Here is a 72,089-nt window from a genome sequence, read left to right as displayed (position 1 = left end):
CAAAATTGTAGCACATATGTAAATTAACATATGCAAATGTATGCATTTTTCCCATGTGTCTGAGACCTGGATCTTTTCAGTACCTGGCACTGTCCTTGACACTGTCCCTGATGAGCATCAGGGAACAGAAAAGGTGGTAACCAAAGTGAAATCTGCAGACATACTTGAATGAACTGGGACTCAAACCTAAATTTAAGGGCCACAGACTCAAATCCATCTGCTCAAATAGACAAATCTATGAGTTTTGCTTTCTAACACCCTTTTTTTTAGCTTTCAACTTCTTTCTCCCATTTATGAAGGAAATGTAAGCAAATTCTATCTAAAAACAAACAAAATATTTATCCTGACCTAGTACACACTACAACACCAGAGGGGCTAAATAGTTTAACATGGAATGTCTTCTCTCAAAGAATACATTTGTACCTGATGGGCACGCATCAGTCTAAACTTTTAACAAATTTTATCCACAAATAAGTTTCAATCCTCAAAAGGGTCCTTAGGGTGGTTTTAGTTCATTCCTTTCTTTAAGATTTGTTGTATTGAATGGAACATATTTCTAAATGCAAACATCTCGGATTGTACTATAACAAGTATTAGAATAATACAGTAACATTCTCAACAGTAACATTCTCAACACAGAACATTTTTCAAAAGCCAAAGCAAAAAACAGCAAACAAGAGTTTAAACACAGGTCAGATACTTGGTGGAACTATCTCAGGAGGGCATTCTGAAGTTCAAATGGCTGCAAATAGAGCCGAGCCAAGTTAAAACTTTTTAGAAGACTTATTCAGAGAAAATATCTCTAGTTGGTTTGTTCATGCTCCCCAGCAAAAAAGAAAGCTGCTTTACAGAATTTTCTTTCAGTGTCATCCACCATTTTTGTACATTTTCTTTCTACAATGCCTGTTGGGAGTGAGGAAAATGGCTGCTTTGGCTGCACCTTCTCAAGGGCTGCTAGTGGTCTCCAGATGACTCAGAAAGAGAAGAATGAGAGGTGCAGGAGGGGACCTGAGAACATGGGCCATCCCAGACACTGCGATGAGAGAAGCAGAAATGCTTATCTCAAAACCAGTCTCCCCAGATAGGTAGGCAGTCCCTGGGAATAATCAAGTTGTAGTTGGTGCGAAGTTTCTCAGACACAGATGCGGGGGCACAGCTCTTGATCCCATGATGTGTCCTCAGCAGATGACATCAGCAGAGGACAACCCAGGTTGAGGATCCATGTATACAGAGGAGGCACGCTTGTTTTCAGAAGGCATCTCCCAAAGGGATGGGGCCCAGGGATGTTCATAAGAAGAACTCCTGATGGTGAACGCAAGACCAGCTCAATGAACCACACTGGCTGTTTGTGCATCTGGGAAAATACACTGGGCAATAAAGAATGTTTTGCAAGAAAGGTCTGTGGCTTTGAAAGTGTGAAGTGAGGAACCCTAGTTCATGGCAACACCCCAGAAAGATTAAACATCAGAGCATCCTGGAGGATGGAATAAATGGTGGGGGAGAAGTCTGATTACAGTTAAAATGACCCCCCACGAAAAAACTGTGGCGGAATTTTACCTCCTCTTAGAGAAAAGTGCTGAAATGTGTGCTAGCCATCTCCCAGGTTCTCCTCCCACAAGCAGGTCAGAGAATTTCAAGACAGGTTTTGCACATAGCTTTGAGAAATAATACCATATTTTTCCTGGCTTTTTTTAAACCCGTAAAGAAAATGGTCTTTAAAAAGAGAAGTGAAACTGGACAATCAAGACATAATCTAAAGAAGCCATAAACAATTGTGAGCAGGGATGATGAGTGTACAGTAAATGCTGTGTAGAGAAGCCTTCCAAGTACCAGATGCTCGAAACAATGATTGATCCTGTGGCAGCAAGAGCTGTGGCGGCCATGCCCTGCCATGACCCACGCAAGGCTTTGCAAAATGGAAGCTCTACTGCAAGGGTGCTGGCCAAGTCAGTGTTATTGAACTCCAGCTCCCATCATCCCTGAACATTGGCTGCATTGCCTGGGTCTCCTCACCGCTGTCCTGCATGCCAGTCGTAATTATGGGCAGTTGCTCATTCATCTGAATGGACTCAGATTTTATCAGTTAACACACAGTACTCTTTCCCCCACCACTCTTAAAATGGGATTACTAGAACAGTTGGAATATTATCCTTCAGCCTGAAGGTGGTGCCACTTCAGACAGATCTTAATGTTTCTCCTGTTGGAGTCACAAGATCAGTAGTAAATATAATTCCCATGTTCCCAGTGACACTATTCCAGACAGCAAATGTTAGAGCAACCTGTTTATTGGCCTCAAATTAATCTACATTACTTATGAACAAACAAGATCTGCAACATTAATGCAAACTTTATACCTAATAGAGTTGAGAATATATTTTTGGGCAACTGAAATTTACAAGAAGAAGGAATTGTCCACTGATTTTGAACAAATCTATTCCACAAACTTGTATCAGCTTTTACTGTTTTAAAACTAATGTGAATTCCCTGAAGGAATGCAGAGCTGCAAATTATCTGTTGTCCTTATTGCCACCTAACATTCAGAGGACTAAACCGTCCATGTCCCCTGGAAGAGGGAATAACTGATAAAAACTTTTAAGGGGAAATGTGTAGGAGCTAGAGCTTAACTGAGAAACATCAAGTTTAGCCAAGAAATTTCTACTTGGTCTTGACATCAGTGTCTAGGAAGTATGTCTCTGAGGAGGAGAACAATGGCACCTGCAAACTCAGTTTTCTGCAGAAATTGTGTATATCTATACCTTGAAGACACAGACAAATTGTTAGAATAGGTGACCCTTATCAATCTGCCTGCTCACTGATGTCGTTGGAGGACATTCTCCTGTTGGATCCACATGGACCCATGGCCTGGCAAAAATCTACCAAGAGGAGAAACTTCACTGTGTTGGCCCCATTCCAATGGAATTCGCTGGCTTTAGAGGTCAGGCAGGCATCAACCTTGGGTTGTTCTGGAGCCTTTCTGAAGACGCCATTGTTCCTTCATTGCTCATTTAATGCTGTAAGTAAATAAATTTAATTAAATAAGTAACACAAGCTGGAAGAATATGCACCACAATGTCTTTATTACAGAATACTTTCAACTGGCATCTTGTATATTTCTATGTATTAGCCATCCTGCACTTCAGCATTTTTATCCTGCCTCCCAAAGTGCCACGATGCAGAGCAGTTCAGAGGTTAATTCAAAGCATCTTAAAAGACAGCCTTGAAGAAGCCCAGTGGAGAAACTATCCAGCATACTCCAAGCTGTAGTGAAAAGTCACTAGAAATAAGAAGGCATTCAAGGCTCATTTCATATTGGCAAACCAGGGGCCATGCCTGTGCCTCCCCAAAGTGCAGGCTGACCACCTAGTAAGGGCACATGTGTAATGCCTTACAATCAACCATATTTTGATGGGAGAAAAGCCATGTGTCCTCCTCTGAAGGGGACAGTTCTCTGTTTGAAGGGCTATCAGAGAACTGTCCCCATTTGAAGATGCCCTGTTTTGGAAGGGTGATCCTTTCACACTGGGGATATGCCTCTGCTGGGTGCAGAGCTTCTGGTAGTGGGGGATTCAGTCATCAGTGGGGGGGTTGTGAGCTGCCCCGAGGCTTCAGCGAATGGGGCGGCATAGAAATGTTTTAATAAATAAAAATAAAAAAAATTAGGAACAGAGAAAGTGGGCTTGTGATGGACATGTGGCCACATGGCGAATTGCCTGCCTAGTGCAAGGTTGTGGATGTCACACACTATCTAGATAGCCTTGTAGACAGCATGGGGGTCCAGTCAGTTGCTGTGGTTCCTGTTGGTGCCAGTGATGTGAGGAAATGCAGTTATGAGATCCTGGAAGCCATATTTATGATGCTAGGAAGAAGGTTGAAATCCAGGACCTCCAAAGTGGCTTTGTCCGAAATGCTGCTGGTTCCTGGTGCCGGACCAGCTAGACAGGCGCAGCTGAGGCGTCTCAGTGCATGAATGAGGCAGTGGTGTGGAGAGGAGGGTCTCACACTTGGGAGGCCCTGGGGTCAAGCCAGGCATGTGCAGGAGGGAGGGGCTCCACTTGAAGCAGAATGGAACCAAACTGTTGGCACATAACATAAAATAGGTGGCAGAGAGCTTTTAAACTGAACCCTGGAAGGAAGCCAACAGGAACTGGGAAGCATCCAGTTCAGGTTAAATCATCCCTAGCAGATGAAAGGGAGGAAGTTTCAAATTGCCCAAGGGGAGGGCAGGGGAGGGGAGGAAGTAGGTTACAGGGTTACAGTAAGCCATGGTAACCAGGTGGATAAGGCAAAGTGCCGAACTAACGGCTGCATGCGGCTGGAGGGGGACACTTTGCTTACATGTTTCTGTGCAAATGCGAGAAGCCTAGGACCAAAATGGGAGCCTCTGCAGAATTCCGCCACACTGCCTGGGAGGGCAGGGAAAACCAAACCAACAAGCCACTTCTGCAAACTGTTTTACAGAACAGTCTCACTTCTAGAAGCCTCTGTCTGTTTACCCAGCAGCTGAAAGACAAAGTGCATGTAGCTGAGCTACAAAAATACATTTCCCCTGTTTACCGTGGCCTCCAGCCAGGTCCTGCAGAAGCATCCTCAGGACAGTGCTAACTGCCCCCAGATCAAACATTTTCTTCTGGCACCAAGTTGCCATTAATTTCCCCCAGTGTAAGGGAATGGTAGAAACTTTAAACAATGGCTTGCAGACACCCCTACCCACCACTCACAGGAGGCTTGGGTGCTATTTCAGCCACCAAGGAAGGTCAGGCCAGCCTCCCTTCTCATCCTGTCCTTCTTTTATCTCCCTGTGTCAAACTGTGGATTTTAAGTTCCTGAAAGCAGGCAGCTAACTTCTGGTTAGTCCATTAAGCATCACAGACATCAGAGGTTTGCTTTCTATAGACAAGTGTAATATTCCCTGTTGGAAGGGTGATCGATTAAAATTTCCTGAGAGTCTTGTAATGTAAGTTTTGTCCCTCTAAATATTTCTTGATTGTGTTATGAGGAAAATGTACATCTTGCTACCTCTCCTTTGTTTAAAAAGGTTATTTTTAAAACAGACATTTTAATGAAAAGGGTCAGAGGGCTAACACTCACTACGCTTTTCAGCAACCTGCAGTACGTTCCCTAAAGAATGTGGACACAATATGTTTCCGTCCATTTATAGCCAGCCTAACAATCTGTATACAAAGGAAATCCTCATGATAGACTCAGCTTCAGAATCCCTTGGGGCTTCTAACTGCATTGCTCAGCAAAGGAAACCAGGAGTTCCTCCTGCGACCAGAACTCTCAATTGTTGTCAAGGCCACTGAAATAATATGCTTGGGAAAAACAGCCCCAAAGTCGAAGAGTCTGCTGCATGGCCAAATGCCACTGACCCAGTCAGTGCCCCATCGTGGCTACTGCCACTTATTCTCAAGGCAATCTATGGGGCACAGGTCAAAATGCAGGCAGAGGTCAGTAGCCCAGCAAACAGTCCAATACAAACACAGCCCAAGGAGCATAAACTATCTGGAATCTGGTCTGCAGCACAAAAGATCACTCAGAGGCAGAGTAAGTTTCACAAATAACAAGAGCTGAAAGGGAGTGTTTCGTCCTCCTGCTTAGGAGTGAAGCTTCTGGAACCCCACCCAGGACTCAGCTGCAGCCCCTCAGAGGATTCTGAAAGAAGGAGGGGGGGGCTTCTCACAGGGGGTGTTTCACTCTTGGGGAGGCTCCCCCCCCCAGACTGGCACCCCTTCAAACAGGGGTTGTCCTTGCCTGCCTCTTGCGTCCTCGGTGCCTCTGTTCCAGAGCATCATCTACGCCCCACCCAAGATCACAGCCTCCTCCCTGCCTTCGATCAGCAGCTGCTTTTTCATGTGTTTTGTCCGTTCATGTGTTTTGTCAAGCAGCTCCCCTGGAGCAGATTCCTCCAGCCTGGGCATGCATAACACCCCACGGCTGTGTCATTTCCACATGGAACATTTGCCATTCATGCATGAAGATTAACAATGGGTCGCAATACTGGAAGCAAGGGGCCCTGCAACAAAATGCCACAGCACAGCGCACTGCTTTTCAGGATTCCTGCTCACTTTATGCGAATACTGTGTCCCATTCTCCCTCTGCGCAGTTTTCTGTCTCTCTTCCTTATCAGACTATGCTGTGGGATGGGGAGGGGAGCCTCCATTGGGGCTTTTTGCAGTTCTGCAAATGTTCCCCTGGTATCTCCCACTTATTCATGGATGTTGCCATTTGAGTTACACAAGAACCCACATTTAATGGAATTAATGGAATTTCTGGGTATGCCTTTCATAATAACCCAAGAAAGGCCACACTGGATCAGACCAAAGGTCCAGCTAGCCCAGTATTCTGTTCATAAAGTGGTGGAAGAATATAAATGTTTCCTGGTGACATAAATGTTTCCTGATGGGTCAGTGTTTTACCAGAGAGACATAATAGCATCGAAAATATAAAATAGACCTCTGTGAAGAAAGTCAGAACATGTAAAGATAAGCCTGGTGGCAGATGTTTTGACACCAGAAGTGTAGGTCAAGATAACCAACTACAAAAATAACTGAATGTTTTCTGTTATGATGTTTTCTGTTGCTAATTATTGAAAAAAGCTAAATGTATAATTCCTTGTGCATGATGACTGTGGCAGCTGGTCCTGACTGGAGACAGGCTCACGCTATACTGTTAATGTGCACCTACAATACAAAAACTCTTTTTTATATATACTTGTGGGTGTTGCCTGTCTCTCTCATGGCCAGAAAACAAACAAGATGGACTTGTTGTTGTTGTTGTTGTTGTTTTGTCTGCTTGTTTGTCCTCAACAGATTTGGCATCCCAGTTGGGACACAACTGACTCTCCAACCACATATTTGGCTCTGGAGCAATGCAGCGCATAGCGTTCCTTAAGGAAAACTTGTCCGGTAGCCAGGACCAGGTACTGGCAATAAAGTGTTGTCCATGGGACCAGATTTTGCCCCAAAATGGAAACCAGCAACATCACCTACCTTTTCAGTACATTGGTTCGATGTCTCAGTGTTGGTTTGTCTGTTCTATGCCTCTGTGTGTTCTATGGGTGTTCTGTGCATTCACCATATTGTGACTCTCGAGTCAGCCAAGCAATCTCCAGGGGGCTCCATGTGACAGTGAAAACCAGTAGGATGCCAGCCCTGAGCAGCAAAACTGAATTTTGGGAAGCAGGTAAAAGAGCCACAAAACTCCTGAGTCTGGTTCCCAGATGCACCTCACATGGTGAGATAGCCTGATGGTTGACTGGCAGACCAGCATACACAAAATGGCTGCCCGCTGGGTTATTTAGGCACTAGAAGGAGACTGGCCACAACAACACCTTAAACTTTAATTGTATATTTATTTATTTTATTTATTTTAACCTTGTCATTTCTGTATTCAGTCATGGTGTAGCCAGTTTATTTTGTTTAGGATTTATAATATACTGTAAGCTGTCCAGAGACTACTGTGATGGACGGCCTATAAATCTCCTTAATAAACAAACAAACAAACTTGTGCTTTGGACAGAAAAAGGAACAGGAGTTACAGTGCAGGTTTGAGTCCTGTACTCAACACGGGTTCATGTCCTGTGCTCAGCAGGTTAGAGACCTGCCTACACCATTCTATATCAATTTGCATTCAAGTCCCGAGGCAGGGTTCAGGTGAGTGTCCCATGGCATAAGTTTATAAGAAACGGGAACAGGTTCTTCTTTGTTTCTTGTTTTCATTTTTTGGCCTTAGCACCAGCCAGCAACATGCCTCACATGAAACTCGTCATATCAGGACAACCCAGACTCTCGCTCCTGTTCCCCATCCACTGGTGTGCACAGGTATACAGTCCAATCCCTGTTTAAAATTGTCCAAATTGTGCTACATCTAGTGGGACTGATCCCTGATGTGAAGACATACTTCCTTGTGCTTGTCCTGAATTTTCCATCAATCAGCAACATGGGATGAGCCTATCAGACTCTAAAAGGGACAAAGAGAAAGCAAAATGTTTAAGGGAAGGTCAGAAGCAATTCCTGACAGAGCTCCCATGCAGTTTTTTCAGATCTAGAAGTATCAGCAATTTGGAAAGCTGGAGAACAATGCTGGAAAAGGATGTAATAAAATAAAATAAAACCTTGTCCACTTTGCAACAATAATGACAGTGAAAGAAATTTCTTAAGGAATGTTAAGGATGAAAGATAAAAATAAAACCTCTTTTGTAGAAGAAGAAAAATTTCAAGAGCTTTGAGGCCACATTTTTTTTTATTTATAAAATTTATATGCTGTCCAATTACTAATGTCTCTGGATGGCTAACAGCATAAATATATTGACAACCCACTCTGGCTGCAATTAATAAAATACAATACTACAATTCAATATTAAAACTTACTAAAATATTGATTAAATAAAAAGGTCTTAACCTGGCACCAAAAAACATATAATGACGGTGCCAGACGGACCTCTCTGGGGAGCGCATTCCATAGATAGGCCACCAGCCCTGAATCTCCCAACTATTGAGCGAGTTTCAGTTCTAGTAACAGGGCAAGTTCAGAATATTTCTACTGCCCCAAATGCTTGCCACCAAGTAGAACAGCTTCCTTCTGTGAGACGGTATCTCCAGAAAAGATAAAAAGAATGTAGAGGGCAATCCTAAGCATGACTACTCAGAAGTAAGTGCCAATTAATTGAACAGGATTTACACAGTAAATGTTCTTAGTATTGCAGCCTGAAAACACTATTTTGCATCTGTTTGGATATCTTAGGTTGCTGAATATAAATTAACCCATCTGGAATTCACTTGTGTAGTGGATAAGTTTGAAAGGCACCCACCCCTGCTGCTAATTTTCTTGGTCTGTGTCTGTATTGTGCAAATGAGTGTACTTTTCCATCCTTACCAATGCAGAAGACACAAGGAGGGTGGGAGGGAGAGAAGGGATTGTTCACCTACTTTGCTCACCAAAAAGAAGCTCTAGCACAGGGATGGGGAACCTACAACTCTCCAAATCAGGCATTTTCAACGGCCAGTCCACGGGAGATTTCCCGCCAGTCCATGTTTTCCAGTGAAAATAACAATTCAGAAGGACAGGGATAAAATCCAGATTGGAAGGGAGGTGGGAATCAAAGGTTCAACCCCCCTGTACACACCACCGTCATGGTGGTTCCACTCTGGTTCATGACCCCCGTTATTAACTCTGAAAATCGTCAGCCATCAAGCAGGCATTTTTGTAGCTCGGCTCTAAGACTCCAGTGCAGGAGCCATTCTGAGTTCCATTCTTGTCCTCCTTTTAAGAACACCTTTCCCTAAACATTTATGTTGGGTTACAGTCTTTTCGGTAACAAGTCACATTACAGGAAACTGAAGTCAGCCCCAGGATATAATGCACTATCAGTGACAACAGTGACTAAGTGGAAGTGACCGACCGGACTGTGCAGCTCAGATTCAAGTTCCTGGAAATAATGTGAAGGTTTTTATTTCGGTTTTCAAGGCCATGTTCTGTCAAACTGTGCAGTAGCTCTGGTTTAGCGTGTGCACAAGGCTCCCACGAGTTCTTTTTCGGTGGTAATAGTGCCGCTTTCTGCCTATCCACACATAATAGCAGTAGGTCTCCCTGCTTTCTGGCAGAGGCTTTCTGCCGTTTGCCCTTTTTCTTGAAATGTGGAAACATCTAACAGATGTCTTCTCAGTGCTGAAGGAGACTAGGCAGCCTGCAAAGGATTTTGAAATACACAAATACATGCTGACAAAATGGTGGGGAACGGCTACGAAAATTGAACTTTGCTGCTCTACACTGTTTGCTCTTTTTGTTCTTGTTAAGTTGCACATCCGTGCCTGTCATTTCTCTTAGCCAGCAGACGTTCAAGAGACTCAGCTCTAAAGCAGGTATGGGCAAGCTCATTGCCTTAAAGGCTGCATGAGCCAGTGGGAGTCAGGTCATGGGGCTGTACGCTGGTGGTACCATGTTTCCCTGAAAATAAGACCAAACCAGAAAATAAGCCCTAGCACGATTTTTCAGGATGCTCGTAATATAAGCCCTACCCCAAAAATAAGCCCCAGTTAAGATAGTCAGCCAGACAGACGGGGAAACATGGTAGTACATCCATTGCAACACATGCTAGACAAATTGAATTATAAAATAATAATGTTAATATATAATTAAATATGAATAAATAATACTATTGACATCAATACTTAAATGATAATATACACTATAATTAAGTATTTGTAAATACCCAAGTGGGTACCTTTGGACAAGAGGTAAATGCCTGTGTAAACAGATGAACGCAAGCCTTGTTGCCGAATGACCAATTGGAGTACAGACACAATGCACAAATAATGTCAGCACTTCGTGTGTTCCAACGGACGTGCTTAATGCATGGATGCAAAATGCAAGGTGGGTGCAAAAGGAAAGAGCTATTCTGTCGAGTACAAGAAAGGAATCGTGGAAGACTCTCGTGGCAAGAATCTTACAGCTTTTGTAAGAAAAAATAAGACGTCACCTGAAAATAAGCCCTAATGCGTCTTTTGGAGCAAAAATTAATATAAGACCCAGTTTTATTTTCAGGGAAACACAGTAGAAGAAGGTAGAGTCAGGAGGTGTAAAGAGTGCACACCATCTCACTTTCTCTCTCACACACACACGCACAGACACACATGGGCACACCCCTTTCTTTCTTTAGTCTCACATGAACAAACCCAGGGAGTGCTCAGGAGCAGCCCAGTCCCACTGGAGGCCCCTGCCCCACCTCCCGCTGCCCGTGGGCACTCACTGAGATCAAGACGCAGGGCCCCTGAGGACCTTGGCAGCCTCTGACCCCACAGAGGAGCTGGCCTTTTGCCCATAGGTGCTTCCCTTCCTGCTGTCACCCCGCCTTGAACCTTTCTGCCTGAGGATTTTCTCCTCCCCACCTCAACGAAATCAAAGGCCCTCTTCTCCCCTGTCCACACTCCCCTCTTTATAAATAGGGGTGTCTTAAGGGACAGGGTCCTTTACAGACATCCACCCAGAGAACCCTCTAGAGCAACTGTACATTAGCATACAGCAAATTTTCCCCCTTTTCTTTTCTGGCTTGTAAGCTTGAACCCTGGATTTTTTGGATACCTAATCGTGCCCTTGGAGATACGTAGCCTACCATCTTTGCCCACCATATGCTTCTTTCTCTCCCACACACACACACTCAATCACACACACGTACACCCTCCCCCTTCACCCAATCGGATGCCTTGTCCTCTCTACTGACCAGCTGGAATGACGGCAACTCCAAGAGGGGCGACATCATTCATATGATTTTATTTATTTATTTATTTATTTATTTATTTAAAATATTTTTTACGCCCCCCCCCCCATCGCAACAAAGCCTTGGGGCGGCTCACAACAAAAACAAAATACATAAATATAAATACATAAATGACGGGTTAGATGTAAACACGGCGGCAGGGCTTTTGAATTATGCTTTTGTAAAAGGGGAACTTCTCCTAAGAATGTGTATCTGTTTTCATATGTGACTGTGAATAGGTAGCTGAATGGCTGTCCTTCGTATGGACACCCCGCCTCTTGAGCATATTGTGTGTGTGGTGCACATAATTAGTTTGGTAACCCAAATCTTGAAGGCTCCAATTTTTTCAGAGAAAGAAATGTCAGCTTGAGCCAGATGCTGGAAAACAACTGGTTACAGGGCATACACAGATCTCCTAAAGAGGAGCTGCTAAGCATCTCAGAGGTAGGAGGAATGTAAAAACAAAGTATATTGAATGAAAAAGCCAAGTCTGCCTCACCTGAAAATACCACATACACATTAATGCTCCATAAGGCAAGTGCTGTCAAATGTGCCTTTAACAGGAGAGGTGAAATATTGACTCAAGATGGAAAAAACTATCTGCAGATGCAAACCAGCCGGGACAATTTATGTCTATTTCAGCACTGTTTGTGGCCTTTTTATTTGTGCTTCCATGGTTCAAATTAAACCTTCAGTGCTCTATGCACACCATTTTGCTGTCAATAGATCCCCTACTTTGCCTGACTGTACGTATTTACCTTAAGTGTCATCTGGGGATTTTTTTAATCCTCTTTAGAATCAAAGGTGCCTGATGTTATTTTCTGTCATGTTTACTAGGGTATCCCTTTCATACTGGGGCAGGGGGAGTTAGAAGCATGAGCTTAAAGGCAAGTTAAAATGACTCTTGCAACTGTAAGATGCATTGGAGCTGGGAGGACAATTTCCAAGCAATGCTGGGTGCTAGTCTGATTCTACCATTAATGGGACTCACTCCCTTCCCACGCCCTGCCCCTGCCTGAGAGAAATCAGTGAGTGATCTCCCACTGGAGACTAAGTATCATATATTGGCCTTGTCGAGATGGCACTCAACATGTAAACAACCCACACGTTCACGAGCAATAAAACTAGAGTCCTTTATTGCTACTTGTCTACAAGATTTAGATAAGCTCTTCAGCTGAGGTCTTCGAAATGCAGATGTTAATCCTCTAGTGGTGTCTCTCCCCGAGCCCATGCAGGACTAGCTCTCTCGGTCACACCTTTCTTCCCTCTGACGTTACAGGGCCTGCCTTTGCTCGTATCTCCTTAGAATTCTGTGATTGGTCACTAGAGAAAAGTCAACCATGCCCCCTGCATCTCCTGTGTCATGTTCAGGAAGTTCAGCGTCAGTGGAAGGAGGGACAGCCCGCTCTGACTCCTTCTGAGTAGAACTCGTAGTGTCTTTCGGGGCTCTCTTGCTTTGATGTGGGCTCGGGTGTTTGCTCAATGGGTCAGGGGGAGGTGCGGCTACCTGCTCAGCCACCCCCAAGCTAGGTCGCGAGGTTGGCTTTTGGATACAGGGTCCCAAGTGCAAGACCTCCTCGTGAGGTGCTGTCGGGTCTTCAGGCAAGACAGGCCTGTACCACTCTGCCTAGGCTCTGCCATGGCCTCTCGGGATGTGAGTGGTATGGAAAGGAACAGCCAACTTGACTGGCTCCTGCCAGTCTTGGCTGAATGTTGAGAAACAAGCCCAGTACAACTTGCAAGGTTGCTGCAAGGACCCTGGTCTTTCCAACCATTGTAGAGCCAGATGCAAACCATGACAGGACATCTGTATCTTTGACTGTGTGTGCCTTGTCTTACCAAATGCTTCTCGGGGTTGAACCATAACTTCATTATCCTCAGCCCAGAGGTGGTGGGACTGCTGTCCAACTCATCAGAGGGTAGTAAATGAGCAAAGGGTGGAAGACATTTCAGCAAAAGGAGCTTGTCTGATCCTTTCTTAAGAAAAGCAAGCTAAGGAAAGACACCCTCCTCTTCATTTTCACTTCATCTAGATCAGGGATGTTCAAGAATTTTCTTCTTTCCATGGTTCAAAGTGAGCTCACCTATGACTCTCTCTGATTGTATGTTTCTATGAATGGGACATGAATTAATAGATGCAAAACTGATATGCAATACTCTGATCTGTCAATTCCAAACCCAGCTTTAGGACTCCCAATCCATAGCCAACATTGATAAAAATGGTGGGCCTGATGAAATTAGCAAATGTAGAAGCTGAAACCAGTCAAATACATGAAACCAGTCAAACACCTATCATCTGGAAGTCAGGCAGATCTTGCAATGTTGTGACAGATGTTGTATTGTTTTGCAAAATTAGAAAAATATTAGTTTTTGATACTTCCTGAAAACACTTATATTTCAGGAAGCCTTCCTGGTCCAAGCAACCATTCTTTTACATATTTTGTCTTTTATTGTTCACCATTCCAAAATCTCCATACTGAAAAATGGAGCAGATATAAATATTGCAAATAAATAAGCAAATAACAAAATACAAATCTGAGCATAAGTAACTATGATTCTCCAAGCCTCAGCCTATAAATCACCGATAAATTGAAAGGGTCTGTCTGCCATGTCTCGCTGCTTGAGAGTCTTCTTGGATCTCATCCTGACTTTCCACAGAGAAGTACCATCATTCAACCACACCCAACCAAAAGAGGGTTCCATTCATGCCTTTATGCCTTGGCTTGCTCATATGTATGCACAGCTATTGATCTCCCATCCCTGATTACACCAGGAGTGGGCAATTTGTGACTCTCCAGATATTTTGGCCAATACCATTCCTATGTTGACTAAGCTCATAGGAGTTGTAGGCCAAAACATCTGGAGAGCAACAAGCTGGCCACCCTTGAATTACACGATGCATGATTACCATCACAGCCAGTGGCTTCAGCTCTGGATGAAGAACAGCCTGTCCAGGCTGATTTGGGGTGCTATGGAAGCTCTCTGTGATGGTGAAACCTGAATGATTGCAGAGTTTGCCGAGCAGCTATACATCTGCACACGCACACACATATTTGGCTGATGTTCCAAATGTATTCCTGGTCTTCTTCAGGAACTGAACTGAGATCTGACAGCATACACAGGGCATGGCCCAGGAAGTTACTCAAAGCTTGCTGTGTTGCCTTCAGCAAAATGAGTGCAGCTCATCCTAAGACATCCAACATCCTTCCTGCTTTCCATCTTGCTCCTGCTGAAACAGGAGCCATGCAGTTCCTTATGAGGAAATTTAATTGTAAACATCTTCTGCCAAGGAGGCTTTGAAAAATGTTCCCTCATTAGTTGCTTAACCTTCCTGAATAATAGATGCATCGACATTTCTAAAAGCACGATTCATCTCTGCTGCTGTGTGTCATAAAAATGTGAAATAATATAAGCAGAGATCAGTCTTCTTGAACACAAGGAAATCGGTCCTCTTACTCATATTAAATTGCAATGAAGAATAGAGGCAAAGGGCTATTTTTAATGCAGGGTCCGTATTAAAGTCTCCAATAAGGGGATGCAGTTCCATTAGCCTTATTTCTCGTAACAGTGCTGTGAAACCTTCAAGTTAGCCTCTTGTTCCCATTTATTTGAGGTATCAAAGAATTGCTATTTAATTATTTAAGGAAGACAATATTTTCTACAGCTAAACTGGATGCAACATTGGAGATTCCTGCCCAGCTGTCCCACCCTCAGGAGGACCCTCAGGAGGACTGCAGCGCAAAGGGGCTGTGGTTGATGGAGGTGGTGGTGGTGACACAGGTGTCCAGGCACAGCCCTTACTTGCATTACAGGTACCCATCAAGTTAAAATGTTTATTCAACTTCGTTTTCTCTTCAGGAAGGCAGTCAGCTTTTTTAAAAAAATAATAAATTAAAAATTTTCAAGCAAACTACCACCACCACTGGATTTTTTTCTGGTTGAAACATTCTAAAGACACTTGATAACTTATTTATATAGCATTCCATGAATTCCAGAGGGCCTGTAGCATGTAACCTGGACCCTGGTAGACTTTGATGCAGGGGTAGAAATGGTATTTATTTCTTCCTGTGTTGGTGGTGTTTATATCCTGCTCGTCCTCTTCAGGATGGCGTACATGAATCTACTCATTCCAGCCAGGTTAGTGGTGGATCCAGCCAATGTCACTGCATTGCTAGAAAATGATTTGAGCTTGAATCTTGCCCATCCGAGTCCTAAACATTACAGGCTTAGACTTACAGATGTGCTGATACAGGAAAGTCAAGGTCATTCAAGCTAAACAGACTTCCTGCTCACTTCCTTTCTGATGATCAGAAGTAGACTGAGTCAGGCACAGTTTCTGAGGATACCATCTCTAAGATGAGCACCGTTAGTGCTTAAAAAACCTGCTAAAGATATTTCCAAAAGCTGTGCTAGTGTTGCACAGTTTTTGGCTTTCAATTTGCAAAATAGCATGATTTGCACAAATTCCAAACAGAAAAATGGGCACACTCAGCCTATCTTAGAGATGGAAGTTTGCAAGCTGGCTTGATTCCCATCACAGTGGGTCACTGCCAGTGTGAACCTCACACGTGCCTCTTTATACTACAGTAACTCTACAGTTGCAGGATTTTGGAAGCGGCCACAATGTAGGGGTAGAACACCAGCTTCGCAGGCAGAAGGTTCATTCCCCAGTAACTCCAGGGAGAGCTGAGAAAACTCCTGCCAGAAACCTGAAGAGCTGCCAGTAGCCAGTGTCAGTCATGTAATTCTGGGCTAGGGAGGACAGTATGTTCCTGTGTGCCTAGACCTAAAGTTCAGCCAGAGATTTCCCTGCTCACAGTCACTACCCCGCCCTGCTTTCTGGGAAAGGGGCACAGCTCCATGCCACGGCATGTGCTCTGCATGCAAGGTCCCAAGTGCATCCTGGCGCTTCAGAAGACTTTTGCCTAAAACAGTCAGGGATGGCTAATCCCCTCCCATGTGGCACCGTCCATCTGTGTTGGACTATAAGCCCCATCAGCCCTAGACAGCAGGTCGAGTGTGGTGGGAATTGTGGCCCAAAACAACTGGAGAACACCGTGTTGGAAAAGGCATGTGTAGGTGATTTGGCGTTGCCTGAGTTACTTTCTTTCGTTCATCTCAGGCTCTGTACTTTATGCTGCCACATGGCGCGTGGCTGCAAAGAAGCGCTGACCATCGATCACGCTGAAACTGGCCCATTGGATCAATGTGCTGGCACTCTGGGAGGATGCAGGCCCCTCTCTCTGAGCTCCAGTGCACAGAGCTGGCCCCACCACCAGGCAGAAAGGGGCAGAGCAGCAGGCACTGGTTGGAAGGCAGCCTCTCCCTGCCAGCTCTCATGAGCGCCCTGAGCTACCCTGCCCTGGTGGCACTAAGCTGGCCTATTGTCCCCAGACACGGTGGAGGAAGCTGTCTTTGAGGTTCGCCAGGCATGAGAAACCCACAGCCTTTCTGGTGTGTCTGGATCCCAGTTCCCATCAGCCCTAGCCAGCATGCCCAGTGGCTAGAGAAGATCATAACTGAAGATCAAGCATTACAGCCAGTGTGATACAGTGGGTGGAGCACTGGACTGGGACTCAGGAGATCCAGTTCGAGTGCCCACTCAGCAATGAAACTCACTGGGATGACTGAGGACTAGTCAGGGACCCTCAGGCTGGCCTATCTCAAAAGGTTGCTGTGAGGATAAAATGGAAAAGGAAGGCAACTATGTAAGCTGCCACATGGAAAAGAGAGAAAGAGAGAGAAATGCAAGGGGGGAAAAGGTCGCATAGCGATGCATGCATGTATACACCTGGGGGGCAGTGACACCCACCCCATGTTTTTCTGGTGTCAGCTCCAAGCAGTGGTCCTGCCGAAGCGCCTTCCTCTGTGGCTTGCCCTTTGCCACCTCTCATTTGCTGCTCCCTAGCTGAAGGTAATGAGCCAAATGCTTTATCTGGTTTCCTCCACTCCCTTCTTTCACTGGCATTGTGAGGCTTGGAACAATAACAGGATGCAGGGATGCAGGATGGGAAAAGGGCAGACACACAGCTGGGAAACTTTGGAGACTGGGAAGCTGAACACTTCCCTGTACTGGTTAATGAAGTGAAGTAGCAGTTTTCGTTCTCTTCTGTATATTAATTTTACTTTACCCAGCTGGGCCTTGGAAAGCATTCGTTGGGTGTGGTTGATGGAATCACCTTTCTTTAGGATAACGTAACGCCCAAGCCAGGTAAGAAACACAGGAGGCGGGGAGGAGGTTGTTTGTGGGACTCTTGACTCCAATTTTAGGGAACCAAGGCTCCCTTTAAGACATCCTGAATCCAAAATGTGCGTTTGTAAGGTGTTTTTGTTGATATCGCTGTTTGTGCTCAAGTTACATGACTTGGAGGGGAGTATCTGAACTTACTGTATGCTGCTTCCAGACTGGAAAATGTTGAAGATTATTTGTGCGGTTTTTAAAGAACTTCAGATCACATTCTACACCAAGACACTAATCTGCTGCCAACAACACTTAAAATGGGAATGGAAAATATATACCGTTCTCCAGTGTGTACCCAGAGAACCTTATTGAAGGGTTAATTGTTAGTGACAGTCTGGGTTGTCACTGAACTGTGAGTTGCTGAAATTATCATGTCTGAACCCAGCAAAGATAACTCACAACGGTGAACAAGTCCCAGTTCACAATCCAGAAAGAAACCATGGGTTCTCTTCATGGGTTGTTCATGGTTAGCAAGTCATGCTTTGTTAGCACAGCTGAGTTCAGACAACATAGTAACCCCTGATCCCACAAGGACTCCTAGTTCAACAGCAACAACACACTCAGCCCCAGAGCGTGGATTATCTGGTGGGCTGAACCCAGTCAGTGAACCTTCCTATTAAGGGTATGAACAAATAGCCAGCGTGGGATGCAGGTATGAGTTGTTTCAAGACCATGATGTGGGCAGAGGGAAGATTTGTTTTATTCTACTTATTTATTGTAAGCCATCTTGAGACATTTGTAGGGGACAGGATAGAAAAGCTTTGAATGAGTGAATGAATGAATGAATGAATGAATAAAATTTCATCCCAGTTGAAGCCTCCTCCCATGCCTGCCATTCACAATGGCATGGAAGTTTCCATTGGCATCAATGGGCTTTCTTCCCACTGTAAATAGAAAGTGCAGGCGATTCTCATTGGCATCACAACAACACAAAAGGTGAAGGCCTCTACTTGGCCCAATCCTGTTCAGGGGGCACAGGGACTATTTCTTACACAGTCAATTATGTGACGCGTACTATGGCAGAGAGGTCATGTTGCTATCAAATGTGCTACAAAGAGATTACAGGCATTCCCGGCTATTAACTTTCAGTTAAAAGCCACCAAGGAACATTAGGAAGGGTTGTCAGTGGGAAGCACAACCTCTTTAGCACTTAGTAACTGCAATACCTGCTAATTAGAAAGTAAGTTTGGGTGACTATTGGCCAACCCTATCCATTGTCTCCAGGAGAACGTTTTCCTGTGTATAAACACTATGCTATTGATCCTTGGCTGCATAAGGTCTTGATTTTGGCTGGTCATCTGGCTGGTCAACCACAAAATTTCCTAAAGATGCAAATTAGAAATGAATCGATGCTTCTAGTGGCACTTGGAATTTTATTTGCCAGTTTGGGGAAGGGATGCTGTGAGTACACACATTGCCTCCTTCTATTTGGCAGCATGATGCACAACTTCTGCATAATGGAAAAAAGAGTGTGTTGGGGGAGAGAATTGGAAAAGGCCAAATGCTGGTAAGCGAGCTGAAATGATAGGCAGAAATAGGAGCTTTTGATTGCCACTTTTCTCCTCTTTGCAATGGCCAGTGCCAGATGGTAACTAAAAAAATATCCTGATAGGTAAAAGTGTGGGCTGTACCTCCTGGCTGAGCTTATGAAGTTACTCTGAGCAGAAATAAGCCATCAAGCAATCATTCCATTGAGTATTAATAAAGAACACAGACTAGAATACTGATAACTGTTTATCTAATCCAAAAAACAAATCACTAATTTGAAAGCAGGCTTTGGAATTTGTTGGTGGTATTCTGGGACACGACAGAAGGCATGCCATGCGCTCACAGCCTAACTTTTCTCATGGGGGTGGGGGGGTTGAACCTTGGGGAAAGATTGCCTAGAGCACATTGGAGGAAAAGTTGAAAACAGCTGTAATTACAGGGTGACTCATTCCATCACCCTAAAAGAGTATATGCATCGAAAAAAGAGGGCATAGATTTGTGTATTCCACCTGATGCACATCAGTGCAAATTTAGAAGCAAGGAGTGTATTATCAGTGGGAAGATAATGCTGTGTCTGCACTAAAAGCTGGTGGGCGGCCCCAAGGGCCTCGCTGCTCCTCCATCTGGTGCCTCTTCATCTTTAAACTAGGCTTGGATCCAACCGCTGTTCCAGTGGAGGATGCCTTTGAATACAGGAAGGCTGCCCCCTGCAAAGAAGGGCACATTTTAATTAATTTTAATTGTGGGTTTCAAAAGCCCAAGCAAACCAAAAGCAAATACAGAACAAAAATAAAGTGTTGCAGTTTTCTTGAAAGGAATTTGAGTAACTACAATGAATATATATATACAATGTACCTTTATATATTTTAAATATAGCAAAATCTAGGCCTGTGCTGTGAGATTGTTATGCACAGAGGTCAATAAAGTGAACTGAGATATCCCTGTATTTGTGTATTTGTAAATTATACCTCAGAACTACCCATTCAAAAGCATCATCAAGTTCTCAATCCTTTATGTTCTCAAAGGTGGCTATTTGTTCTTCAAATAGTGTATTATTTGTCTTTTAACTATTGAAAAGGGCATGGAGAATCTGTTGTGCGTGTCTTGTATGAAATAGGACATATGACTACCCTATAAACGGCCAAATACAAAAGAAAGCAGAGGAGGAGAGGGAAATTCAACAAATGAAGCTTCTGCTATTCCCTTGTCTACCCAAATATTAAAGGGACAGAAGCCCTGCTTCCTTCAGCATCAGGCTTCCTGACTCTACAGGATGACATGAAAGGCGTGATTAAGGGGAAACTTTCACTGAAATAGTTAATGTACTGAAGAGCTTTGCCAAACTGAACAGCCATGCCTCATATCCTGCTTTTGTTGAAGCAAATGGTGTAACCAAAAAACAGGATATATGTAGAAGGAGTTGTATAGTTTTAACCTTTAAAGACATTTTGATTGATATGCATTGCATTGCATGAAGACTGCATATTATTCAAAGATGGGTGGAGAGAGAAAGCCTCTCTTCTCCTCTCAACAAAAGAAAACACCAATATTTCCAAGTACAGTTGCAACTGTATTGTAGTTCCCTTCTTCAAGGTTAGAAGGAGAGGTTGTTATTATTTGAATGCTTGTTTGCATATTGAAATTCTGGATAGTGCGTTCTCAAAAGCAAAGTACCTGCCCTGTGGAGGCTGGAAGGGGGAACTATTTGGGGGAAATGATTTTCATTTAGGATTTTTGCAGCATAAGGAATTCGGCCAGGAGCCACATGAATAGCAGTTCAGTTGACCAAAACATCACAGTGAATGCATAAGTCTTCCACAAAATTCTGTGTCAGTCAGCTGCTTTTTTTGACTTGAAGAACAGGGACTTGATGAAAGGGGCCATGAAGGCACCTGGAAATGTTTCTCAGCTGAGGAATAGAAGGTGCCTCTCACCTACAGTGGCCGAGCTGGCATGTGTGGGCATGGTGGTGGAGTGAACTCTCCCAGATCAAGAAGAACTTTTTTTTTTAAGAAATTTTATTAAAATTTTAAACTAATACTAAAAACATCAGTCATCACATACATTGGACTTACTGGGTCAACCCCCTGCTACATATTTTTTAACATTCTATAATCATATTCAAATCAGTTTATAATAACTCAAAAACATCTCTAAATCTACACCAAGTCCCATTTCTCCAGCCAATTATAGAAAAAATCCCAAGTTTGATAGAAGTCAGTGTCTTCTTTCTCCTTCAGTGATAAAGTCAATCTATCCATTTCTGCGCAGTCCAGAATCTTCCTTAAAATCAGTTCATCAGTGGGTAGTTCCTCACTTTTCCAGTATTGAGCAAATGCAATTCTCGCCGCTGTGATTAAGTGTAACATCAAATACATTTCCTGTCTGTTAATATCTTCCGGTATGATGCCTAACAAGAAAACTTCTGGTTTAAAAGCAAAGGGTTTTTGTAGTATTTCCTCCATCCATTTATGTATTTTAATCCAATACTTTTTCACATTATCACAAGTCCACCACATATGATAAAAAGTACCCACTTTATGTTTACATTTCCAACACCTATTTGACATATTTGGAAACATCTTAGCTAATCAACTTGGCAACAAATACCATCTATAGAACATTTTATATAAATTGTTCAGGTCAAGAAGAACTTAAGTGCTTGTCTTGGCTTGAAATGTTGTTGGGACTTGCATTTCAAAGATCAGAAATTCCAGCTGGGTGCCCACGATGGCTCACATCAATTACGAGTGGAGCAGGACCAGTGTCGAGGGTAAGCCTCAGCAGAAGCACACTGACAAGAGCACCCTGAAGTCGTTCCTCCTCTCCATCATTACAGCCTGATTCTCATCCTTGCCCAGATAAAGGGGTGACGAGATGTCTGCTTGCTCACTGGTTCTCTGCCTGTCATGCAAGCAAACAGGAGCAATTATGGAAAAGAGGAGGCGGGGCAAGAGCAGCTGATGATAATGCTAATAAGGAGGTGCACTCAGTGAGGGAAAAGGATCATTTACGGTGTCTTCCCTAAGGATCCACAAACCTAGAAGTGGTACTGGATCTGAGTGTTCATCTTCAACTTAGATATAGATCAGTCCAAGAGGGTGGATGAACAATCCAACATTTATGAATTGGACCATATCATCTCCCCAGATCCATACTGGTTCAATTAAGCCAAGGTAGTTCCCAATTTTGTGACAAACTGGTGTAGTTAACTCCAAGTCATTCCAATTACCACCTGGAGAAGTTATTATTCTTGGCACACATCCAGCCATCCACCTCTGTTTTATTCCTTGGTTCCATTTGTTTGTTTGTTTCTTCTTTAAGTGTCTCCATTAATGAGCGCTGGGGAAGATGTGAATAATTCAGGCAGGATCAAGTCCAAACAAAACAAAACAAAAAGTGAAGAAAATTTCTTTCTTCTACCTTGTCTAGAAGATGATTGGATGTATTGTTACTTGCAAGAAAAGATTCATCTTTTGGGTGTTTACAATGCTCACCATCCTGCAGGCTTGTTCATCAAAAAGAAGAATTATCTTAGCTGTTCAGGAAACTGTTTCACAAGATTCATTTTACTTCTCCATCAGTATCTGTCACCTTGTAGTTTTGTAGATGTTCCCAACAGGAAAAGACTGAAACTGACACTTAAGTGGTTGATCAACTTCCAACTTATTATTATTATTATTATTATTATTATTATTATTATTATTACCATTATTCTTCTTTATGTCCTATGTGAAGCACATCGGGCTGCAAGGATCTTCCAAGGTGCACCCACAGGAACCCTTTCTTTGCCTTTCCATTCAAGGTTGATACTTGGGTCATTTTGGAATGTTTGACGCCAGGTCTGTTTTGGTCTTCTCCTCTGACTATCTAGTGGTATCCAATTAATAGCAGGATGACCTTAGCAGAATGTTGTTTATTCGTGCAAAGCACATGTCCAGCAAAATACATTCTTTGTTCAGTTATCAGTTATTATTAACATTATTATACTGAAATTATAATTGCCTTGTTTCCCTCTTGTGAGGAATCCCAGGCAGCTTACAAGGTCCTCCTCTCCATTTTATCCTCAGAGCAGCCCTGTGAGGCGGGTTAGGCTGATGGCCCAAAGTCACCCAAGGACTCATGGCTCACTGGGGACCAGGACTTGGATCTCCCAAGCCCCCAGGCCAAGACTCTGTGCACCAACCACAGTGGCTTTCTTAACATATTGAGTCAACAAGAGAGCTCATATGTTAGTAAGTTAGCATGACTTACTTTCTTCCATTCTCTTTTAGCAACATGGTAAATCATTGGTAAGGTCAAACAATGTTCCAGGCTCTGGGAAGTTTGAAGAAAATGTTAGCCACAATTAATTCTAGCAACAATTCTTACTCATCAGTGACCCCTGCAAACAGGGAAGTCTGCAGAAGTGCAGCTTAACCCCATATGAAGGTTAGACGGTGGACATATACGTGGAATTCTTTTTACCTTTCAGTGCTGTAAAACTTTCACTTAAGAAACACTTCCATATTCACTAAAACATCTTAAACACAATACTGCATTGTAATAATGATAATAATGCAGTAATAATAAAGTAACTACAGGCACTGAAGAGAATCTGTATGTATATCTGTACGTGTGTAGGTATACAGTACTGAAAAAAAATTGTAACTTGCCTCTTATGCCTGTCTTAATGCATGCTTGAGCTACATTGCCTGTCCATCTTTAATTTTAATGTAAGCCCAATAGAAAATAACTTGGATCTTTAAAACTGAATCTCCACTCCCTCTGTATCTTCCGCTGTTCTCTGATAATGGCTGCTAGGGCAACAGAGTCCAGTGCCTGCTTATTACATTCAAAACACTTTAATCCAAGGTGAATTAGTCTCAATGGGTCTGTGTACAGGGGCAGAGCTGGTGAGCATTTGTTGAGCTTCCAGTTGCTGATGGAACACAAGGCCTATGTGGAAGAGGGGGCAAATGTGTTGCCTGAGGTGTTGAAGAGCTCATTGGAGAAAGTGCAAACATTTTGTCTAAGGAAATGGGTTTCTGTGACTATCTCTAGGGAACTATGCAGCCACTGATGATTCATTGCCAAATGTGTTGCGTGGTTTTCCAGCGATATTCACAGCTTTTCACTAGGATACTCATATAGGGTTTATGGCAGTCTGTGCATTTTTAAGTATGGATTCTTCATAACCCTGACATTCATAACCTGGAGACTACCTGTATAAAGATCAGAGATACAATTTCACCCATGTGTTTCTGCTCCCAAAAGTAAAAAACGATGTATTTGTTTTTCCTTTCCATTTTGCAGTCCCATTAAATTGGTTAAGAGGGTCAGCCACAAAGAAATCAACCTTTGTAGCTATCACCTTCCAATTCTCTCAGGTCAAATGCACATTGCTTTTTAAGACAGGAATGGCCTTAGGTCAGGCTATGTAATGTTTTCCAAACAGACATATTTTTCTGGTTCTTTACACAGTGAGACTCTTCACAGTCAGTAGAACTTGGGATTGTTAGGGGTGTGGATAAAACTCTTTGAATACTCCTTTGACTATAGATTCATAGGCTTTGTGGAACATCTGCCCTAATCTGTTGGGTGCAAGAAAGGCAGGGCACTCCCATTGAATGGCAGTTGAGTCTCTGCCGGGCAGATCTCAATGCCACCCCACCCCAGCTAGTTGGTTCCTTTGCCAAATGACCATCAAGATCTTCCTCCTAGCGTTTGACCAAATGCACTTTCCTGCAACTTAAGCCCTCTGGAGTGGCAGATAAGAAGTCATAAGAATGCAGGAAGAGACATGTTGGATCAGACCAATGGTCCACCCAGTCCAGCACTGGCTGCCAGCTGCCCACAGGAAACCCTCAAGCATGAATGGAACAGTCCTGTCATGCCTGTGTCCTCGCATATTATGTACATAGCCAAATGGCTGTGATACTGGGCGAAGCCCACAGCCATCAGGCCCAGCAGCCAGTCAAAGTTTTCTCCTCCATTGGCTTGTCCAGTCACCTTCTAAAGCAGGGGTCTCAAACTCGCAGCCCGCAGACCAATTGCTGGGCCAGGCGGGGCACGGGGGAGGGGCCCTGCGGCCTTCAAAGCGCTGGCGGCACTCAGGCCGGCTTCTGGATGAGTGGCCCACCACCACCGCGGTGGTGGAATACTTGATGTGGCCCAGCCTCACCCAGACTCTACTTCCAGCGGCCCCCAGTAAGTTGAGTTTGAGACCCCTGTTCTAAAGCCATCCAAATTGGTGGCCATTACTACATCTTGTGAAAGTGAATTCCACAGTTTAATTATGTGCCATGTAAAGAAGTATTTCCTTTCATCTATTTGGAATCTCCACCAATCACCACCCTGCACTCCAGTATCATAACAGAGGGAGAAAAATGGCTCCCTATCCACTTTCTCCAGACTGTGTACATCTTTTGCACACCTTTACCATGTTGTCTCCTTCTCATCTTTTTTCTCAATTTAATTATCCCTGATGTTGCATTCTTTACTCATGTGGAAGTTATTGCAACCCCTTGAAAAATTCAGTTTTCCAACTCTACAGTATCTTTTTTTCATTTGCAGTGACCAGAACTGTACTTTGGACACTAAGTGCAATCACACCACAGTATAATACTGCCCATTTCATTTTCAGTTCCTTTTCTAACTTGGAGTTTTCCTTTTTCTCAGCAGTCACACACTGGGTTAACATTTTTATTGAGCTGTTCATCACAATCCCAAGATTTTTTAGGGATTGGGGGGGGGGGTGTTTGTTTTTGTTGTTGTTTTTAGTTGCAGCCACTGCAAGCTCATCTCACCCGTTTATGCTTAAAGTGGGGGGGGGGGGGTTGCCCAAACATGCATTGCCTTATTCATACTTGCTTACATTCAGTGGCATTCACCATTTTGATGCCCGTTCTCCCAGCCTGTAATGATTCTTTTGGAGCCCCTCACAATCCCATTTTGTTGTAACCACCCTAAATAATTTGGTGCCATAGTAAACATGGCTATTTCACTGGTTACTCCTAATTCCAGACCAGTTTTGAATGGTCCAACTGGTCCAACTGCCTTGCTAGCTGATTTTCTGTTTCTGGCATATTTAAATAATTATTTATGGTTGGCCTTGATATTGTTAGCATTATGCTTCACAAAATACTTCTTTGTCTTAATTATTCTTGTCTTGCATCCCTTTTGTGCAAGCTGGTTCTCCCTGCTGTTCTACTCATTTGGAAAGGGCTTCCATATTCTGGAGGAAGCCTTCTCTTCTATGACAGCTTCTTTGACACTGTTCATTAGCCATGCTGGTGACCTCTTGGACTTGGCACTACCTTTCATAACCTGTGGTATGCATTTTACCTGAGTGTCTTGCTACTGTGGTTTTGAGTAATCTCCAAGTGTTTTAAACAGATGTTCACCTTTGACTTCTTCTTTCAATTCCCTCATTTTACAGACCCTCCATCTTTTGAAGTCAAATGTTACTGTGATAGATTCCTTAGCAATTTTCCATGAAAATATATTTGCTCTGATACCATGGGAGATATCATGGGAGTTGGTCAACAACATTTACAACTTGTACTGTATTGTGGTGGTCAGTAGCATCACCCATAATGCTTCTGTGGAATAGTCTGCTCCTTTAAGTTTCCTAGTCTGCGCAACACTGTGGCTTTTTGATGTAACGCCTCCTGCAGGACGCCCTTCCTGGTCCTACCAGCAGAGCCTCTATCCACAGTCATCCACGTCTCAGTGGGTTTCTCCATTCTGCCTCACTTTTGCTAAGCCTTTGTATCTAGGATCTCCTTTAAAACCAGGAGCTAGTGCTCTTCCAGTGGTGTGGAGGCTTCTAGCATTTGCATGGAAATGCAGAGTGGCCCTCCCCAGACATGTCCAGTCTGTGCACTTGGGCATCTTTGACCGGCTTTCATGTTTCACCATATGCCCAATGCCTAATTCTTCCCTTTCTATATTGGAGCAGCCAGATATCTTTTTGTTCCCATCCCCTCAGGAGGATTTAATCCAAAATTGGTCCTGTCAGCCTTCCTCAAACAGGGCTCAGTTTAAAAGCTGCTCTGCCACCTTCTTCATATTTTGCACCAACATCCTGTATTCATTTTGCTTCCAGTGGATCCCATCTCTGTTATCGATGGCCAGTGTTCCCAAAATTTTACCCAGTGCCTGACAAATCTGCACTGCTGCTTTCTCTACCACTGTCTAATGCACACATCAAAACTTCCCAGCTTGCCTCTCTTGCTGGCCCTGCACATGGACATGGCGTTGTTCACCAGCACTAACGATGTCACTCGGGGCAGTGCTGTCTTTCTGCCTTCGTAGCTGGTTTTTATTCCTGTTATTGGGCTTGTTTACCTGGAAAACTGAGTTGTTTTCTCAGAGAAGGAGGAGAATTTCTTTATAGTTATTTTTGTATCCACAAAAGAATTTAACTCTTTCCCTGATGCAGTCTTGTGGAAAATCCCTCCATTCTTTGGGATGGAGGGAACCACTATTGGAACCACATAATCTTGCAACATATATGGGATGTAACCAAAGCTTCCCTCCATAAACATTAAGTTGGGTCTGGGGGAGAAGCCAAGTTCTTCCCCCAAAGAACATCTCCAGACCAGTAGTACTGGTACTCAGATTATATAACTATATTGTTTCCCCCAAAAAATCATAAACAAAGCAATCCATTCTTCAGGTCTGCCCATTTATTTATTTTCCTGTAACAAAAGCAAGAAACAGCTGGTCACATCCTTTTCTCTTTTACACCTTCCCAGGTCATTTTCTTGAACTCATAGGAAATGGAAAGGACAGTAACAGAAATCAGTACTATCTATCTATTGTCTCTGCCTTGCACTAGGAAGAAAGAGGCCATCTTCAGATGTCCCAAGGCATCTATAGGCCTCGCCAGGTTTTCTCATTCTTCAGGCATCTGGTTCTTCTGCCATCTGCAGGAAGTCAGCCATCTGGTCATCTCTTTATATTTCCTCACTTCCCAGACAGCTCACATCACAGAAGTGTTCGAAGAACACAGAACTTTAATTGCACTCAAGTGCACGTAAGCAAGCTTATGACCAAGACCTGCAGCCCACCCTACTTCCTCCTGAAAAGCCTTTGCATACAAAGCAGTGCTTCAAGCATGACACACCAAACAACTTTTCCATTTGCCTAAATATGTCATTGGATCATAGAGCTAGAAGGAACCTCAGAGGTCATCCAGTCCAACCCCCTGCTCAGTGCAAGGTTTGCAAATACACCGCCTCTGACAGACAACCACCCAGCCTCTATTTAAACGCCTCTCCAAAGGAGAGCCCACTCCCTCCTGAAATAGTCTCTTCCACCATCAAACAGCTCTTTCCCTTAGGAAGGTTCTCCAAAGCTTGAACAAAATCTGTTTCCTGATCATTTCCACCCACTACTTTTGTTTGCTTGCTTGTTTGTTTGTTTTTAAATTTATAGGACACTGAATAACCCAACAGTACTCTCTAAGCAGCAAATAATAAAATAGAGGCCAACATTATAATTCCAAGTTGGGGATGTGGTAAAAAATTGATGGTTTTATAGTGAGCTCTTACAATCAGTTGGTAAAATCAGGTCTCAGAATACCTGTGAAAGAGAACTGTGTTTTCCTGGTGCCAAAATGAAAGTAGTGATGGAGCTAGGTGGATCTCCCTAGGAGCCCATTCCAAAGGTGGGGGCAGTCACCAAGAAGGCTCTTCTTCTAGGCACCATCCCTTTTATTTCCTTTAGGGATGGCCCTTTCAGAAGGATCTCATGCCCAGATCTCAATGGGAGGGGAGGTATATATAGGAAAAGGTAACCAGGTCCCAAGCCTTTTAGGGTTTTATATGTTAAAACAAGCACTTTAAATTGGACCCAGGCTTCAACCGGCAACCAGTGTGATTTATATAGGTGTCATATGGGCTCACTAACTCGACACCAGATGTGCAGCCCTATTTTGGACCAGGAAGTCTCTGGACCATCTTCAAAGACTGTCCTACATTGCATGCATTACAGTAATCCAGCTGAGAGGTTACCAGTGGTCAGGCTCTGTCTACCCAGATAAGACTGCAGTTGTTGTATTCACTGCAGCTGGAAAAAGGCACTCCTGGTCACAGAATCCACCTGGGACTCCAGGGAAAGTTTTGGCTCCAAGGAGCACTCCCAAGCTGCAGACCCTGTCCTTTAGGGGAAGTTCAACCCCGTTGAAGACTGGGCAATGGCCATTTAATCTAGCAAACAGATCATCAACCAACAACACTTCTGTCTTGTCTGGACTGAGTTTCAGTTTATTGGCCCTCGTCCAGTCCATTATCAAACTTAGACACAGGATCAGCATGGAGACTGCCTCACCTGGATTTCAACTGAGTGTCATCAGCATATTGCTGACATCTCAGCCCAAACCTCCTGATGACCTCTCCCAGTGGTTTCATGTAGCTGTTGAAAAGCATGGGAGACAGCTTAGAGCATGGGTCCTCAAACTACAGCCCACAGGCCGGATCCGGCCCACCATGCCCATTTATCCAGCCCGCCTCAGAGGTTTTGGACTCACTTGGAGAAAATGATCTCTGAGTGGCGAGTCCAAAAGCTCTGAGCCAGCGCAGACATTCTTTAAAACTGAGCAGAGTGAGAGCCGGCACATGCCCAAATTGCAACAGCTCAACTGAGCGTGCGCCAGCTCTCCCCCCGCCCCTTCCCCATTGCATGCATGTACAGAGCAGGAACACGGAGCAGGAAACAGAAGAGAGGCAGGCGGAAGAGAAAGAGAGACAAAGATGAAGATGAAGAAAGGATTGAACATAACAAAAATATAACTTTGTAAATCTATTTTTAATTGTGCGAGCCCGGGGGTGGCCGGGCCCGCACCCGCACCCCCCACCACTGCCACTGCCTTGCCGTTCCGTGCCTGCCATCGCGTCGTTGGCCCACACCCACTGCCACCACCTTTTATTTATTTATTTATTTATATTGCGATTTATATCCTGCCTTTTTCCTACAAAGGGCTCAAGGCAGCTTACATCGTTCTCCTCCTCCATCTTATCCCCACAACAACAACCCTGTGAGGTGGGTTGGGCTGAGAGTCTGTGACTGGCCCAAAGTCACCCAGTTGGCTCCATGGCCAAGCGGGGACTCGAACCCAGATCATCCGAGTCCCAGTTCCACGCTCTTAACCACTACACCACACTGGCTCTCAACTGGCCACCTGTTGAAAAAGTTTGAGGAACCCTGATTTAGAGTGTACTTGCCATGAGGCAGAACCACTCTCTCCCAGCACTACCTTCTGGACATGTTCAGTCAGGAGAGATCAGAACAACTGCAAAATAGTGCCTCCAACTCCAATCCAGCCAACCTGTACAAAACAACGCCATGTCAATGGTGTCGAAAGCCAATAGTCTAAATCTCGCCATGAGGTTATCCAACCATGACTCAGTCCGGGGACCAGTTACCCCCTCCACATCAGGACCACTCCTGCCCCATCAAAAAGACCAGATCGAGAGAGTGACCTTTCGCATGTGTTGGGCTGATGACATACTGAAACAGTCCCATGATTGTCATGGCAGCCATGAAGTCCTGAGCCACCCCAGATAAGGCGTTGCTGTGGTTGTTCCTTTTTATTTTTAAAAAGAATACAGTTTACTGCAGCTGTGAACTCACACACAGCACAGGACAGGACAAAGATATCTTCTGTGCCAAAGTGAGCTCAAAGTGGGTGGAACTGGAAAACAATTGAATCTCAAAAGCAGCCCAAGACATACAAACCTTTGGCTATTACTCTCAACAGCCTCTAATCCAAATGGTAAATGCTGCATCTTTGGTGAGTTCACTCCCAAAAGGATGATGCAGGCCAAGAAATCCTATTAAGCACAGGCTCTATTAATTAAATGAATTTTAAAAACAGCTTATTGGTTCTGTTGAAACAATAAAATGATCATAGACATATGGAAAGCATGACAATTTTTTTTATTCAATATAGTTGTCTACAGTAATAGAAACACAGAAACATAGAAACAGAGCAAGTCAGAAGGGGTCTCCCGGGCCATCTAGTCTGACCTCCGGCACCAGCCGGCTCTGCTCACGACATGCCCACCATGTGGACGTCCAGCCTCTCCTTGAACACCCACACCGATGGTGCCTCAACAACCTCTCGTGGAAGCCCATTCCACACCCTCAGGGTCCTGACTGTCAGGAAGTGCTTCCTGGCACCCAAATGGAAACTTGGCTCCCTGGGCTTCGCTCTGTTGGAGCGCGTCCTGCATTCCTCTGCAGGGGAGAACAGGTCTCTACCCATCGCCATGTGACATTCCCTCACATACCTGTATGTTGCCAACAGATCCCCTCTGAGTCTCCTCTTCTCCAGGCTGAAGAGACCCAGTTCCCTCAGTCTTGCCTCATACGGCATCCCCTGCAAACCGGCCACCAACTTTGTGGCTCTACGCTGCACTGACTCCAACCTGGCTATATCCTTTCTGTAATGAGGGGCCCAAAACTGAACACAATACTCCAGTTGCAGGTGCAGCAGAGTCGTGCAGAGTGGTAGTAATACCTCTCCTGATCTAGAAGCCATAATTCTGGCTATGCAACCAAGGGTGGCATTTGCCCTCTTGACCACCGCATCACACTGCTGACTCATGTTTAGCCTGCAGTCGACCAGCACCCCGAGGTCCCTTTCACAAGTGCTGCTCTCCAGCCACTTGTCACCTAACCTGTACTTATGACACCTATTCCTATGCCCCAAGTGCAAGACCTTGCACTTATCCACATTGAACGCCATCCTGTTGTCTCCTGCCCACTTCCATAGTCTGTCCAGATCCTTTTGGATCTGGAGTACCTGCTCCTCAGTTGTGGCCACTGCTCCAGTTTTAGTGTCGTCTGCGAATTTGATCAGCAGACTGTTCACCCCTTCTTCCATGTCATTTATGAAAAGATTAAACAGGATTGGCCCCAGGACAGAGCCCTGGGAGACCCGCTTGTCACTGGCTGCCATCCCGATGATTCCCTGCTGATGGTTATCTTCTGCTTTCGGTCAGTCAACCATGCCCTAATCCACCAGACAGTGCTTTGGTGTATCCCAAAACTCCTCAGTTTCTCCACCAGGATATCATGGGGTACTTTGTCAAGGGCCTTGCTGAAATCCAGGTATACCACATCCACTGCATCCCCTCCATCTAGCCATCTCGAAACCTTGTCATAGAATTCCACAAGGTTTGTCTGGCAGGACTTGTTTTTGCGGAAGCCATGTTGTGTGGCTGTCAGCCTCCCTTCCCTATCTAGCATCACTAGATCTCTCTCTATTATGAGCCTTTCCATTGTTTTTCCTACAATGGACATAAGGCTAACCAGTCTATAATTCCTCATGTCCTTTCTACTACCCTTTTTGAAAATTGGGACCACTGATGCCACCCTCCAGTCCTCTGGAACTTCACCTATTCTCCACGAGGTCTCAAAAAATGCCTTTGTAATGTCCAATGCCCTGAGGAGCCCCTCGACTTCAAGGGGGGTGACTCTAATCTGTGCCCCTAAGTCCCCAGCCTCATCTAATCTCCTATGTGGATATCCCCCGTCCTGCTTTGGGGAGAACACAGAGGCAAAATAGTCATTTAGCATCTGTGCCTGTTCCCTCATATCAGTCACTGGATCTCCTTCCTCATTATTTAGTGGTCCCACCACTTGTCTCCCCTTCCTCTTCCTATTTCCATGCTGAAAGAAGCCCTTTTTGTTGCTCTTGATATTCTTGGCAAGGCTCAGCTCGTAATCAGCCTTAGCCTTGCAAAGAATCCTTCTGCAATGCGCCTCCTCCTCCCGGTATACCCTTTTGTCTATTTCCCCCGGTACCCATTTCCTACGGAGGTTCCTCTTTCATCTAATCCCTCTAACCACCTCCTTTCGCATCCATGGAGACACTCTCCTCTGTCTCCCCACTTACTGACTAGAGGTATCAACAAGGCTTGCCTCCAAAACCTCCCTTTTGAGTGCTATCCACCCCTCCTCAACTTGCTTACCTTCCAGTAACCTATCCCAGGAGACTTTCCCCAGTCTGGCCTTCAGTTGGCCAATGTTGGCCCTCTTGAAGTCCCAGCTTCTAGTGCTTGACCTGGTGCACGTCCCCAGTCCCCTGATCTCAAAGCAAAGGATGGAGTGATCACTCGCATCCAGAGCTCCCCTAATCTGTACTTCATCTATCAGCTCCTCCCTATTGGTCAAGACCAAGTCAAGAAAGTTTTCCCCCCTCTCTAGCCTCTCTGGCCCCGCCCCCTTCCTCTCCACTGCTCCTGGCCCTCTGCTCCCCTGCCCAGCTCCTGCCTCGCCTTCGCCAGTCCCCTGGCCACTCAGCCTCTCTCCCAGCCTCTGCCTCTGCTGCTCTGCCGCTCTGCCAAGAGGCCAGAGCCAAATAATATCCGATATGAATGTTTCCTCTACTGGTTCTTGCAATTATTGTAGTAGTAGTAGTATTGTTGTTGTGATCATCATCACCAGCATTCCAATTACCATTTCTACACAGCAGATTACAGAGATATTAAAATACATTAATTTACATCAGAATATATACAGCAATTAAAATGCAGATGCATTATGTACTTTTTGAAAATATACAAGAAGAGTATGTCTGTGTTGCTTGGTAGCAGTGAATTTATAAGCCTTCCACAAAATTCTGTGTAACTTGGTTGTCTGTTCAAATCTTGTTTTTCCCTTAAGACCACTTGATGAAAGGGGCTCTTAAGCCAGCTTCTTTCCCTAATGCACAATTGTTCTGAAAGCATGAGTACAATATTTTCCACCACATGGAAGACACAGACATGTGCCGGGAAGGCAGGATTAGCTACAGGTTCCCATGACATTCAGCACAGCTGCTGCCATGCACACAGCCCTGAAGCAAGTTGATGCGAGAGATTTAAATTAGGTTACCATCATTCTCTCTCCCTGAGAAATGTATCTCTGCAATAGTGTTAAAAAAAACTCTCTAGGGATTCTCAGAAACTTTTTCAAATGATAATTCAGAGGAATTTGGAGAGGACAAATACTTCTAGATCATGTTTGGATAAATACCTTTAGATCATGTTTGGAATAAAATAGTTTGAATCCGTGGGGGAAGGGAAGAATATTTGGTGTTCCGTCCTCTTGCTTCTTGTCTTGGTTCGTATCATTTCTCAAAGTGTCTCAGCAGCCCATATCATGATAAATAACTTTAGCCTGGAGAAAGGGCAATAGTGCCATTGATTTTGCACCTGCTAGGAGACTCGACCCGCATACCAAAGTGGGAAATGTATGAGGTTCTTCAAACTGGCCTCATTATACAGAGACATGCAAATAGCCTTTTGTGTGCAGTTGTCTCCCGAGACAGAAGAAGGACAGAAGCCTCATACAGCCTGGTAGGCCGACAGAGGCTCTTCTTAAGCACAGGCAAAAGAAACATCTGAAGAATTGCATTTTGCCAGTTCTCCCATTTCCTGACCTGAAGCTGCAAGGCTGCCACAAAAAAGCTGGCAGACAGTTGCAGAAGCTGTGGCTGCGCATTAAATTCACACCCTATTATCAGTTCCCCACTTTTAAGTAAAAAACCGGGGTGTTCCCTTTGCTTACCATTGCAGTGCATCATGGGTTTTGCAGTTATACGGCTGTACAGATGGTGCTTATTCATCTGTCTCATCATGACAGGCTGATGTGGATGACAATTTGGGTCAACTCAAAATGCAGGAAGGAAGGAGTGGGAGCTTTTCTGTCTCGGGCATTTCTGGTACACTCACAATTCCTTCCTTCGGCTTGTTTGTGGGTGTTGTAGAAAACATCGTCATCTTTCAGGTTTCACCACTGTTTTTTCAGGCCCCTTTCCTGGATTTTTTTAGAACAGGGAAAGAGGGTATGTGTTGGGAAAGGGTAGGGGGAAATGGTGCTGTTTCTCCTTGTGTGTACAAGCCATTCCGGTAAAGTGCTGCTCCCCACAGATGTGGCAGCAATAGTACAGTAGGAAAGGAAGACTTTGTGCAGAGCTCAGATCTCAGTGCAGCAACAAAACTGAAAGTAGGGATAGCCTGATCAAGAAAAGCTGAGATAAACACAGCATCCTCGCCCCAGTCCATGAAAGTCTGTGTGGAGCTGCTATCTCCGTGCACCACTGTGCAAAGAAATGGAAGCAGATGGGCATCGGAAGCTCCTTTGACAGGTCCATCTACTTCGCTTTCCCCAAGCTGGTGCTTTCCAGATATGATGAATTCCAGTTTCCATCAACTCAGCCTGGCATGGCCAATGCCCTGGATGATGAGAGCTGCAGCCTAAAACATCTGGGGGGCACCAGGTTAGAAAGGCAGACCAAGATCAGATGTGTCTCCTCCAAGTTTCAGTGACTCTCTGGGGTTTTGGGCAAAGGTCTTCCCCTACCTTTTGCAAGTCAATCTCCTCGCCCAAGATTTATTCCCAAAATGCAGGATGTCATTGTTGGGTGACTTAATATCTCTCTTCCTATTTGCAATCGCTATCACACATGCATACACAAACCCTATTCTACTGGTAGATAAATTCCTCAAATTACCACCTCTGCTATACCTAATAGAAATGCATTCAGAAGAATAGAGAAGAAGTAAATGTTCCCTATTATCACCTGGCCACAAAACAAATCTGTCGGAGTGCCTGCTCCAACAATTGGCGTGAGAGAGTTCAGAGAGAGAAATAAAACACTGCAGACGAGAGATAAAGTTTCAAAGCATGCTCGGTTGAGTACTCCGGAGAACAAAGAAGTTCTTCTTTAGGAATTCTTCCTAAAATGTCCTCTTAAAGATGTCCTCCTTCCTCACCACCGGCAGCCCCTTTTTATTAATTCACAGATTGTTACATTTGTATTTGCCTACACCAATCGCCATCGAGTTAATCAGCCAACTCCCTAATCATTGTGCGCAAGCGCAGGATTCAAAATGCTTACTGATTGCTTATGCGCAGGCGCAGGAAACAGGAAGCGTACTTATTGCTATATATGGTCACAAGCCTTATATGGTTACACAGGTGAAGTACAATGCTATTGGCTGGGTAAGTTGCAATGCTATTGGCTGGTAAATTACAATGGCTGGGTAAGTTGCAATACTATTGGCTGGTAAATTACAATACTATTGGCTGAGCGTAGCATGCCTAGCTACAGCATGAATGCGGCGAGGCAGGGATGAATTCCCACACAAATCCTTGAAGTTGAACATTAGAAAATACTTGCTTCTGTCCCACCAAATGCCACAGCTTTGCATCTAAACATCATTGTAACTCAAGTATGGGAAATGAAAAAGAAGAGCTTGCGGATATGAGGCCCAGCATGGCATGGTGGTTAGAGGGTTGGCACGGGACTCCCTGCTCAGAAGAGTATTTCTGACCCCAGTGCCCTCGTGGCCAGCATGGGGAGGACCGGACTGGCTGCTTTTCTGAGATCAAAGACTGGACCTTGGAGAAAGGAGAAAGAGGATGTTCTGCAAGACAAGGAGGGAAGATTTGAAAGGCCAAGGTATGGTTATTCTCAGCTTCATCTTTCCCTCACCCCCTCTAAAGTGCACTCAGAAGAGTTTGGGCCTTCCAAGCAGCCAGGGCTGAGCAGTAATGCATGTTTTTTCCTTTAACAATAGAAGCCACCAGGAGATGCAGAGAAGGTCATACACAGAGCAGAAGGCGTTAATTCTTCCCCTACCCTCAAAGATGCTGTTAGAAAATAGGAGGGAAATTTCTGCTGGCATCTCCACTCTACAATGAGCCTTTTAATATCCACTGATATGTGATAATATTTCACATATTTAATAATATATTATTCCAAATATAATTAATCAAGGGAGCTAATTAATCTGGAGTTAATTGTCATTAATTAAACTAAAGTTAATCAATCAGTTAAAAGTATTTCATTAATCAGACTTTTTCTAAGTGTCCAAATGTTATTTTTTAAAGTTTTGTTTAAAAGCTTTTAAATTTTTAATTGATGAAAATTTCATTAATTAATAAAAAGTTTCAGTGATTTAATCTGCAGTTAATCAATCTGCAGCTAATTACAGTTAACTGCAGCTAATTACTCAAGCTGTAATGCTTTCATATATAATGAGTGGTTGCAGTGTGGGATGGCCACCTCCATCTCAGCCCTCCATTTCCCACTCCACAGTGGTTAACAGCCCCTGGCTACTGAACCTGCTCAGTTATTGTGGAGTTCTTTAGGGAATTCTCCCACCTCTAACGTGTTTCCCTGTTTTTTTTAAATATATATTTCTGCAGCCCTTGGATTCCCTCCCGCACCCCACCCAGCACAATACCTTCCTCTTTTGCGTACAAGAGATACACCTCCTGAACCTTTCACAACTGATCAGGTACAATTTGTACCCGGTTAAAAATATTGTGTACCTAAGTATAAAATACCATTCGAGAATGAACTCTTAGTTCACAAATATTGAATTTGAATCAATTGTTTCGCAGATCTACATTCGAAACTTCAGAAACAGAAGGAACGATGGCGTGATAATCATCTGGCCCCTTCTCTTCTGTCTCTGAGCATTGCTTCTTCTGTGTGTGCTCTCACTGGCAGCACAAGCCAATTGGTCATGTCAGCTCTGTATGAATCTTCTCCACGGTTCTCTTTGTGTCACAAGCAGTTGGACTTAGCAAGTGGGAAGGGGAATTGGCTGGTTTTCTTCACTGCATGAATCCATCAATCTGCAAAGAAAGCCAGGCCTGAAAAGCTGGGAAAGAACAAGTCTGTTTTTAAGATGGAGCTGAGGTGTCTCTCTGCCGACACCTCAGCAATTGACATGCGTGTAATTTCAAAATAACATGCTTCAGGGGGTCAGAGGGAGGCAGTGAAGTTTGGGTTTTACACATTTCCCATTGCCAGGGGCTGAAGCAACGTCTCACAACACCTCTCAGCAATGAGAGACAATAAAATAATTCTCAGCAGAGATTTAGTACAGACTGAGCATTCAAAGAGATTTGTGTATGCGATTTCAGTTATCCTTACAAAAGCCCTATGAGGTAGGGTGTTTTCCCCCCATGTTGCAAATAAGGCTTGATTTGAAGCCGCGAGAATAGACTGATAGGAACACATACCTAATGTGTTTGTGGCTGAAGTTATATTTGCATTAGGGATGTTCAGAGCACAAACAAATAAGAACATGCATACATTTAGATAATGAGCAAGAATCTTGGGCAAATGTAATGACATATGGAATTGCCTTTTAGAATGTTTTGGTTATAATAATGCTTGCTAACACTTACCAGAAATGAAGCAGGTTTGATCTGCTGCAGATCCCTGTCCTTCACATAATTCTGCTGAGAACTAAGTCTTCATCAGGAGCTTTTCTCACAAGCTGTTTCAGTATTCAGAAGATGACATTGTACATGAAGGTTTCTCCTGTGATGACTCCTTAGCTGCTTGGGCACCTGTCCCCAGTGTATCTGCATGATCATAGAACAGTAGAGTTGGAAGGGACCAAGAAGGCCATTGGGTCCAACTCTATGCTGTTGCAAGGCGCCAGTTTTCACCATCCCAACATGATTCCTTCATCATCTGCACTTTAGGAAGTCAGTCAAGACTGTTTTTTTTAATCTGTGTTTTGAACCTTACTAAATATTTTGACTATGGTGAATTTTATTGCTTGTTACAGTTTGTTAAAGTTGTGAATATATTATTGTTCTTAGTGTACATGACTCTGATCTTCTTAAGGAAGAAGAGAAAGATATAAATTATTTTAACTAAATGAATATAGATTCTCAAGGGAAACTACACCACTATGCCTCTCTTCCCTTTCTGAAAGTTTAGATCCATGTATGGAGGATGAGCCCAGTTGCAACAATAACCACACAAAGACTCTGGGTTCATGGGTTCTAGCAATTTGGGGGATGGGGGGAAATCAGGTACCAAGCAAACTAACTTGCAACCCAAAATACATTCCTTTCCTTGCATAAGATTTTGCCCTAACTCTGCCAAAGTGAATATTAGTCCATAGATACCAAACATATGTCCACTATTTTAATGATGCCCAGAGAATGCCAAAGGAGGTCATTATTTCCCCAGTCCTTTCCCCACAAATTCAAAAAGCACTTTAGAACAGATTATTTAGAGCAAAGCCAAACTGTTCACATTCTCTTACACCCCACCAAAGAATGTTGCCTCATTTTTGCAGCAGAGGAAAAAATAGCCAATTTCAGGTTGGGTGTAACAGCTGGGAAATAGTCTTGTCAATTCAGTACAATCCCAATTGACACACCTCCTGAACCTTTCACAACTCATCAGGTACAATTTGTACCTGGTTAAAAATATTGTGTACCTAAGCATAAAATACCATTCGAGAACGAACTCTTATTTCACAAATATTGAATTTGAATCAATTGTTTTGGGGTTAAATAGGAAAATGCTACTTAATTTCTACAGGAAACTGCTGAGTGTGGTCATCTGGAGTTTTGGGGTGTATAAACATTAGTATACTGAGGTCACGTGGCTCTGTCTTCTTTCCAGCCTATCAAGTGAGGTGTGGATATGCCAGATGGTTGCCTGGCTGCAAGAGTGGACCAGATAAGGTCTAATTGTCTGAACCTCAGTTCAGGCGAGATTGAGACACAGATGGTGGTTGGTTCTTCTCACTGAATGAAGAGTGCTCAACCTGTTCTGGATGGGGTTGTATCCCCCAAGGAGCAGGCTCATCTCTTGTGTTTTATTCTGGAGCCATAGTTGTCACCTGCAGCCTGATTTGCCTCAGCAACATGGAGTACCTTCTACAACTTTGGTTGTTGGACCAGCTGTAGCTCTGAGAATCTGGACAGGGATAATGTGGCTTTAGTAGTCTATGCTCTTGCAGTCTCCAAGTTAGATTGCTGCAAAGCCGTCTAGGTGGGGCTGTGTTTGAAGACATTTCAGCAGCTGCAGCTTGTATTCTTTTATATTTACTTATTTTTTAAAATTGTATACCATTTGCTCAGCCATGCTGGCTCACTGAACAGTTTACACACAATAAACAAAGCACAAGGACAAAGGAATCCACAGATGCACCAGTCCTAGGCAGCTTGCAATGGTTGCCTGGATGTTTCTCAGCCTGAGTGAAATTGCAGGTTTCAGCTATAAAACCTTGTAAGTTACTTGGGATCACAGTATCTGATGCAGCGGCTCTCCCAGCATGGACATTCATCATCTAATTCATGCCTCCTCCAAGGCTGGTTTGCACAGAGAACTTCTCAGAGGTGGCTCCATCAATTATGGAATGAGCTCCCCAGCGAGGCTTGCCTGATGCTAACTTTGTGGCAGCAAATCAAGACCTTTCTCTTCTTTCTTGCATTTTGCAGCGCATGGCCAAGTTTTAGTAGTATCACGGCTTTACTGATTCTTTAAATGACTTGTGTGTGTGTGTGTCTGCTGTCTGTCTATCTGTTTCAGTGCAGACTGTTTTCATATAATAAATAATATTATATTTTAAAGATTTTTAACATATGCAAACCTCTCAAAGTTTTGGCTTATAGGTACTATAGAAATGTAATTAAAATTAAATGTAAATTAAAAAATAGCTCAATACTAGAAGTAAATGTTTCTTCAAAACATCTGTGAGTGATTCTAGTATGTTTATATTTACTCGACATCAGGTAAATGTTCGAATTCACTGCTTGAGAAGCCTGATTTATTTTCAGGATAAGTTGGCAGAATTAAGAAGTAGACTTGCACATACTTATAAATGGGAACAGAGGTGATTCACTGCAAAGATTTTGCCAGTGCAGTGGTATTAACCTGCCAATGGAAATTAGCAAAGGAAGCTAGTGGTAGATTTCAGTGGATGATGGAACTCTCAAACTAATAATGCTTTGCATGTTCCACAGGGTTTCCTAAGGTCAACAGACCTGCAAAGATGACAAGATGCTGCTCCTTCCTTCTATTCATCATGGCACTAGCCCTGGCTTGTGTTCATGGAGAAGATTTCTCAAGGTCTACCAGTAGCAGCAACATTCATAAGCGCATGAAGAGAGAATGGATCTGGAATAATATGCACATCGATGAAAACCTTAATAAGTCATTGCCTCATATTTTTGGGAAGGTAAGGCTGAATTTGGAAACCTACATTGGCCATCATTGGATAGGAGACCATGGCAGAGGGCAAGTTTGTCTGCAGAAGGGGCAAAATCTGCCAGGATGAAGGGATTAAAAGCAAGTTGAGGAGGGCATGGCACGAGTAGGCAGGTGATGACTTCCAAAAGATGTCTAAGAAGCTTCACATTCATGATACAACAAAGGGGAGCCCACAGAGTGATTGAAAACAAATACAAGGAAGTACTCCTTCATGTAATACATAGGGAACTACACTTCCATGAGATGTAATAGCCAACAAGTTGGACATTTTTAAAACGGGGAGAAGAAGGCTATCCATAGCTACTAGTCCTGATGACTGTATAGTAACACCAATATCCATGTACACCAGTTGCTGGGGAATTTGGGCCATTGCAGTCATGTACTGCTTGTGGAATCCTGTGAGCAACTGACTGGTCACTCTGTGAACAGCACGCCGGACTAGAGAGATCTTTGGTCTCCTCTAGAATGGCTCACCTTCGTGATACCATGGAAGAGTTTTGTGCATCATTTGAGTTGGAAGGTGACCTTGCAATTCTCAGAATATCCCAGGTATTGAGATTTAGCAGTCTTGAGGAAGGCCTGCATCAGTCAACCTCATCACTGGATGAAGGCAAACTTCTAAACCAGTCTCAATTTATTTATTTGGATCAAGGTCATTGTCTTTCTTGCTAATCGGAAAGGCCCAGCTACAATCTATTACGTTTTTAGTTACAAGGATCGGAGAGCAGGAGATGTGAAAGACCTCTGCTAAGACACCAGTCAGAAAACACTACTGGACTAGACAAACAAACAGGGCCAAAACAGATATGAGTTTAAATGTGTGCCTGGTACGTGTGTCTTTTGTCCCCCTCATTTTTATTCTAGAGTAAGCACAGGGGCTCTGGTCCAGATTACAGAAGTAGGATGTAGGGGAGCTTTTATCAACTCGATTGGGCTTCCTGCCTCTACTCTGCACTAAAAATGAAAGGAAGATATAGCTGCCAGACTATATCTGTCTGCAACCTTGGTATGAAGCAGCTTCCTATATCTTTAAGTATTCTTGGCAAATCAGGCAAAAGCTGACAAAGCTGTTCTGAGATTTTGGCCATGGACCTACAAGGAAAATTCTTGAAAGATGCACAGCTACAATTCTAATATTTCATACTTCTGCCAATATAAGGCACTAGCCCTCTAGCCCTGTGACCTTTTCATGAAGCATTTGAAGGTTTGAACTAACACAAACATTTCAGAACAGAATCAGGTGCATGCTCCTTTCTAGAAACACCAAATGGCAAAACTGCAAATAAAGCTCTCTCTTTGGGGCAACTCCTGGGAGGGAAAGGAGCTGGCCTGTGGAACTGGTTCATGTTAACCAACAGGCCTCACTCCAGCTGCGTGTCAGTCAATAGCACTGATCCAGAAAGGCCTCTTCCTTTATCTGCTTTCCTGTAACAGCCTGACAGATCCCAGCTGACGTGCAGCAGGAGGAAAAGCTACAGCTGCCTCAGTCAAGAGAAACATCAAACTCAGTCAAATTACAAACACTGTTTGAAAAACTTGGCCTGATTGCCATATAGTTAATAGTACAAGTTTATGAATTGTTTCTGTGTGTCAGATGTGTACCCCAACATGTACACCATGTAACTGACTGACACATGTAAATGCTATTAAATATATGTATGTTATTAAACATATGCATGAAACCAGTGGCAGAGCTGTCCAGAATTTTGTGGTCCATTGGCACCAGTGTGCCACTGGCACCCAACTCTATTTCTGCTCACCGTCAAAATCCAAGAAGCTGCTCTGGTTCTAAATTGGTGTCTAATGTCAGTAATTCACAGGATGAGGACAAATTGAAGCTTGCTTAATCCAGAGAAAATGGAGGAGCTCCTGGTAGGGCCAAAAGCATGTCAGAGAATAGGGAGTCACCCTGTGCTGGGTGAAGTTGCCCTCCCACTGAAAACATGGTCTTGTGGTTGGGGTGTAGCCCTGGACTCAGCCCAGAACCTGGACACCCAAGCTTCAGCAGCAGCCAGGAATACACTTGCACTGCAGAAGTTAGAAAGACAGCTGTCTCTGTCCCCAGAGAAGTCCGTGGTGACACGGTCTTGTTTGCTTCCCATTTATGCTACTGTAATGCATCCTCCATGAGGCTGCCTGGCCATGGTGGCATGTGGATCTCTGGGGCAGACTCTAAATAGGCCTGCTTCTGAAAACCTTTCAGCTGATCCAGAATGCTGCAGTCACATTACTGACCAGGGCCAGTCACAGGGAGCTGGTGGCTCCCCTGCTGCTCCAGTTTCTCTGCCTTGGGACTCTTCTGCCCTTGGGAGGCACATTTGATTGTGATGCAAGAAAGGGACTCCCTGCCATGGATCCCATATTGCCCACCTCTGCTCTGGTTGTCCATCAGACCCCTTTTGACCGGACAGCTATGCCCATTACAGTCCACATATAAGTAAGGTTTCCACCTCCCACTCTTTGATGCACACACATCTATCTACCTCGTAAGGCAGCAAAATTAATTGGTTTATGAAGGCCCAAGCACCTTACCACTTGAAGGTTAGTGAGCTGATGCAATACCTCATCTATGAGATGGGCTGGGTTTGCAGATGAGAACTGGAAGTTCAAGTACTGCTTAGATCCAGCCTATATAGTCAGTGACTGACCTAAAAGTGGACTTGCCTGTAGCTTGGTGGAAGAGTTCCTGTAGATTCTACCTGTAGATTCCAGGTTCAGTGACTAAAATATTCAGTACAAAGGAGCAGAGAGCATGGTAAAACTTCTTAGAATAATTTTCTTTCTGCTTTATCTTTCTTAATTTCAAATACACACAAAAGAAATCCAAACAGCAAGCAGGTCCATGATGCCACATAAAGTGAATGAAGTGCATGTTTATTTCATCTAATATATAAAGATATTAAATAGATGTTTTAGGCCATTCTCTCTCTGTTTGAGGAAACTGTTCTAAGATGTTTTCCCATTTTTGTCATCCAGTCTTCTAACCCAATGAGTGAAGTTTCCATAACGTACAATATTCCATCTTGCTATACCACTGTATAAGTATTGGAGGACATGCTAGCTTTCAGAAACTGGTAGTTGTCAGTCTACAGTCTACAGGGACTATATACCCAAGTCCCTGGAGAGATGCTGCCAGGCAATGCATACCATACTGGCCTTTCAAGACTGGGGAATCTCCAGCCCAAGATACACCCAGCAAGGCTTGTCAACCCACTCTAGATGTGACTATCCTCCCTTTGGGCTGAAAAGGCTCCATTAGACAGATAAGTAGGAATATACCTTGTCCAAGTCTGTCCTGTCCTAGTACAGCACAAGGCTCTTAAGGAAGAAGGATTGCAGCAGTGGTATCGAATGAAGCAAGGTAAGGTCATTTCCAGTGAGGCAAGGTCAGGTTCAGCAATGTAGGTTTCCAACAAGCAAGGCAAGGATTGTCAGGACCCTGCATAAATCACTGGTTGAAAGTCAACCACAAGGAGCAGTGGTCCCAGCACATGCAGAGACCTTATGAAGCTTTATGAAGGCTAGCAAGTCTGGACTGCTCCTCTGAGGGACAATTGTCCAGTCCTGCAGTCCCAGGCTCTTACAAGGTGGAGATGGTGAGGAAACCACATCATCTAGGCTTGAAGGTTCCAGAAGAAAATGGGTGACTGGATGAAGTAAACTTCCTCCCTGAATCCTCCTTTGAGGCAGAGGAGAGACTGATTATGGCGCATATTCCAAGATCAGACTACTCACTACCACAATGTCTCTAGAATTACATTTTGGCTTTTTCCATGTTGTTCTGCTTTTAGATTTTAATTTCACTTAAAGTCTTAATCCCACTTTTTAGATCAAATCAACCATAAAGAATCCCAATGCTATGTACGTTATCAAAGGTGAAGGGGCCGGGACTGTATTCAGAGTTGATGACCGTACTGGAGATGTGTCTGCAACTGAGAGGCTAGACCGAGAAAAGAAAGCTGAATATGAGTTGACCGCTCTCATTCTTGATCGAACCAACCAAAATCATTTGGAGGAGCCATCCAAATTTCGTGTTGTGGTCCAAGATGTTAATGATAATGCCCCAATATTTGAACAAAGAGTGTTTAATGGGTCTGTTGCAGAAATGTCACCAGTAGGTAAGCTTCTTACTTCTTTTTTAATTAAACAAAAATATGTTTATGTGTTTGCATTCAAGAAGAGAAAGTCCTAACCAAATAAAAATAAGTAGGACCATGTACAGTATCTGTGAGACACAGGGCCAGCAGCAGGAGTAGGCACGGTCCAGCACCTGCTGAGGGATCACACGCTAGCAAGGGGCTCACTGGCAAGACTTGCTTCTCCTCTTCATCACTGCAACCTGTTTGTTCACATGCCCCTCACAATGGCCCAGATGGTGGTGCTGGTGAATAGGTGGCATGTGCTGCCTATATGTTCACTGTCAAGGGAGCAGGGGGTAGCAGTGATGATGGAGAAAACTGGGAACACTTGTGAGTGGTGATGGTAGTGGAGAGAAGATAGACTCCCACTGAGGGTGTCTTCCTGAAGGGTCCTCAAAACCATGGAGCCAGTACTAGCCAGATATAGTAAGAAAACAACCTGTGATCTTCCCTTGCCTTCTCATGCCCAATGCTTTCTAAAGACAGACTACAACACCAAGGCACTGTAGCCACGTGGAACTACCGCATTTCCCCCAAAATAAGACCTAACCAGACAATAAGCCCTAGCATGATTTTTCAGGATGCTCGTAATAAAAGCCCTACCCCAAAAATAAACCCCACTTAAGATAGTCAGCCAGACGGATGCATTTAGTCCATCCATTGCAACACACGAGGGACATATTGAATTATAAAATAATAGTATTAATATATAATTAAATATAAATAAATATTATTGACATTAATATTTAAATGATAATATAAATTATAATTAAGTATTTGTAAATACCCAAGTGGGCACCTGTGGATGAGAGATAAATGTCTATGTAAACAGATGAGCTCAAGACTCATTGCCGAATGACCAATCAGAGTACAGACACAATGCACGAATAATGTGCACACTTGATAACGAGCAGACATGTTTCATATTTCAACACATTGTGTGTTGTAACAAATGTACTTAATGCACTTGTGTGTTGCCACTCCTGTCTTGTAAGTCTTCATTTAACACCTGATTTAATGGTAGATTTAAAGGGAATAATATTTTGAACCCCAGACAAGATGAGTGCAAAAAGAAAGAACTATTCCATCAAGTACAAGAAAGGAATCATGGAGGATGCCAAGGGCAAGAATCTTACAGCTTTCGTAAGGAAAAAATAAGACATCTCCTGAAAATAAGCCCTAATGCATCTTTTGGAGCAAAATTAATAGAAGACCCGGTCTTATTTTCGGGGAAACATGGCAGTTGTGTCCTGCAGTGTGTGCCTCTGGGTAGCAGAGGTTCATCTGTATCTACCCCAAGAGGCATCCAGCCAGCATAGTTGGGCCCAGGTAAGCCCCCTGATGGAGCCAAAGGTAAGCAGCCAGTCATACATTTGTGCCATCACTGTGTACAGGCAGGGCAAGAAGCAATAGTTCCAATCCTCACGTGCATACCAAAGGCCCTGCTTCATTCTGAATTTACTGTGCCACAGTAAAGGTGTATTAAGAAGTCATTCTTTTAGCACTTGCATGATACTTCAGAGTGAAGCTATGCTAGTATATTGTCCAAATGATCAAATGATCTCACGTCCCCTACCCCAAATCAATGTGCAAGCTGCAGCACCCCAGTCACTAGGACTGCTAGGTGGGGTTGGGTGGAGAGCCTCTAATCTAGAATGTTCCTGCACAGAGAATCATATTTCCACATATTATTTGATGGATCAGGACCAAAGTCTGCAAAAGCATCCTTATCATGATGGAGGATGGATTAACTAGCACATGAGGAGCAGAGAAGATCCAGTTCAAGAAAGCCCGTTTTTCATTTTAGTTTCAATATAGTGATCACTCCTCTAATTAGCTTCCTATTACCGGAAGAGAGTCTAAACCTGGGGGGTGGGGGTGGGGTTAGACTAGCCGGCAGGGGGCTGAAATGTGCTCACCTCCAGTAAAGTAATAATACTAAATATATCACTGGTGACTTTCTTCCCGCACCCAGGGACTTCAGTCACCACAGTGACAGCCGTCGATGCTGATGACCCGACACTGACCGGCCATGCCGACATTTTCTACAAAGTTATTCAGGGAGAAAAGTACTTCAGTATAGATAAATATGGTAGGTATGGAGTCAGAACTTGGTTTTTTAAAAAGTGATCCTGTCGAACAATTTCCTGCCAATTCAGGACTTAAGACTTCCATGTGCACCTGTGTGTGTGTGTGTGTGTGTGTGTGTGTGTGTATCCTCAATACTCTGTAGTTCCAGCAAGCTTACTGGTTCTCAATGGGACATTGGGTAAAGCAATGAATCTAATAGCAAAAAAAGTGGAAGGAACATAATTTGACTTTTTTGTTTTTAAGGAAAAATCTCCACAGCAGTACCTAATCTGGACAGAGAACAAAATGCTACATATGTCATTGTGATTGAAGCGATGGATGGCCAAGGCCTTCGCTCAGAAGATCTCGGCACAGCTAGAGTCTGCATTAGATTGATTGACATCAACGACAACTTTCCAACATTTAAACGAAGTGAGTTTTACAAGCCAAGAGATTAAACGAGATATCCAAAGTTGATGCTTGCTATCTTATAAGCACCTTCCACACTGCAGGTGAACACAAGCTGCCCACACAATTATTATACTCATTACATTTCTATACTGCCCATAGTTGAAGCTCTCTGGGCAGTTCACAACCTTTTAAGTCACCCATCCAGATTTCAACCAGTCCCAACCCTGCTTAGCTTCCAGGATAAGGCAGTATCAGGTACTTCAGGCTATAGAAAAGCTGAAAGTAACTTTCTGCAGCCCTGTTCAGACATTACTTGCATGAAAGAGCAATGCAAACCTGGGGCTACGCAGCCAGTCATGCTTTTAGTCCCATCTCTAAAACTGTTTGCTTTGGGTTCGGGTTTCCCTTACCTGAACAAGTGTGTCTGTGTCTAACTTCCACAAGAAAGAAAACAGCAGCTGTATGGACAGATCGTACTCAGCGAGAGACGTTTAAGTCCCTGCTGAGTGTTCCAGGCTTCAAGTATTAATTAATGAGCCAAAGTCCCTCAAGCTAGATAACCCAAAGTAATCCCATAATATGTATACGGAGAGAATAACAACACTTTACAATGATGAAACAAGCAAAACACAGTACAACATGCAAAGCAGTTCAGATTATTAGAAGCATAATAGAAATTCTATTGCTTAGTAAAATTGAAGTTTTTACTAGTAAAACAATCCTCACTAAAATCTCATATTTACCTATCTGGCAGTCATGCTTGTCAGAACTTAGCCATGCTTGGTAGAATTCTCATTCTCCCATGATTTCTCTGGTCAGCCATATCAAAATATCACCAGTTCTAAAAATTTACCTAGCTAGAGTTTTGATTCCTTTATCATAAACACACATTTATGCATCTTAAGGATTTGTCATCATAGCTTCTACTCATGACCAGAAGAAAACCTCTCCCTGATGTGGCCCCTTCAGAAGCAGGGGTACCTCTTCTCACAAATGCCTCAGTTCACGACCAAATCGGATCGCGAACAGAAATTTCTGAAAACTTTTGCCTCAGGTCGCAAACTCCACATCAGGTGACAATCGTGATTGTGCCTGTCTCCCCACCCCCCGAGCACACCCATGATCACACCCCTCTCCCCTCAAGCGCACCCACAATCCCACCCATCTATGGCCGCAATCGTGATTGCATTCGTGCAGGGAACACAGGTGTGATTGCAGTCATGCAGGGGGAAGTTATGGCCATGATTGTGCTGGGGTGGAGGGGGAGAGATGGCCATGATCTTTGTTGTTCTTTGTCACTTTGCTTTAAATTTTTGTGATTAAAAAAATAGTTATAGAATGGATTAACCTTATTCACATTGAACCTTATGGGGAAATTTGACTTGACTCATGACCAATTTGGGTCATGACCAGAGTCCTGGAATGGAGTAAGTCCATGAGCCAAGGTACCACTATACTTCCAAGAATTAACCAACCTACCTGCGGCAAGCTTCTTTGCCCTGTTTCAAAGAACACATTTTTGCACTTAAAGCTAGCTCATAGCATACATAGCTAGCTACTCTATCCTTACAGATAGTGCTCCCATGAAATAGAGTAAATTCAAATCATCCATACTTCATGCACCAGAACCCATCCTTCCCTTGGCCGCTTACTTCCTCCTTTCATTTGGAAGAATGCATATTCTAATTTTGCTGTGTCGATGTACTTATTTTCCAGACACCTCCTATTTTGAGGTCCCTGAAAATGTCAGAATAAATGGTGAAGTTGGTAGACTGGAAGTTGAAGACATTGATGAGCCAGAGAACAGAGATACAAAGTACAGTTTTGTCCGTGGATCTTATCATGATACTTTTAAAATAGAACCAAATCGCTACACAAATGAAGGAATCATTCGACTGAAGAAGGTACACTGTCTAGATATTAACTGATATTTACAAAGATAGTCAATGAAATCTATTTCCTTATATGTATTTAAATGCTTATGAATCATCTTTCTGGGCCAACTCCACCCAAGAAGTCAAACAAAATACAAGCATAAAAATGCAGTAATAAAACTTTACTATTAAACGTGCAAGGTTATTGTTTAGTCCCATAAAACCCAATACAATAAATTGTAATTCAGTCACTATGAAGACCATTTTCTCCACATGAACAGCCAAGGGCTCTTCAAAGGTTAGGCCAGCACAGATCTTTCTGAAGGCTGCGAAGAAAGGTGATAAGTGTCCTACCTGAGAATGTTCTAGAGCCACCTCCAAAGAGAATAGAGCCTGCATTCTCACCACACACATCTCTCTCTCTCTCTCTCTCTCTCTCTCTCTCTCTCTCTCTCTCTCTCTCTCTCACACACACACACACACACACACACACACACTCAGATGGCATCAGCACACAGGTCTCAACAAGTAGGGAGAATCCTGTGGGAGCAGGCACTCATTCAGATGTGACAGGCCCAAATCATATCAGGCTCTGAAGACTGTGCTCAGCACATCAAATGGGATTTGGCATCATATCAGAAACAGCCTCACGTGCTCTGAATAACAAGCCACTGTCAACAGCAGCATTCTTAACTATTTTGAATTAAATAGTAGGGGTGGGGATCCATTTTCAGCATGTGGGATGAATTCAGATTTGGAGAAGTCCCTGGGGCTATATTCTGGTGGTGGCTGGGCCAGTGGAAAAATGCTAGCATATTGGAGCTTGAAGCTCTTGCAGCCAGTAATGAAGCCTCGAGAAGGGCATTTCAACCTGTTGGAGTGAGAGGAGGGGTATTCAAAATCCAGGAAGCCACCAAATCATCAGGGTTCTGGATGGGGAAAGTGGGTGGGCTGCCAAAATCATGGAAAGACAATTCCACAGGTCTCTCATTGTGTGCATTGTGTAACTGAGTATGTCTGCATTTTCATTTAGCCACTGGACTTTGAAAAGATCTCCTCCTACCAGTTCATTGTCGAGGCAACTGATGCCACTATTCACCATGCACATTCCAAAAAGAAAGGGCCCAAGAGCCTTGCAAAAGTAAACATCAAAGTCCTTGACATCGATGAACCTCCTGTCTTTCACCAATCTTCATATACATTCAGAGTGCAAGAAGAAAGTGATATCAAAAAGACAATTGGATGTGTTTCTGCTACTGATCCTGATAAAGCAAAACGGGAGATCAGGTAATTTCGAATCTGAATATGTTAACTGGGGTGGGGGACACTTAGGGCTCACTAAAAGAGAAGAAATGCAACACCAAAAGAGCATCAATTTTTTAATTGCATGTGATCATTTCTATGTACGTGCAGAAATAGTTTGTAGAATTTAAGTAGAAACATAAGCTAGACAACCAAGGGACTGGTGTTGCCATGTGGGAGTGAAGGCGTAAACAGTCTCCCATCTGTTTGCCGCTTCCAGTGTGGTGTGTGACCCTGGCACTCTTGGGGTTTTTTGGGCTGAACAACCAAGAAGTTCAATCCAGTGATAAACAATGGGTTCAATATCCAAGTAGCTTAACTCTCAACAGTACAGAGTGCTGGATTCACACATCTCAGCAGCAAGCAGGACTGTGTTCTTGGGTTGTTTCTGAACGCAGGAGACATTGTAGCCTGAGTGCTCAAGCATCTGCCCCCTAACAACCCAAGTCTTGTTAGCCACATTTAATCATCCAAACTGAGCCAGTGTGGAAGACTGTGACCTGTGTATCATGAAGAGAACTCATGCATTGTTTGGGGGTTGTGAATTATGGATGGTTTATCATGGTTTATCTTGCCTGGGTTCACACAGCACAATAACCCAAACTTCAATAATAACCATAATGAATGTTCTACAATTTGTCGCTCAGTGACAACCCATACTCAACCCATATTCAACACTTGAAGGTTGGTTATAAAGTCATCTGAACCCAGTCACTTTCCTGATCACTGTTTGTGGCCCTTCGGGGACAAAATAGTTGCCTACCATGATTTAGCTGATCCACTAGGGATTCACAACCCTAGCAATAATATTATAGCCCCAATAATATTCATGAGAATGTGCGAATGCAGGCAGACGCACGCGGCTGCGACCTCGATGGCAGCCAGCTCCACCAGCCAGCGCGGCCACACGCGGCCCCGGAGAGCGCCGCCCGCCGGCCCAGGTGATGGGGTGCGCGCGGTGCACGACAGGGCGGGTCACGGAGGCGCCCTGCGGAGTCAAAGCCGCGGCAACGGCCAGGAGGGAACGGCCCCCCAGGCAGGAAACACGGACCCGCGCTGCAAGAAACGCTTCCGCCCACCTCCAGCATCACGCCGCTCCCGGGCAAGCGAATGCAGGCAGACGCACGCGGCTGCGACCTCGACGGCAGCCAGCTCCACCGGCCAGCGCGGCCACACGCGGTGCTGGAGAGCGCCGCCCGCCGGCCCAGGTGATCGGGCGCGCGCGGTGCGTGACGGGGTGGGTCTCGGAGGCGCCCTGCGGAGTCAAAGCCGCGGCAACGGCCAGGAGGGAACGGCCCCCCAGGCAGGAAACACCGACCCGCGCTGCAAGAAACGCTTCCGCCCACCTCCAGCATCACGCCGCTCCCGGGCAAGCGAATGCAGGCAGATGCACGCGGCTGCGACCTTGACGGCAGCCAGCTCCACCGGCCAGCGCGGCCGCACGCGGCGCCGGAGAGCGCCGCCCCCCAGCCTAGGTGATCGGGCGCGCGCGGTGCACGACAGGGCGGGTCACGGAGGCGCCCTGCGGAGTCAAAGCCGCGGCAATGGCCGGGGCCGGCGGCCGAAGGGCCGGCGGCCGAAGGGCGGCGACCAAAGGGGTCGCCGCCGTTTGGGGTACCGTTCGGGGGGACGAGAGGGGGGCTGGGCTGGCCATGGACTCTTGTTGAAATAGGCTTGCCTACAGCTGATTCTCAGGGAAGAGGAAGGATCCCCTTTTTCTTTTTTCTTTTTATCGTTCTTTTTCTCCTCTTTCGACCTACTTTATAATCTTACCCTGCTTTAATCAGTGCTTTGAGTCATTCCTGGCCATGTCGACATTTATATATCCTGGGGAACCCACGGGGGCTGCTATTGGCGTGGTCACGGGCAATGGTCATTACAACAATAGGGGCTTAACGTGTCCACGCAGAAGAAGGATGGACAGATGGCTGACACCTGTCCCTCCTTCTGATCCTGCCCCCAACCAGAGGGCACCAGGTAGCCTTGTCAACCATCCCTCGGGTCTGACGGTGCTGCTGCTCAATGCCAGGTCGATCAATAATAAATCTTCCCTCATCCATGATCTGATTGTGGATGAGGGGGCCGACCTGGCTTGCGTAACGGAGACCTGGGAGAGGGAGGGGATGTTGCCCTCTCCCAATTGTGCCCGCCCGGGTATCTGGTTCAACACTGTTCACGCCCAGAAGGGAGGGGAGGGGGAGTCGCGCTGGTTTACAGAGCCTCCATCTCTCTCACGGGTCTTCCGGTCCCTTTGAGACCAGGGCTGGAGTGCCTCTACTTGGTGTTGGGCGAACGAGACAGATTGGGGATTCTACTGGTGTACCGTGCACCTTTCTGCCCAGCAGTCTCCCTATCTGAGCTGACAGAGACCGTCTTGGACCTGGTGTTGAGGACCCCCAGGATGTTGGTCCTGGGGGACTTCAATCTCCATGCCGAGTCTGGACTGACCGGGGCGGCTCAGGACTTCATGGCCTCTATGACGGCCATGGGCCTGTCTCAACACGTCATTGGCCCGACCCATGAACGTGGACACACTCTGGACCTGGTATTCACGACGGGGCAGGTAGAGGATGACCTGAGGGTGAAGAACTTAAGTTTGACTCCCCTGTCATGGTCAGATCACCTCCTGGTGAGGTTTGTGCTCGAGAGCGGCCTCTCCCTCTATAAGAGTGCGGACCCGATTGTATGGGCCCGCCCCCGGAGCCGGATGGATCCGGATGGATTCCTGGGGGCCCTGGGGGAGTTTCCGGTGGACAAGACTGGTGCTCCTGTCGAGGCTCTGGTCGAACTGTGGAACGGAGAGATGACCAGGGCTGTGGACACGATCGCTCCTAAGCGTCCTCTCCCACCAGGCAGAGTCCGCTCTTCCCCTTGGTATACACCTGAATTACGGGCGATGAAGCGAGCTGGGAGACGGCTAGAGCGTAGGTGGAGGAAATCACGGGATGAATCTGACCGAACACACTTGAGAGCCCACTATCGGGCCTATGCTGTGGCGGTGAAGGCGGCGAAAAAGAAGTTTTTTTCCGCTTCCATTGCCTCCTCACAATGCCGTCCAGCGGAGCTTTTTCAAGTGGTGCAAGGCCTGGTTCGCCTGGGTCCTAAGGAAGATCCGATGACACCCTCAAAGGCCCGCTGTGACGACTTTGCCAGGCATTTCAGGGAGAAAATCGCTCAGATTCGTCACGAGCTGGACTCCACTAATGAATCAGAGGTCTCTGAGGAGTCGCCAATGCCACCGTCTGGTCCAAAATTATTGGAGGAATTTCAATTATTGCGGCCCAATGATGTGGACAAGGTGCTTGGAAGAGTACGTCCCACCACTTGCCTATTGGATCCTTACCCGTCTTGGTTAATAAATAACTCCAAGCACGGGATTGGGACCTGGATCTTGGAAGTGGTTAACGCTTCTCTGAGGGAGGGTCGAGTGCCTGCCCCTTTAAAGGAGGCGGTAATACGACCGGTCCTGAAGAAAGCGTCACTGGATCCAGAGATGGCCACTAACTATAGACCTGTGGCCAACATCCCGTTTCTGGGCAAGGTGTTGGAGCGAGTGGTGGCGGGACAACTCCAAGCACTCTTGGATGAAACTGATTATCTGGATCCTTTTCAGTCCGGCTTCAGACCCGGGTACAGTACTGAATCTGCCTTGGTCGCCCTGTACGATGACCTGTGCAGGGAGAAGGACAGGGGGAGTACATCCCTGTTGGTTCTTCTGGACCTCTCGGCGGCTTTCGATACCATCGACCATGGTATCCTTCTGGATAGACTTGCGGGATTGGGGGTTGGAGGCACTGCTTTGCAGTGGTTCCGCTCCTATCTCGACGGTCGATTCCAGAAGGTAGTGCTGGGGGACCATGTCTCTACATCATGGCAGCTATGCCATGGGGTACCACAGGGCTCCATTCTATCCCCTCTGCTATTTAACATCTATATGAAACCGCTGGGAGAGGTCATCAGGAGGTGTGGGCTGCGGAATCATCAATACGCTGATGATACCCAGCTTTACCTCTCATTCTCCACTAATCCAGGTGAGGCAGTGGCTGTGCTGAACCGGTGCTTGGCCGAGGTAAGGGAATGGATGAGGGCCAATAAACTGAAACTCAACCCAGACAAGACGGAGGTCCTGTTGGTTGGCGGATCGGGTTTCGGAGAGGGTGGATTTGACCTGGTCCTGAATGGTGCAACACTCCCTCTTAGGGATAAGGTCCGCAGCTTAGGAGTACTCCTCGACCCGGAGCTTTCTTTGGAAGCTCAGGTGACAGCGGTAGCGAGGAACGCCTTCCTTCTGCTTCGGCTGATTAATCAGCTGCGCCCCTACCTGGAGTACGACTGCCTGGCGACAGTGACACACGCGCTGGTGACTTCCCGCCTAGACTTCTGTAACGCGCTTTACGTGGGGCTTCCCCTGAAGACAGTCCGAACACTTCAATTGGTGCAAAATAGAGCTGCCAGGTTGCTGACGGGGACGGGGCGTTATGCTCACATGACTCCAGTCCTCCGTCAGCTTCACTGGCTTCCCATTGAAGCCCGGGCCCAATTCAAGGTGTTGATTATGACCTACAAAGCCCTAAACGGCTTGGGTCCTGGCTACCTGAACGAGCGCTTACGTCCGTATATGCCCCACCGCCCTTTGAGATCTGCGGGAGAGTCCCTTCTCCGGGAACCCTCCATGAAAGAAATTAGGAGAGTAAGTACCCGGAGGAGGGCTTTCTCTGCGGTGGCGCCCAACCTATGGAATTCACTCCCCAAAGAGGTCCGCCTGGCACCGTCGTTACTGGTTTTTCAGCGCCAGGTAAAGACCTTTTTATTTAAACATCATTTCAATTGTTAAAACATATGATCTGGCCGGGGCAACTTCTTCTTCCTTCTCTTTCTCCTCCTATATTGTTATTTTATACTGATAATTTTAATTTTGTATTTGTAAATCAATGTATTTTTTGTATTTTTATATTTAATGGTAATTTATTATGTACTATTGTATTTCAATGTATTTTATCATGTTGTAAGCCGCCCCGAGGTTTCGGCAAGGGGCGGCATAGAAATGTTATAATAATAATAATAATAACAACAACAACAACAACAACAATAACAACAACAACAACAACTGAATCATAGCAGGGCTATAATGTAATAATACTTGTAAATACTATGTTGAGAAACTATTCTGAACAGATATCTGTAGTGAAAGCACAGGATAATTCACACAGGGTCAGATTATTTTGCACAAAAACATTAACACTTTTTTTCCTTTGAAATACCCAACACAGATATAGTATCCTAAGATCAACTTATTTCAAAATATCCTCCTCGGGGTGTATTTTTGCCACAAGGCGTCTGGATAGAGAAGAAATCTCCTGGCATAACATAACAGTGGCAGCAAATGAATTGGACCAGAACAGTAAGTCACCTTGGAGATACACCACCCACAAGACCTAGAGTTTCCATGTCATTTGTGGTAAACAGGCAAAATACCCTCCCTCCCTCTCTCGCCCAGTTCTCAAGGACCTTTCCATTGTTATACGTCGCAGTGCCATGAGAACCATTCCATCTTGGGATCTACTTTGTGTGGAATTATCTCATGACTGTAAACTATCAGCATCTAACAAACTGGAACATCCTGCTGCCAAGTAGATGGGACCAATTCTGTGGGCCAGCATCACCCCAGTCCCAGCAGGGGCCCACACTGTCTCACCCATTCTGGTGGTGGCCCTTTTCAATGCTATGCCAACATCATGGTATGCGCCCATGCCAAAAAGCCAAAAAAAAAAAATCTAGCCCTTAAATGGTTGCCAACTTCTTGTAGGGCTATGCCAAAGAGTGCAAACCAAAACCAGATAATGATTCATCGGGGCAAACATGTCAGTTTTGCAAAGTGAAGAGGTGCACCAAGGAAAGAACAAAGGTGACCACTGTGTACATCTGCAGCAGGCAGAGAACGGGGTGGCTTTCCCCACCCTGAAGCCACTCGTGGGATCCTGGCACAAAGTGCAGTGGCAGAGGCCAGATTTCAGTGGGGTGTGGGGACATGGAAGGGAAAGGACTTGCAGCACAAAATTCAGGCTTGCTGTTTGGTTATATTCAAAATTATCTGACAGTGTCTGTTGGGGTTATTTCCTTTAATAATAGCTTTCAGTCACTTTCCCATAAAGATCAGTCTTTATTTATTTATTAAATGTATAAACCAAGCATCTTCTGAAAGAAAACAGATTCCCAGTATGAAAGATCCTCTCCCCCACAGCTTCCAGCTAATTTGAGTTTACTTCATGCGCCTAAGGAAATGGACAATGCCCATGCAACTTTAGGCCAGAATAAATAACCTGGTGTTTAATATTATTTTTGCATTAATATCCTACCCTTTCTCCTCTCATTCGAAGGGCACAGGGCAGTTTCATTTTGAGCTTCACTATAACCTGAGAGGGGTGTGAGATAAGGCAGTGCAAATGGAGCAAAGGCTCTTCTGGCCACATTTTGTGGACTTTTGGGCCACTCTAGGTTATCAGCATTGTTGCCAACTCAAGCGGTGATGTGCCTGTGTCAATAAACCATCCCTGAACTAATCCTGTTCTATTATTTCCTGGTATCACTTCAAAGGCAACACAGTCCAGCAGTTCAGTTCACCTTCGAATTCAATTTCATGGAACTTCGCGCAATGAGATCACAATGTGCATTCACTGCAGCATGATCAGGCAACATGCCCTTGAAGACAGTCCGGATACTTCAGATGGTGCAAAACAGAGCAGCCATGTTGCTGATGGGGACTGGGCATTACTCTCACATAACCCCAGTCCTCTACCAGCTTCACTGGCTCCCCATCGAAGTCTGGGCTCAATTCAAGGTGCTGGTTATCACCTACAAAGCCCTTAATGGCTTGGGACCTGGATACTTGAAGGAACACCTGCTTTGATATTTGCCCTCCTGTCCCTTGAGATCGGCAGCAGAGGCCCTCCTCCAGGAGCCTTCCATGAGAGACATCAGGAAGCAAAGTACCCGGAGGAGGGCCTTCTCTGCGGTGGAGCCCCACCTATGGAATGCGCTCCCCAGAGAGGTCCGCCTGGCGCCGTCGTTATTTGTTTTTCAGCACCAAGCTAAGACCTTTTTATTCAAACAATATTTTAACAACATATAATATTTACAGGTTTTAATTGTGCAGCCAGGGTGTTTCCAGGTTTTTTTCTGTATTTGTATAATATTTATTTATTTGTGTGAGCCGTCCCGAGGCTATATAGCAAGGGTACGGCATACAAAAACTTTAAATAAATAAATAAACATGGCAAAATAAGGTAAGCTAGCACACCTATTTGTATTTGACTGAGTGCTAACAAGGATATGATGTGTGTAGAACTACGTGCGTGCATGGTTCTTTGTGCAATCTAGAACCCTGCTTTTCTAGGGTTCCAGATCACAAGCCCTTACAGATCCATGCAAACATTTAGCTAATCGTCCATGATGCGTCCATGGGCCTGCCAAAATGGGTCATACATTCGACACCACGCCTATGTGGTCTGAACTCCATTTGCCTCTGCCTGCTTACCATGGGACAACATTCTACAACTAATGATGAATGATGAATCTGTGATTTTGTACTTCTTGTTCCAGAAATCCCAATCTCTAAACTGGAAAGCCATGTACCAGTTTACATTAAAGTTGATGATATAAATGACAATGCGCCAGAAGTTTCATTAACTTCCGATCCTACTGTGTGTGAAAATGCAGCACCAGGAAAGGTAAAGCTTCAGAAACAATTTGCATTTCTACTTAACTTCAGGCAGCCATACAAATTAATAAGCACAGCTCTCAGCATTTCTCCTACCAGTGTATGAGCCTTACAATGAACAGAAACCTTCATCAAGATTAAGCAGCAAAGCACAGCACTGCAAAAAGCTCCGAATGCCAGATAATTAATCCCAAAGAAGTTTGAAATCAAACTTCCTTTCTCTCACATTCCCTCTCTCACAGTATGTGCCAAAATGGCAGATTTAAAGTGTCTATGACTAGAACATGAACAGGATTAAATAACAGATTCAGTCCAGACTTAGTGCTACTGTGGATTGACCCAGTGGGATGCTAAGTCCCATAGATTTCAATGGATTGATTGCAAGCCTACTTGGAATTAAGTCCTATTGATTTCAATAAAGTTTGCTCCAAGGTAAATGCCATAGGACTGTAGCCTAATTCTGGTTGTAAACGTCTATTACTTGGAACAGAAGCATTAGGGAACTCGCCCATGGTGATTAAAAACCAAACGTCTAAATAAATAAATATAGAATTCACAAATGATATTTAAGCCATCTGTATAAGAAACAGCACGATATGACAGACAAAATCCTTACTGCAAAGAAAACCATCAACAATAATTGACCAATAGAAAAACTGTTCAAAGTATCAAAGCTCTGCATTATGCAACAATAGTATACTATAAAATTGTACTTCAGACTCTGTGCATGTTTGAATGAGACAGAAAATATGATTTAATAGCCTAAAGCCATACTCACTTTTTGTGCTGCACATGTCTGTCTTTGCTGCACACAAATCAGTCCCACATGGAGGTCCTTGTGAAGTTCTTGGGATTAAGAACCTAAGAAAAGCCATGTTGGGTCAGAGCAAGGGCCCACCCAGTCCAGCCCTCCATTTATGCAGTGCCAAACCAGCTGCCCACAGATTTCCTCAAGCAGGATGGGTAGAAAAGTTTTGTCTGCCCAAGCTCCTCTGCAACTCATCTACCACCCCCGAAAGATTGGGGTAGTACCTAGCCAGTCAGGCTAAGAGCATTTTCCTCCATGAATTGATCCAACCCATCAATCTTTTAAAGCCAACCAAACCGGTGGCCATCACTACTTACTGTGGCAATGAATTCCATAGTTTAACTATGTACTCTGTGAAAAAGTGCTCCTTTTATTTATCCTGCAACTGTCCTTTGCATGCACTGAACCTAATTAAAGGCACTGACCTTTTGTCATGTAGGTGATCATCAGAATTTCTGCTGTGGATAAAGATGAAATGTTGCCAGGAGTGGAATTCAAGTATTCCTTGGTGTCCGAAGACAGCAACTTCACTCTGGTTGACAATAATGGTATGTCCCTATGGGTTTCACAAGACAGCAAGAAGGAAGCATGGTTGAAATGCTGATGAAACATATTCCAAATATGGCTTTCTGACCAACCTGAAGGAAGGTTGGGGGTTCTATTCCTATGTGTAGGAACTGAGATTACTACCTCTATCAAGAAGGTGCCACCCGAACATTTTTGGGGTTCTTTAAAACATTGCTCAACTCCAAGAGCTGGACCTGTGGGGGCTGGAAGGTAATCCTACAAGGCAATCACCCTTTGAGATTATCACTTAATAAGATGTCATTGCTTTCCCCAGATAACACCGCAAATGTCACCGTCAAGTACGGACAGTTTAATCGAGAGCTCGTCAAAACCCATTACTTGTCAATTGTCATCTCCGACAATGGCTTACCCCAGCAGAGCGGCACGAGCACCCTCACCATCCATGTCTGCAAGTGTGATGAAGAAGGCAATTTCACTTTTTGTGAAGAGAGTGCTAAACAAGTTGGAGTCGCCATCCCTACGCTGGTAGCCATTTTTGTTTGCATTCTGCTCCTCCTCGGTAAATACATTCTCACATTTCTTCACTTCCCTTCTTCAGCCTGGGAGGGCAGGGTTGGAGAGGAAAGCTTGCCATCTAGTCTGACCTCTGGCACCAGCTGGCTCTGCTCATGACATGCCCACCATGTGGACGTCCAGCCTCTCCTTGAACACCTGCACCAATGGGGCCTCAACGACCTCTCATGGAAGCCCATTCCACACCCTCAGGGTCCTGGCTGTCAGGAAGTGATTCCTGGCATCCAAACGGAACCTTGGCCCCCTGAGCTTTGCTCCATTGGAGCGCATCCTGCCTTCCTCTGCAGGGAAGGACAGGTCTCTACCCATCTCCATGTGACATCCCGTCACATACCTGTATGTCGCCAACATATCCCCTCTGAGTCTCCTCCAGGCTGAAGAGACCCAGTTCCCTCAGTGTCGCCTCATACGGCATCCCTTGTGATTCTTCCCACACTGGCTGCAAAGAGCAAGGGAGAATCTCCAACTCCCCTTTCTGAGGTCAGCATGCTTTCTTCAGCCTTGGAAGGTGTTTTCTGAGCCATCGTGCTCAGCCGGGGGCCATAGGATTTCTGTCTAATCCACTTTTCAATGAATATATTCATCAGACTTCAAAGTGAATGATTTAATTACAGTGAGATAAGCCAATTACATGACATTCTGATTCCTGCCTCAGAGAAAACTTCCAGAAAGATACGAATTCACAACTCTCACTACTCTCTTGTTGTTTTCTTTCTAAAAGCTCTTCCTCAAGTTGTAGTCAGGTACTACAATTTTTTGTGTGTTTTCCATTTTGTAACTAATTTATGGTTATGTCTATACTCGACTGTTTTGTCTACAGCGATTATCCTGTTAATGGTCTGGAGGAAGCATCAGAAAAAAGATCTGAATGTTCTCAGGAAAAATGTAGAAGAAATCCATGAGCAGCTAGTGGCCTATGATGAAGAAGGTGGTGGTGAAATGGACACCACCAGCTATGATGTGTCTGTCCTCAACTCAGTCCGCCAAAGAGGCATGACTTCGCCAAGGATGACCATGAAGGCCATGCCCTGTGATCACTCCCAGCTACAGAAGCGTCCTGGACATGCACTGTCAGGCACTGGAGAAATGGGCATTATGATTGAGTTGAAAAAAGATGAAGCGGACAATGATGGGGATTTGTTGCCATATGATACCCTCCATATATTTGGTTATGAAGGTGCTGAGTCTATTGCAGAATCCCTGAGCTCTTTGGGATCTGACTCAGACTCAGACATTGATTATGACTTTCTGAATGACTGGGGTCCTAGGTTTAAAATGCTAGCGGAGCTGTATGGATTAGAACCCAATGAAGATCTTGTGTATTGAGTGCGGTCAACTGCACATTTTCCCAGTCATAGCCATAGACAATATGGCGGAGAGACTATCTGTTCAAAAGGTAGAATGCACCAGCTCTTCATACAGTCTTCAAAAACCAGCTGTTCACACATTTCAGAGCAGGTTTAGATTGAAACCAAAATCAGGTTTGTAGAAACCAAAAGCAGTTGTGATGTTGAGACAATTAATTTGATAAAGGCTTAAAGACTGGCAGCAAATTTCTTTTGCTGAGTTACAAAGAGAAGTCTTTGTAAGTCCTCTAGTGACGGTTTGTGCATCCAGTGAAAGGTACACAATATTTAGAACTTTGTCCCCTGCCAAATGTTAATTCTCTTTTTGGTTACTATTATGTTAGTTACCAGAAAGCCTGTGCTTCAGGTCAAAACCCCACCATTGTGCCATAATGAGGCTTTTCAAGGAATGCCTTAAGTTGTATGTTTTACTTGATGGCACCATTCTCTCTTTTTACAGGCTAATTTTTTATACAATAAAAAACCTATACTTTTCAAACTCAGTTGAAGAAATTCAGCTACTACAGGGAACTTTTCAAAGTTAAGAGCCTCATTAACTGTGAAACTTTTTAAAATCTTTTCTTCAAGTTGTTGTTTTTTTTCCAATCCTGGAAAATTGGGCATTTCCTCATGAAGTTTTAGGCACTTCCAAATGCAAACAGCAGATTCATCACAAATTGGGTACCTCCAGGGTAGCATAGGCCCATCCAAGATACTTGTGATCATTTCCTTAATTTTATACATTGTGAAGTAGATCCTGTGGCTCAAGGCTGGTCCATGTTACTAATTTATCAAGGGATGCTGTATTTAAGGAATCATGGAAACTGTAGTCCTATGCGGAGAGTGAAAGAGAAATCAAGAGCCCGTGTTAGGGACTGGCATTGTTCAGCACCAGCTGAGCCCATGTTCCACCCCAAGCCCCACTATCAAACCACATCGGCTCTTGATCCTGTTACTCCTCGTCCTTGTCACTACCTGCTCACCTGCTCCCTTAAAGAAAATGAGTAGTGACAAAAGCAAGGTGAAGGATCCTCCATGCACCTCCCTCCCTTCCTTCTGGATAGTGTGTGAACTGGACCAGAAGGGCAAGCAGAGGAGGATCGGGAGGAAGAGGGGAAAGGAGAACTACCTGGGGAAAACCCTCACTGAATCAGAATTCCCTCAGTGTTGGTGGGGAGGACATGATGGTCAAATGATCATATTAGCAGCTCCACAAGTACCATAACTACAGTATGCCCTGAGTCAGTATTAAGTTAAAGTTAACTTATGCAGCAGCTCTCCTACAATATCTGTAAAACTGGAGAAATATGTGGGTACTACAAGATTTTGTGCGGTTCAAGATACAATGCTGTGAAAGCCAGCAAATGTCACCAGTATTTTGCAAAGTGATAACAAAAGATACATTTTGATGGAACTCTCCTTTCAACCCTAGTTATAAGACCAAGTTTCATGGACCAAGCTTATCAGTCTGGGAAGGATGGGCCTAGGTTTAATTTGGATCCACTTCTGCCCCTATTGATGATGAAAGCCGTGGCCTTCCATGCCACCCTGTTTTCCAGAATCTGTCCTGCAACATTAGGAAATAGTTTACTGGATTTTGTGCTGTTTATTTAACTTTAGATTTTTGTATTATAGTGGCTAATGCAGACCAGAGAGTCTTCTTAGAAATACAGCAAGTAGAGCCAAATTGGCTTGGATTTCTTAAATGCTAACATCCTAGAGCTTATAGGCCATGAACACTAACTTTCAAAATTCTTCTTAGCCAAGGGCTTCACAAGGCACCACTTTAGTAACTCCAAGTTATACAATATTATATAGATTACGTATCAATATAAAGGATGGACAAATCTGTCAATTTTGGATTTTCCCAGTTTCTCATTCTTCCAATCTTGAATTCAGTTTAGCCCAAACTTGGCGGAGAGGGGTTTGCAGTTTGTATACAAGTTTGTTTGATATGCACATTTTTACAAGTGATATTCTTAATGCATGTTAATTTTATTTCCATGAATAACTTTAAAACAGTTCTACTTTTCCATAGTAAAGATTGCTCAATGCATTTTTATAGGAGAACTATATTGCAAAATTCAGAGACAGGAAGATTTCTAAAGGGAACTGAGACTTGGTAACATATTACTTTGAACATGTGAAATGAAGCAAATTTGCATTAAAATGCAAAGTAAATAAATTTCCTATTTAACCCTAATCAAGAAGTATGACCTACCATTTTTGATTGTGCATAATTGGTGGATGGATGGATGGATGGATGGATGGAAGGAAGGAAGGAAGGAAGGAAGGAAGGAAGGAAGGAAGGAAGGAAGGAAGGAAAGAAGGAAAGAAGGAAAGAAGGAAAGAAGGAGGGAAGGAAGGACACTCTGCATTCTGATAGAACTTGGGAACTGTTTCATTACTATAAGGTGACTGGCCCAAAGTCATCCAGTGAGCTTTATGGTCAAGTTGAGATTGTCCAGGATCCCAGCCCAACACTCTAACCACCACACCACAAACACATAAAAACTCCCACATCTAGCCAATTCCATAGGCCTAGATGTTGCCGTATTCATGTGGTCTTCCTATGTGTGGGGTGAAAACATTGAGGAGGAGCAGGGTGCCAGCTCTTTCCATCCAATCCTTGCAGCTTTCCCTCTCCCGCCACATTCTCCCCTCCCCTCTCCCTCCAGTGGTGGCCAATGATTTGAAAAGGGAGCACTCTGCCAGTGGAGGCTTGGCGTACCAAAAAAGCAGTGGCAAAATTGTATGGAGACTCTCTGTAGAGGGAAGGAGGAGTCATTTCAGAGCAGCACTTCCTGCATGCAGAAATGATGGAAATGCAGAAGGAGGGAGACACTGCTAGTACACCTACATGTTTCCCCCCACACTGAAAGAGCGCCTGAAGAAGGCTTCCGTGTGCAGCTGTACCTGCATTTACTTGGCCAGATGCAGATACATCTTCTTGGACTAGGAGCACAGGAGTGTCTGTTTTGAACTTGGAAATCAGTGCCTGACTGCTGAACTGCATGCAGCTCCCATGCGATTGCCTGGTTGGTTCTTTCTGGTTCTGTGGACAAAGAAGTTTCCGAGAGAGCAGGGTGGATGCTGTGTGGTGGCACCGACAGCGAGCAGCATTTAGGATGATCATACATGAAATGCTCACATTCTGGAACCACAACAGCTGCTAACTCTGGTGGGCAGAAGAGCCACCAGAGCAGGACTTCAGGGCAGTTATCCAGGCTGTGATCAGAAGAATGAGCAGAAAGATCCCGAGACACAGCAGGGCTGGCTTACCACATCTGGAAGTGAGTGAGGTGGTATATATTACCTCCTTAAAAGGTAGCCCCCCCAAAGAACATAAGACCCTAAAAACCTAACAGCACTTGCACCGACTGGCCTGAACATGGTTTATGTAGCTAATGACAGAACAACGTAAGAAGAACCTGGCTAGGCCAGATCCAGGGCGCATCTAGGCCAGCGTTTTGTCCACACAGGCACTGACCAGCTGCCCACAAGATGTCTCCTGCCCGTGTTCCTCAGCAGCTCGTGTGCACAGGCTCCCTGCAGCTGGAACTGGAGGCAGCACATCAAGACCAGCAGCCAGAGAGTCAGTCCCCCTTGTATTTATCTGATCCACTTTTAAAGTAATTCAGATTGGTGGCCCACACTACATCTTGTACAAATGAATAGCACAGTTTAACTATGTGTTGTGTGAAAAGCACTTCCTTCCATCTGTCCTGAGTCTCCCATGAACCCACTTCATGGGATGACTCCAGATTCCAGCATTATGGGCATGAGAGAAAAATGCCTCCTCACCACTTTCTCCTCACCTGGCATGATTTTGTGCGCTCTACCATGTCTCTCCTTACTCACCCTTTTTCTTGGTTAAACCATCTCAGCTGCCGTAACCTTTCCTCACAAGGGAGTTGCTCTAACCTCATCATCTTTTCAGTTGTCCTTTTCGACACTTTTTCCGGCTCTACAATATCCCTTCTAAGTGTGATAACCAGAACTGCACCCAGTTTCCTAAGTGTGGTCACACTGTAAGTTTGAATGAGAGCAGTATCATATTGGCGGTTTTATTTTCATATTTATTTTCAGTACATGAACGGTATTATTTTATCAATAGGCTCGTATGCTCTTAAGAGGGAGGGAGGGAGGTCTGCATTTCCATGCTAAAATCTTGCCACCTGGCATGCATGACTATATCACATTGGCTTTATTGTAAGGGCTGCAATGCTATATGCACGTATTGGGAGAAATTTCCCATGGGACACAATGGGACATACTCCCAAGTACAGATGCATAAAGCTGGGCTGGAAGTCCTGGCCGTGCATCCTCAAAATCCAGAGTAGATTTATTTCCTCTGCCCACTTTACACTAGTATAGATGTAAGCAGATTCATGAGCCTTCAAAAACTGTGCTGCACATCATAACTCGGCACTATTCCACTAAATAATGTATTGTATATATGTTTTAATATGCATATTCCTACTAACAAAGATTTTCATTTATAACTGATGTGCTTGCTATTCAACCAGTGGGATTAACTATAACAAGTTTTAAAGCAATTCTAATGCTTTTGTAAACAATATTCAGTTTTTAAAATGTCTTACGATCCATGTATGTTGCATTCTATTTGGGCTGGAGATATTCTAAGAAGTACTTGCCTTAATTTCTACTGTACATTAATTGTTTTTCACTAGATAGTATTTTCTATTTATGCTCTGTGTGTGTCTTTTTTATCTACATAAAAGCTGTGGCCAAACTGGACTCATTTGGCTCCTCCAAGGGAGGGTCAGAGGAGCTCCTGCTGAACACCATCTCCAGTTAGGTTTGCCAGAAGCCAGGGCTGTTGTCTTTGTAGTATCAGGTTAACCCTTTCCTCAACTCACGGGTATTTGACATCATACGATAAGGCTTTTACTGTTAGTTTTTTAACTGAGCCCTGCAGTTTTTTGATTATTTTTTTAACTGTTTTACTTTTTTCATTTTATTTTTTTTATATTTTGTTTTATCATGTTCTGAACCACCAGAAAACTTTAGTATTGGGTGGTACAGAAGTGTCATAAATTAATGAAAGATAAACACCTTGACCTGCTCATCAATGGAATCCTCATTCAAGACCAGAAGAGTTTGCATTATTATATTTTAAAATTGTGGCAAGACAAAACAAAACGACAAAAAGGAAAAGAAGAAAGGAAGGGGAATGAAGAGTGTTTCTACTCCAATCAGTTTTGTTTGTAGATGGCAAACTCTACTAAGAATATGTCATCAGTGGAGGAAGCCATGCTTCTGGAGTCTGCAAGAGCAACATTTCTGATGCTCTAAGACAGGGGTTCTCATACTTTTTCAACAGGGGGCCAGTTGAAAGGCAGCAGTGGTGGGTGCGGGCCAGCGAGGCAGCGGGTGCGGCAGGTGTGGCGCGGCAGCGGCAGGGACAGTCCTGGCTGCCCCTGGCCTGGCCACCCCTGGGTTCGCATAATTAAAAATAGATTTTAAAAGTTATATTTTTGTTACCTTCAGTCCTTTCTTCATCTTCTCTCTTTCTCTTCTGCCCATCTCTCCTCTGTTTCACACTCCATATTCTCGCTCCGTATATGCATGCAATGGGGTGTGGGGGGGGGGGAGCCGGCACACGTGCAGTTGAGCTGTTGCAATTTGGGCATGCGCCGGCTCTCTCTCTGCTCAGTTTTAAAGAACACCTGCACTGGCTCAGAGCTTTTGGACTCATTCAGAGATCGTTTTCTCCAAGCAAGTCCAAAAACCTCTGGGGCAGGCCGGATAAATGGGCATGGTGGACCAGTTCTGGCCCATGGGCCGTAATTTGAGGACCCATGCTGTAAGAACTCCAAATAAGTGACTGATCAGCAGTGGTCAAGCAAAGACTGCTCTGCTTCTTCATCACTGGCAGCTTGGTCGTAACCCAAGACCTGCATCTTCACTAGTTCTCTTATTCCAAGTGGAATGACAGGAAGGGAGGCCTCAAGCAGCCAGAATCCCACCCTTGTTCATTGTCTAGAGAGAAAACCATTTAGCTAGCAAGCACTGTTCTTAAGAGATGCTTTATGAATTTATTGCTAACATCTGGTATCTCTGGGAAACAAATGAGTAGGAACAGCTGCTGAGTTTGGCCTCACCCCTGGATGCCTTCCAAAGTAATCATCAAGCAAACTGACCTCTTCTTTTTTTCCACTCTAAAAGTGTAAATGAGAATTCCTTTGGAGGAAATAAAGAAAGCATCTGAGAAGGAGATGCTGGCAGCATCTCTTCTGTACACCACATATACAAGAGGCACTGTCCATGGATATCCATGGATATGGCCAAGCATATACCAGGTTGTATGACATCCCAGGGTAACTGACCTCCCTGGGTCACATTCTGTTGTGTAGTTTAAACATAAGAAGAAGACCTGCACTCTCATCCTTCCAGGGCATTGTATAATCTGTCCAGTGAAAGAGTCCTCAAATTTCACCCTCCTGTCTTTTACATTTTTCTTTCTATAAATCAAAATATCCCTGGAGTAACAGAAGACCCAAGTTTTGCATAAGAATAGTTTTGTAGTGCCCAAGAAGAAAATGAAAGCTGAAGAAGCATAGTACTTAGTGTCTTGGATTAAGACTTTGGAGATCCCAGTTCTACTCCCCACTCAGTCATGAAGTACACTGGGTGATTTTGGCCAGTCGGACTCTCAGAATAACCTACCTCACAGGGTTGTTGTGTGGGGATTAGATGGAGAAGACACCAACTGTGGAAGCTGTCTTGAGTTCCTTGCAAAAGGAAGAAAGGTGGTATAAATGTGACACAGTTGTTGCAAAAATATTCGTTCACCAGTTTGTTTCGCCTGAGAGGAAAATGGGATTCCATTCATCTTGGGTAGAAAAACACACCAACGACTCTTGATTCAATAGGTTTTTTATTAAAACCATCTGCAGCAGGTGAAGCCGTGGCTAATGCCATAGAAAGTCCCTTCATGTCCCACCTTCATTTTCCCTAAGAGTTACCCTCTGGTCTCGATATTTCTAAACTGCCAATCATCAAGCTACACATTCTTGGCCATTTCACCTCCTCATTGTCTGGCACGATGCTGCTTCACTTGACCTCGACCATGCGGTAACTTCAATAAGGGTGTTCAGGGTGTCCACGTGCTTCAGCTCTAAAGGCCATGATGAACTGAATACACTTCTATGCCTCTAAGCTGCATTTTTATGCAAAACAATCAGAAGAAGAACATGTCTTCTTAGTTTCTTTTGAAAGCCAAGAGTTTGAACTAAATTTTAAGGATGCAGGATTAAAATTCATTAAAGGAATTTTTTTTACACTTTTAAACCAAACTAGCATTTGAGCAGATCAAAGCTCAAAGTTCAATAGCCCAAGCATTATTATGCAGGTTTTATTGTTATACATAGCTGCAGAAAACTTTTAAGTCTTAAATTACCTGCACTGGCTGAAACCTGAAAGCCATTCTTATGCTGATTGAAACTCAGAACTTTAGATGTTTTATATACAGAATTTGCCTTGCCTGAAGCACTTGTGACTGGAATTAAAAATAATCCCTCTTGCAACTATGGCCTTGGGCCGGCGACCAAAGGGGTCGCCGCCGTTTGGGGTGCCGTTCGGGGGGACGAGAGGGGGGCTGGGCTGGCCATGGACTCTTGTTGAAATAGGCTTGCCTACTGTTGATTCTCAGGGAAGAGGAAGGATCCCCTTTTTTTTTTTTTCCTTTTTCTTTTTTCTTTTTAGAGTTCTTTTTCTCCTCCTTCGACCTACTTTATAATCTTACCCTGCTTTAATCAGTGCTTTGAGTCATTCCTGGCCATGTCGACGTTTATATATCCTGGGGAACCCACGGGGGCTGCTATTGGCGTGGTCACGGGCAATGGTCATTACAACAATAGGGGCTTAACGTGTCCACGCAGAAGAAGGATGGACAGATGGCTGACACCTGTCCCTCCTTCTGATCCTGCCCCCAACCAGAGGGCACCAGGTAGCCTTGTCAACCATCCCTCGGGTCTGACGGTGCTGCTGCTCAATGCCAGGTCGATCAATAATAAATCTTCCCTCATCCATGATCTGATTGTGGATGAGGGGGCCGACCTGGCTTGCGTAACGGAGACCTGGGAGAGGGAGGGGATGTTGCCCTCTCCCAATTGTGCCCGCCCGGGTATCTGGTTCAACACTGTTCACGCCCAGAAGGGAGGGGAGGGGGAGTCGCGCTGGTTTACAGAGCCTCCATCTCTCTCACGGGTCTTCCGGTCCCTTTGAGACCAGGGCTGGAGTGCCTCTACTTGGTGTTGGGCGAACGAGACAGATTGGGGATTCTACTGGTGTACCGTGCACCTTTCTGCCCAGCAGTCTCCCTATCTGAGCTGACAGAGACCGTCTTGGACCTGGTGTTGAGGACCCCCAGGATGTTGGTCCTGGGGGACTTCAATCTCCATGCCGAGTCTGGACTGACCGGGGCGGCTCAGGACTTCATGGCCTCTATGACGGCCATGGGCCTGTCTCAACACGTCACTGGCCCTACCCATGAATGTGGACACACTCTGGACCTGGTATTCACGACGGGGCAGGTAGAGGATGACCTGAGGGTGAAGAACTTATGTTTGACTCCCCTGTCATGGTCGGATCACCTCCTGGTGAGGTTTGTGCTCGAGAGCGGCCTCTCCCTCTATAAGAGTGCGGACCCGATTGTATGGGCCCGCCCCCGGAGCCGGATGGATCCGGATGGATTCCTGGGGGCCCTGGGGGAGTTTCCGGCGGACAAGACTGGTGCTCCTGTCGAGGCTCTGGTCGAACTGTGGAACGGAGAGATGACCAGGGCTGCGGACACGATCGCTCCTAAGCGTCCTCTCCCACCAGGCAGAGTCCGCTCTTCCCCTTGGTATACACCTGAATTACGGGCGATGAAGCGAGCTGGGAGACGGCTAGAGCGTAGGTGGAGGAAATCACGGGATGAATCTGACCGAACACACTTGAGAGCCCACTATCGGGCCTATGCTGTGGCGGTGAAGGCGGCGAAAAAGAAGTTTTTTTCCGCTTCCATTGCCTCCTCACAATGCCGTCCAGCGGAGCTTTTTCAAGTGGTGCAAGGCCTGGTTCGCCTGGGTCCTAAGGAAGATCCGATGACACCCTCAAAGGCCCGCTGTGACGACTTTGCCAGGCATTTCAGGGAGAAATTCGCTCAGATTCGTCATGAGCTGGACTCCACTAATGAATCAGAGGTCTCTGAGGAGTCGCCAATGCCACCGTCTGGTCCAAAATTATTGGAGGAATTTCAATTATTGCGGCCCAATGATGTGGACAAGGTGCTTGGACGAGTACGTCCCACCACTTGCCTATTGGATCCTTGCCCGTCTTGGTTAATAAATAACTCCAAGCACGGGATTGGGACCTGGATCTTGGAAGTGGTTAACGCTTCTCTGAGGGAGGGTCGAGTGCCTGCCCCTTTAAAGGAGGCGGTAATACGACCGGTCCTGAAGAAAGCGTCACTGGATCCAGAGATGGCCACTAACTATAGACCTGTGGCCAACATCCCGTTTCTGGGCAAGGTGTTGGAGCGAGTGGTGGCGGGACAACTCCAAGCACTCTTGGATGAAACTGATTATCTGGATCCTTTTCAGTCCGGCTTCAGACCTGGGTACAGTACTGAATCTGCCTTGGTCGCCCTGTACGACGACCTGTGCAGGGAGAAGGACAGGGGGAGTACATCCCTGTTGGTTCTTCTGGACCTCTCGGCGGCTTTCGATACCATCGACCATGGTATCCTTCTGGATAGACTTGCGGGATTGGGGGTTGGAGGCACTGCTTTGCAGTGGTTCCGCTCCTATCTCGACGGTCGATTCCAGAAGGTAGTGCTGGGGGACCATGTCTCTACGTCATGGCAGCTATGCCATGGGGTACCACAGGGCTCCATTCTATCCCCTCTGCTATTTAACATCTATATGAAACCGCTGGGAGAGGTCATCAGGAGGTGTGGGCTGCGGAATCATCAATACGCTGATGATACCCAGCTTTACCTCTCATTCTCCACTAATCCAGGTGAGGCAGTGGCTGTGCTGAACCGGTGCTTGGCCGAGGTAAGGGAATGGATGAGGGCCAATAAACTGAAACTCAACCCAGACAAGACGGAGGTCCTGTTGGTTGGCGGATCGGGTTTCGGAGAGGGTGGATTTGACCTGGTCCTGAATGGTGCAACACTCCCTCTTAGGGATAAGGTCCGCAGCTTAGGAGTACTCCTCGACCCGGAGCTTTCTTTGGAAGCTCAGGTGACAGCGGTAGCGAGGAACGCCTTCCTTCTGCTTCGGCTGATTAATCAGCTGCGCCCCTACCTGG

At 44.8% G+C, this 72,089-nt stretch overlaps 1 protein-coding gene across 1 annotated transcript; it reads left to right on the top strand.

Annotated features, from left to right (window-relative positions):
• The first annotated feature begins 17,271 nt into the window (after positions 1–17,271).
• CDH5 (cadherin 5) lies at positions 17,272–63,969 on the top strand. Its single transcript, XM_044434086.1, has 12 exons — positions 17,272–17,465; positions 40,752–40,966; positions 44,828–45,116; positions 47,113–47,229; positions 47,472–47,639; positions 49,335–49,522; positions 50,526–50,779; positions 56,065–56,195; positions 58,394–58,521; positions 59,759–59,867; positions 60,161–60,406; positions 61,241–63,969. Exons 2-12 carry the CDS (start codon positions 40,781–40,783, stop codon positions 61,744–61,746), a joined length of 2,322 nt encoding a protein of 773 aa, XP_044290021.1. The 5' UTR covers positions 17,272–17,465; positions 40,752–40,780; the 3' UTR covers positions 61,747–63,969.
• Positions 63,970–72,089: the final 8,120 nt, after the last annotated feature.

The sequence above is a fragment of the Varanus komodoensis genome, unplaced genomic scaffold, assembly GCF_004798865.1.
Source record: "Varanus komodoensis strain SLA01 unplaced genomic scaffold, ASM479886v1 scaffold27, whole genome shotgun sequence".
Taxonomy (NCBI): domain Eukaryota; kingdom Metazoa; phylum Chordata; class Lepidosauria; order Squamata; family Varanidae; genus Varanus; species Varanus komodoensis.
The sequence above is the reverse complement of the archived record's forward strand: the minus strand, read 5'-3'. Positions and strand labels throughout refer to the sequence as shown.

Excerpts from the sequence above, each read along its gene's own strand:
- CDH5 (XM_044434086.1), top strand. The coding sequence starts at position 40,781 with ATGACAAGATGCTGCTCCTTCCTTCTATTCATCATGGCACTAGCCCTG. Across the intron at positions 40,967-44,827 it reads TGCCTCATATTTTTGGGAAG|ATCAAATCAACCATAAAGAA; the intron begins GTAAGGCTGAAT and ends CCCACTTTTTAG. Across the intron at positions 49,523-50,525 it reads GAATCATTCGACTGAAGAAG|CCACTGGACTTTGAAAAGAT; the intron begins GTACACTGTCTA and ends ATTTTCATTTAG.